At 46.6% G+C, this 72,089-nt stretch overlaps 1 protein-coding gene across 1 annotated transcript; it reads left to right on the forward strand.

Moving 5' to 3' along the window:
- Positions 1 to 9,229: 9,229 nt before the first annotated feature.
- LOC137504550 (vomeronasal type-2 receptor 26-like) lies at positions 9,230 to 39,681 on the forward strand. Its single transcript, XM_068233131.1, has 4 exons — positions 9,230 to 9,289; positions 17,607 to 18,365; positions 36,410 to 36,533; positions 38,726 to 39,681. The coding sequence occupies exons 1-4, from the start codon at positions 9,230 to 9,232 to the stop codon at positions 39,679 to 39,681; spliced, it is 1,899 nt and encodes a 632-aa protein (XP_068089232.1).
- Positions 39,682 to 72,089: the final 32,408 nt, after the last annotated feature.

Consider the following 72,089-nt stretch of genomic DNA (forward strand, 5'->3'; position numbering starts at 1 on the left):
AAAGTATGTTAGTTGGTGCTGCTCCTTTAAAAGCCACTCTGGGTGTTGAAGATATCTGTAAAGGACAAGGGGGGGAAAGGAGGGGGAGGGGGAGAGCGCACTTAATAGACAATTTGAGAAAACTGGTTAGCCAATCGTGGAATAATCTCACCTGAGATTCTTGCCGATTAGCCCATATGGGTTGGTCGGCTGAAGAGCTTTTGTCCCACTCAGAACCGGGGACCAGGTCTTTCCAGCGATCTTCCTCCACAAGATGTACTGGCACATATGCTCCTCTGCCCACTAAACTTCAGTCCTGGATCAGATGTATTTCCACTAGTGGTGCTCGGATACCCCTTTTCAAAATCCGAATTGATCCAGATCCGGATACTCAGATATCCAGATCCGGATTGGATACCTGGATCCGAACGTTCTGATATCCGCGTACATGCAGATATCCAAACGCATTATCCGGGCTATCCGGGCGGATTTGGATATCTGGATAGAAAAACTGAAAGTGGCCTATAAATAGCTTCAAAAAAGTTTTTGAGGTAAATGTTGCATGTAGCATCATGTTTTTTAAAGGGAGACACTAATTTATTATGTGGGGAGTTAAAAAAAAATGGCTGTAAATTAACATCAGGAGTAGGTTCCAGACAGTGGTAGTGCAGCCCACATTGTGTCCAAAGTCCAACCGCACATCTGGGACATGACAGTTTTCAGCTCAGACACCTCCAAAAAAATTACACAGCAATTGTTTTTAGATAGTTCACCATGGCACGTAGTGTTGGTACCACGGCACAGTAAAACATTAGGAGAGGTTCCAGGAAGCGGTCGACGTACTGCTGCAGTTGGGGCCTTCCCACAACTTGGACAGCACAGACACGTCCCAAAAAATTACACAGCAATTGTGTTTACATAGTTCACCATGGCACTTAGTGTGTTGGTACCACGGCTGTAAAAAAATGACTCAGGACGGAGCCTGGAGGTTATGGTGGTAAAGGGTGGTAAGGCAGGCATAGTGATTTCCAGCCACTTCATTTCCCCCTCTTGCCAACAACAGGGGCCAGAAATTCACCAACCAATCAAGCCTGGTTTATTTTGAGAAACGTCAGTCTGTCCACTGACTGGGAGGACAGACGAGAGCGCTTCTCGGTGACCACGCCACCGGCCACACTGAAGCACCTCTCCGACAGCACACTGGAAGGGGGTCAAGCAAGGACTTCCAGGGCATACTGCGCCAGCTTGCTCCAAATATCCAGGTGCTTGACCCAGTAATCTAAGGGGTCCACAGAGGTGTCGCTGTCAAGCCCACTGTAGGACCCCATGTAGTCTGCCACCATCTGGGTCAGGCGCTGGTTCAGGCTTTGATAGCCACATGCTGCTGCAGGCACCTCCTCAGTCGGCAGCTGTACTGGCATGTCGTACAGCGCCTTTGTGAGAGACAGCAGATTTGATGAGCGCCTGCTGCTGATGGACTCAGACACCTACTGCTGTGCTGGCTGGACTGTGACAGCAGGGGAGGGGAAGTCTGGGGGAAGGCTTCCTCCAAGCGCTGAACCAGCTTCCCCTTCAGCCATGGGTCCAGCATCAGGGTGATCCACATGTCCTCCTTAGCACGCATCTGCTTGACCCTTGGGTCACTGTGCAGGCACTGCAGCTTGTGCGCTGCCATAGGGAAGAGGGCTGCCATCTCTGCTGACACGTACACTGAATCATCACCCCCAGTGCTGTCCTCCTCCTCTGATTCCTGAGCCTCCCCTTGCTCTCTCCACCCCACACCACTGCACTCGGCCATGCCTCTGTTCAACCAGATGCTCTAACATGGCCAGGGTGGAGTTCCATCGTGTTGCAACATCAATAATGAGCCGGTGCCATGGGAGGTTCAGCTCCAGCTGCACGGCTTCCAGGGCCGCTGAGGCACTGCCCAAGCGGCGGAAATAACCCACTGTTTTCCAAGCCGCTTTCAAAAGTGGGTCCATCCCCTGGTAGGTGCTCAGAAATTTCTGCACCACCAGGTTCAGGATGTGGGCCAGACAGGGGATGTGGGTGAGGTCTCCCCGGTGGATGGCAGCCAGCAACCAGGTTGGCCCCATTGTCGGACACCACCTCTCCGACTCTGAGGCCTCTGGGGGTCAGCCAACTCCTCTCCTGCTCTTGGAGTTTGTCCAGGACGTGATCTGCCGTCAGTCTGTGCTTCCCCAGGCTGACCATCTCCAGTAGCGCTTGGCAGTGGTAGGCCTTCACACTGCTGCTGAGGTGGGGGCGTTTGGCGGTGGCGGGTTTGCCGGAGGGTGGAACCAGACCAGAGGAACCTGCTGCACTTTCCCTGACCCTGCTGCGGGGTGGCACCACCCACTGGATTGCTGCTGTGCCCGATGCTGCTGTCCCCTCCTCACCCCCTTCCACCAAACTGACCCAGTGTGCCGTGAATGAAAGATAGCGGCCTGTCCTGAACCTGCTGCTCCAGGAGTCCATGGTCACATGGACCCGCTCACCCACCGCATGATCCAGCCCATGCTCCATGTTGGCCATCGCAAAGAGGTGCTGTGCTGGGATGGCCGTGCGTGAGAAGTAGTGCCGGCTGGGTATTGGCCAATCCGGCGCTGCGCTCTGCAGGAGCACATGCATGTCGCTCCCCTCCTGCACAAAGGAGTACGGGAGGAACTGGGAGGACATGGCCAATGCAAGCAGGCTGTTCAGCTGGAGGATGCGATGGCTGCTGGGAGGCGGAGCCTTGACCACAAAGGACTCGCTCAAAAGGGTCTGTTGTCGTTTTTTGGTTGCACGGGAAGAGGAGGAGGGAGCAGAGGAGACCACTGAGGAGGACTGACTGCCTGAACAGGCCTCGGTGTCGGCAGGAGTGGCACTAGCAAAGGGGGTTCTGGTGGTACTTTTGGTTGGAACACTGCCAGCACCAGCTTCCTTCAGCCTCTCGAACTCCTCATGCTCAATATAATGCTTTTTTGCCAGATGAAGCTGGAGGTGCCGTAGTTGGAGGGGTTGCAACCTCTGCTCAGCTTCACCTGGCACATGTTACAAGTGACAAACTTGCTGTCCACCGAAGGCAGATCAAAAAACTGCCAAATTGGGGATAAAAATTTTCCCTTTTGCCCTGATTGGGCTGCTGCTTTTTTTTCTCCCTGGTTGGCCCTGCGGTGGTTGGGGCCTGGGGTTGAGTGGTGCAGCTGGTGGTAGTAGTAGCGGCAGAAGATGAAGCAGCAGGCTGTGGGTCCCGCATTCCACGCCCACTGCTGCTCCTGCCAATGTCACTGATGCCGATCCTCCATGCCAGAGCCACGGATTCCTCCTCCTCTTCAGACTCAGAGCCCTCTCCTGTGGTTGGTAGTCCCGGTCCTTCATCCCGTCATCATAATTATCACCAGCATCATACTCCCCCTCCTCAAACAGTTGCTGGGATGTTGATGACCCCTCAAACTCCTCATCTGCTGACACAGGCAAGGAATCCCCCCCAACAATCACCGTCACCATCTTTGACTCCTCCTCAAACCCCAATGTGGCCAGAATGTCCTTCTCAAAGTCAGTGGTGGTAACAGCCCTGATTGCGCTCGTGTTGTCTGGACTACAGAGCACGCTGACTGAGGGTAGGCTGCCCGCTGGGGTTGACATGATGACCGACGAGTCCCCATGCACTGCTGGGCGGCTGCTGCTGCTCCTGCGAACAGGAGTGGTGGTGGGGGTGCGTGGAGGTGTCTGTTGTAGAGCTGGTGGTGGCCTGCTCATCCACCATCAGCTGCATCACAGGCCCGGCGTCTTTCTCCTCCAATTTGCGGCACCGACCCTGCTGAAAAATGGCCGCTACATGCTGCTGCACGTCTGCCCCTATCAGCTGGGTGCTCAGTGCATCCATGGCCAGTGGCTAGCGGCGGAATGGACACTGGTGCGGCAGAACTGCTGGCGGTGACGGTGCCAGCAATGTTCTCTCTCTTCTTGCCCTTGATGCCCTTCCCCGGGTGCCAGTGGCAGCAGACAGACTGCAAGTTTGTGTGATGATGATGTTCTCCAGATGGATGTGGGGTTACTTGCACTTTATTGCAATCGGTGTTGGACTTTGATGAATCAGCATGGAGTGACAGACAGCAGCAGGGTAGTAGAAGACAGTGTGCACAACGGTTTATCTGTCATACACACTGACACTCAGCAGCGCAGCAGAAATGCAGTAATCTGTAGTAGTAACTAAGCTAACACAGACAGTACTACTCTAACAACTAGCACTGCGGTACTAAAGTAAATAACTACACAACAACAATAACACAGTATATGCCCTAAACTACACTGTAGCTGAGGCAATACAGCACAGGCCTGGCCTATGTGCACAAACAGCACAGACACACACACACAGACACAGACAGCTAACTAGCAGAGCTGCTGCAACAGAGACTGTCACAGACACACACACTAACTAAAAGTAAAATCACAACACAACAAACTAGCTAAACAACAATGAAAGAGTGTTATAGTACAGGTGTTAATGTGCAAAAACGCTGGGTTTAACACAGTAAAAAGCACTTGCTTTAGCCAAACAGCACTGGAGAGTCTCTCTCAGTGTGCAGTCAGCAAGGATGAGTTCCCTCAACATGGCCGCCTCTTTATATACAGGGTGGGCTGGCCAGAGTTCCCCTCTGTGATTGGTTGCTAGGGCTTCTGCTGGGAGCCCTCTGATTGGCTGAATGACATCATCTCCTTAGTTACAGTATTCAGATTTGGATATCCGACGGATATCCGCGGATATCCGGGTATGCGACCAAATATCCGCAGATAGCTATCCGGATTTGAAAAAAAAAACGGAATCCAAATCGGATAGCTGAAAAAAGTTTGGATATCGGGTTACCCGGATATCCGGAATCTGGATGAGCATCCCTGATTTCCACTCCTCACAAATGCTGCCTACCGCTATAGGCGGCCGCATTTATGCCTAGGAGTGTCTGCACAGAGCTGTCTTGGATGTGCCTTGGAGGAACCAAGTTTGTGCCTAGATTACTCCACGCTGCTCTGTATGCTTTACACTTGTAAGCCAAAGGCTGCAGGAGCTCTTGGAGCCAGGAGCTGGCCTGGTTTGGGTGAGGGGTAATGGCTGGGAGAAACTCCACTCTGCTCTGCGTGTCTCACACAAGCAAGCAGCAGGCAACTGGAGGGAGGTTTGTGAGCTGACAAGCAGGTGCGTGCTAGAAAGGATAAAAGGCGGCTGCCGTGTAGTGTTTCGTCTAATAAACAGCGACACGTTCCCGAGAGCTCAACTCTCTTTTATCAGGCTAAAAAACTTTACTTTACTGTTTTTAGCCTGATGAAAGAGAGTTGAGCTCTCGGAAACGCGTTGCTGTTTATTAGAATAAATACTTTTAACTGCACTACACGGCAGGGTTAGTCTGTACTAGTGTTGGGCGAACAGTGTACGCCACTGTTCGGGTTCTGCAGAACATCACCCTGTTCGGGTGATGTTCGAGTTCGGCCGAACACCATCAGGTGTTCGGCCTTTTAAGTTCGGGTTCGCCCCGAATACTGCCCCCCTATGGGGTTGCAGGCATAAGGGGGGAGCATGCCCCGATCGCGGGGGGGGGGGGGGTCGGAAATTCCCCCCACCCCCTCCGCTAGCGCTCCCCCCTCTGCCCACTTCCCCATACAAAAGTTTCAGGAAGTACCGGTCCGGTGGTAGTGGGTGGCTGGCAGTGGGCGGCACTGTGAAGTGAGTGACTAAGGAGGAGGAGTCCGGAGAGTGATGCGTTGAGGGAGGCCGGGCAGCGGGCGGTTCAGCAGTAGTACGGTACTACTGCTGAACCGCCCGCTGCCCAGCCTCCCTCAACGCGTCACTCTCCGGACTCCTCCTCCTCAGTCACTCACTTCACAGTGCCGCCCACTGCCAGCCACCCACTACCACCGGACCGGTACTTCCTGAAACTTTTGTATGGGGAAGCGGGCAGAGGGGGGAGCGCTAGCGGAGGGGGTGGGGGGAATTTCCGACCCCCTCCCGCGATCGGGGCATGCTCCCCCCTTATGCCTGCGACCCCATTGGGCCCCCAAAAGCGGGATGTTCGGGGAGTTCGGGGTTCAGCCCGAACATGCCGAACATTGCGGCCATGTTCGGCGAACTTTCCCGAACCTGAACATCCAGGTGTTCGCCCAACACTAGTCTGTACCTCTCGGTGTTACACGCCCTACTCCCAGAGGCGGGACAAGGTCCTCCAGCACCCAAGGCTGAGACACCAAAGTGCGCCCCTCCATCCCTGCCACTCCAGCCGTCACACACTGATTGCTATTAGACTAAGAGGCACCACAGGGCCCACAACCTCCCCAACACCTTAATATCTAGTTATCTGGCTTGCAGTCACTGCTATGTATCCCCTTTTCTTATTTCTTTCTGTTTCAAACACAATTAGGAATGACAGCTGAATGAATTGTGCTCCCCCTCCTACACTGCGCCCTGAGGCTGGAGCCTCTCCAGCCTATGCCTCGGCCCGGCCCTGCCTACTCCATAGAGCCAAATTAATCCATGCCATGCACTGATGAGGTTCTGGAGGTGTGTTTAGTTCTAAGGGTAACAATGGTTATTTTGCATATATTCGGCAGTGATTCACTGGGAGATATCTCAAGCTCACTCCAGCCCCCCAGGATCCCACATGGAAGCATGTAAAAATCTGCTGTAAAAGAAGCCCTTGACATGGACTTGTACAATGGCATAGAGCATTGGGTGAATGAACAGGATGCGGTCTGGGCAAGCCAAGTCATTGGGCAAACTAAGGTCAGGACTTGCGAGAGGCAGATTGTGGTTCACATGTAGGATGAGGTCTGACTCAGGGCTGGCAGTGCAGACAATCAGAGACATTACAGAGGTCAAAACACCTTTAGGCTTTGTACAGATGCCAGTTGGTAGCTGCCTCTTCCAAGAATCTAGCGTGTGCAGGGTGACCAAGAGGCATCAGTGAGAGATCAGATTTGCTCCATATTCTCATCCGAGCACAGGCCAAGCCTATTGTTCTGCTCTTACCCCTCCTGCTTCATTGTGTGCAGTAGTGTCATCCCTCTGCCCTCCTTGCTGCTCCTGCTCCATAGCAACATGATGTGTCCCTAGTCTGTACAACACTCAGATGCAAACTGTCACCCAAGAGATTGATTCCCAAATCCCTGCATGCAAAAGTCCTTGTGCACGTGTACAAGATTGTAGGGTTTGTTCACACTCAAGCTAATATTTACATCTGATCAATGAACGATCATATACTACTACAAATACACTGCATTCCAAATTACTATGCAAATTGTATTTAAGTGTCATAAAGAGTAAATATTTTGTTTTCCAATTAAACTCACGGATGGCATTGTGGCTCGTTTAATCACTGAAATCAACCTCGGACACCTCTGATCAGGGATGATCGTAAGTGGTAATCTACGCTACGCGGGAATTACACGTAATTTCCATCAATTCGACGTAGCTAAACTATGTTACGTTTCAAATTCATCATCTACGTGTGTGCATCGTAACTATGCGTTAATCTACGAAGTTACGCATAACCCGTAACGTAGTTATATGCACACGTATATGCCGGCATGCGGAAAAATTTCCGCATTAATCCGTCAAATGCGCATGCGTGGAACTCTTTAATGCATTCATTCCAATGCACAATGTGGAATTTTATACACAAACCTCGGGGCAAATAACACTGAAAGCCTTTATATTTCACGAAAACTTGATCATCGTACTGGTAAAAGATGTGTGGCTGACTCAGAGCACATACAGGTTTGTGCAGATTAAAGCAAAATGAGGAAGGGATCTGACAAACAAATACATCAGATTAAGAGAGAAGCTGCTAAAATGCCATAGCAAAGCAGTAAACAGGTATTTGAAGCTGCTGGTACCTCTGGAGTCCTGTGAACATCAAGTGCAGGATCCTCCAGAGGATTTCAGTTATGCATAAACCTTCTATTCAGCCACCCCTAACCAAAGCTCACAAGCAGAAGTGGTTCCAGATGGTCCAGAACTATAAGAAGAAAAATTTTCAAACAGTCTTCTTTAATCTCTTGAGGACCACAGTGTTAAACCCCCCCTAAAGACCAGGCCTTTTTTTGCGAAATTGGCCACTGCAGCTTTAAAGCCAAGCTGCAGGGCTGCACGACACAGCACACAAGTGATACCCCCGCCATGTTTATTTTTGTGTGTAAATATGAATGTCATTATTTTTTATTAAATTTCCCCATTTCTTTGTGTATTTTTTTTAACCTAATTCCCTCCCTCCCCCAGCCAGCCAATCGCGGCGATCGGCTGTCATAGGCTTCAGCCGGTTAGAGCAGATCGCTCTCTAGTGCCCCAGGGGGACAGTCATCACACGGCTGTCCCCAGTACAGTGCTGCTGCAGATCGCAGCACTGTACCATGTCAAAAGACTGCGGTTTTCCCGTCTAACAGTCTCCCAAGTGGCGATCGCCGCTCGGAGACTGAAGGCAGGACGGAGCTCTGCCCCCCAAGCAGGAGATGCGCTCGCAGCCTGCGTGTGATCTCCTGCAGCATCCGGCCCCAGGACTTGACGCCAATTGGCGTAAGGCGGTCCTGGGGCTGCCACCGTGGTCACGCCCATTGGCATGACGTGGTCGTTAGGTAGTTAATGTTGAGTGCTGTGCAACCCTGGATGGCCAAGGTGGATGGAGTGGTGGATGGTTGGTGGAGGGCCACCATGTCACAGCAAAGCTGGGATATCAGCAAGAAGGTGGAGGAGTCATGGTTTGGGTCAGAATCATGAGGAGAGATGAGAGCTTGTCGGCCCTTTAGAGTCCCTGAAGGTATGAAAATAACTTCTGAAAAGTATGTGGACTTTCTGTCCACATACTTTCACTGTCCACTTTCTTCTATGATACTTAAAGTGAACCTAAAGCCGGAGGAAAAAAATGAGATTAACTCACCTGGGGCTTCCCTCAGCCCCCCGCAGCCGATCGTTGCCCTCTCAGCCCCGCTCTGACACTCCAGGACCCGCCGGCGAGCACTTCCGGTTTGGCCGTCACCGGCCGACAGGCGTTCCGCGAGTGATTGTTCGCATTCCCAGCCTGTATATCGCCCCCTATGCTGCTATTGCGGCAATTGTAATCAATTTTTTTTAAACGTTGAATTTAATACAGGTTATTGTATTGAATTCAATAAAAATAGAAAAAAAAATAGTTTGCTGCCAGATGTTGATGATGCTGCATGACCCTGGTGTCACCAACACCAACATGTAACCGCCGAGGGAGAAGCAAATCCACAGAGGGACATGGAAGAAGACACTGGGGAAGCTATCAGAGGTATGGGAGGAGGGATCATCACACCAATGGTGAGTATAAGCCCCCCCACCAAGTCTCCCCCATGTGCGTGATGCAGGGTGCGCATTGGAAGCAAAGCTTCCAATTGGCAGTTTCTAGGCTAAATTGCTCCCAGGAGGGGGCGGGGAAATTGCACCCCAACCTGTGGGCTAGAGAATATTACTTGTGATGCAGTATTTAGCCCCCTCCCCCAAGTATAGGTAGTCAGGTATAGGTTAGCCAGGCATACGTGCCCCAGTATAGGTAGCCAGTTATAGATGCCCCCAGTATAGGTTAGCCACGCATTGTTACCCCAATATAGGTTAGGTAACTATGGTGCCGCAGTATAGGTTAGCCAGGTATAGGTGCCTCAGTATAGCTAGGTATAGGTACCACAGAATAGGTTAACCAAGTGTAGGTGCTTCCCCCCTTCCATACTGTGACCCCCTTCACACAAACCCCCCCCCCCCTGATCCCCGGCACTTGCATTGAGTAAGGATTACTCACTGTCCATCTTTCCTCAAGCAGAGCCCCGGTAGTGTAGACAGTAGACGGAGCTGTACGTGGTGGAGGAGGGTGTGCGACTACCACTAGAGAGATGGACAGTGAGTAATCCTCACTCAATGCAAGCCCGGGGGGGGGTTGAAGAGAGAGGAGAGGTGGGTCGCAGCATGAGGGGGGTGTCGATCGATGCAGGGAGGGTGAGGAATCTCAGGGAGGGTGGAAAGGTCACTGCGGGCAGGTAGGGGGTCGCTGCAGGGAAGCCTCCGCAACTTCTCTGCTTCACCGGGTACACTTTTGGGCTCCACTAGGATGGCTGGATGGATGTTTGCACACCGTGGGGAGCACAGATCGCTATCCACATTGTGCCAACAAGCATCCAGCCATCCTAGGGAAGCCAAGTTTACATATGTGTATCAGCGCCAAGGAAACAAAGTGGCCGCTGCTGAGAGAAGAACAATGTCCAGAGTTCACAAACAGATAAATTATATATGCTCAGTGCAGAGTCCAAAAACAAAAGACGAGTCTTCAACAAAGAATAAGAGCAGGCAAATCTCCACCACATTAAATATTGGGTTCACGGCATAGCTCTGCAATCATGGATACCCAAAAAAGGAAAGAGGCTTACCAGCTGGTGACAACCCACATTATAAGGTTGTATCAAGGCTTTGGTAGGACATCAGGAAGCAACAGTCTGTCCAGGATCCACCAATTCAGCAATGATTCCTCTCACGAATGGATATCCGTAAACATCATAAAAAACAAACAAACGGCAACTCTAAGTGTAAATCGTTTAATATAGAGTTTTCATAGTAAAACGATTTACACTTAGAGTTGCCGTTTGTTTTTTATGATGTTTACGGATATCCATTCGTGAGAGGAATCATTGGTGAATTGGTGGATCCTGGACAGACTGTTGCTTCCTGATGTCCTACCAAAGCGTTGATACAACCTTATAATGTGGGTTGTCACCAGCTGGTAAGCCTCTTTCCTTTTTTGGGTATCCATGATTGCAGAGCTGTGCCGTGAACCCAATATATATTGTGGTGGAGATTTGCCTGCTTTTATCCCTTGTTGAAGACTCGTCTTTTGTTTTTGGACTCTGCGCTGAGCATATATAATTTATCCTAGGGAAGCCCACATAAGTAAAAAAAGCAGAGCCAGCAGAGCAGAATTTCAGCATCTTTTTGCTGGATGAGTCACGCTCGTCCTTACCACCAGGGACATTAAAGAAGAACCGTGGCTTCCGTGACAAAATCATCTTCATGCATAACAATGCACCAGCTCATGCTACAAGGAATACCTCTGCACCATAGGCTGCTATCAGCATAAAAGAAGAGAAATTCAGTGTGGCCCCCGTCCACCCCTGACCTTTATCATAGTGAGAACCTTTGGAGCATCCTGAGAGTGTGAGGCAGTTTACATCCAAACACCAGCTCTGAGAGGCTATCCTGACATCCCGCAAAGAAATTCAAGCAGAAACTCTCAAAAAACTCACAAGTTCGATGAAAGCAAGAATTCCAAAGCTGCTATCAAGTAAGGGGTCCTATGTTAATACATAACTTGACCTGTTAGATGTTTTTGATTAAAGTAAACATGACCTCCTAATGCTACAAGTTCAGCAAATGACAATTTCAGATCTTTACAGCCTATAAAATGTTTTAAAACTCTGTTGTGCGTAATAATTTGGAACAGTGCATTTTAAGTTGTTTTTTTTTTTATTATTATTATTTTTGAAAAAATCCTGTTATCATGAGGAGGTTCGTTTAGTAACATCTGAATTATGCTCTAATGGTTGATGACTAAAAGATGATGCTGACTGCCACTTGCATCCACAATTTAGAAAAACCTAAGGGAATTATCAGTTGCATAATAATTTGGAATGTGGTGTACTGTATTGTTCGCTGATCGAACAAGATATCTCCTGCAAACCCAACAGAAATGATTGATACATGGTCAGTTACTCATTCATTTTGTGATTGTACTGTAACGATTGTGGAACTTTCTCCGTGATCAGCGCACAACGCGCGCTGATACGGCGGAAATCCTCCACAAGCGTATATATGCAGGCACCCAGCAAAAGGTGCTACGCACCCGTAGAGGGAAATTCCTGTCGGCAGATGGCGCTGGGGAGTGCAGAGGAACCAATCCTCTGTACCTCCACAAATGCCAGACAGGAATTGTACGAAGCGCAGAACGCAATCGCAAGAGAAGCGATTGCGAATGAGAACGAGCAAAGGGACAGGTTGTATGTGTGTGCGCCAACCTAGTCGCCACCCCGCGACCGCGCACACACAACAGCAGATACGAAACAGAAACGCAACCGCAAGAAAGGCGATTGCCAAAAGTGACACAAGGCTACAGCAAGGCAGAGCACAAGAGTAACGCTAACTGAACGCGTACCCTGCACTTATTCGCAACAGTGCACATGTTCGTGCGCGGTCCCCACGTGATAAGCACAACAGGGACAAGCACGCCTAACTAACCAACGACAGACAAACGTAAAACAGAGGACGCGAGCGCTTGCTTAATGGTTACCTCATCGAGCCTCCAGCAAGCGTTCGTAGCAGACAAGACAGACACATGAATACAGGAACAAGCGAGAGACAGGATCCACAGCACTAGCGAAAAGAGACTAGTTCGATCCAGAGAGGCAGAACAGAAGGATCCACAGCACTAGTGAAAGGCGAGTGTGATCCAGGTAGACAGAAGAGAAGGATCCACAGCACTAGCGCAAAGAGACTAGTGCGATCCAGAGAGGCAGAACAGAAGGATCCACAACACTAGCAAAAAGAGACTAGTGTGATCCAGAGAGACAGAAGGATCCACAGCACTAGCACAAGGCGAGTGCGATCCAGGCAGACAGAACAGATGAGATAGCTGGTAGCAACCGCTGCTCCAGCTATACTCTAAGAACAGAGATCAGAACGATTTCCTGTCGGCCACCGCTGGGACAGGAGAATCGCAACAGACAAACAAAACAGATAAACAATCCTAACTGCACTAGGGAAACCTGCCTAGCACAGTTTCCAGGAATTACTCTAAGTGTTACACAGGACTAAATCCTTATGAACAGCCCAGTACTGTGGGATCACATGGTATATATAGTGCAAGCCCACAAAGGATATGGCCAGGCAACGTATGCAAATTCCTCTGCAGCAAGCTGCAGAACTGACAAAAGGTCTCTCTTAAAGAGACCTGCAGAATGCAGACCTGAACAATGGTCAAAAAGCTGCCTGCCTGCACAGGCAGCTGAGCAGATCATTACAGTACCCCCCCCCCCCCCCTCCAGGGTCGAATTCCAGACGACCCTCAAAACTGCTTTTAGCAAAAGACTCTAACGGAATACTGATGAAGGTCGGGGCAGCCCAACAAGGTCCAATTCCTGAGTCAGTCCACCCGAAACCGACCTCATCGGAAGCAGAAGCCACCATAACATGCCCATCAGTACTACAAGTCTCAGTGTAACACCCATCAGGACTGTGAATGCCAGAGAAGAAGCCATCGACACCCTCCAGACAATACCCACCACCTTCCAAGGAGCGCCCGAAGACACCATACCTGCCACAATACCTGTTCGAAGTGTCTCTTTCAAGACAAAAGCCACTGTTGATCCTATCCAGGGTATCGAGCAAAAACTCTCCCGGAATCTCTCCCAAAACCCTTTTGAGCTCTGCAGAGATCCCAAGAGGCCAGAACGCTCACCAGGCTCACATGGAGAACCGCCAAGAACCCCTATGGAACCAATGATTATTCTGGATTCAGAATTACCCAGACACCCATCAAGATCAGGACTTTCCGGGACCACTTCTGGGCATGCGACCAGGCAGGCCATATCAGAGCATGTCTCCACTGAGGAAGCATCTGAGTATGCTGGTAACCGAGGCACACTTGGGCTTTCTGGGTCACAGAGAACATTGGGGTACACCAGCACAGGAGAAACCTCAGGACATGTTGGGGAACTGCCAACCTCAGAGTCCGACACGAGGAAACCAAAACCAGGACCGGGCAGAGAATCATTACGAGCAATGGTCTCAAGCACTGGACTTTCAAAAGAAGACTCGGACTCAAATTCAGAAATTTCTGTGACTGCAATATCATCATTGACTACATATGAGTGAAGCTCCACCAGAGCTGCAAAGGTAGTCAGCACAACAGCAATGCCTACTGAAGTGGGCAACACCTCAGAAGGGCTTGGGGGGCAGGAGACATCTCCTACAAGTTCTGCTCCCTTTGGGAGAAACTCGGAGACCTCCAGAACATCAAACAAGACTTCAGGAACATCATTTTTCAAGTTTCCTAAGAAGGATTCTGTACTATCCATGTTACAGGGCAAAACTGGAACTTTATTTTGTGAACAGGGCAGATGTCCCAGGGAAGGTTCCACCATAAACTGAGACTGAATTTCATCATCATGAGCGGAACGTACAGGAATATTTGCTGGAACACACACTGACTCCCTAAGTTTAATCTTGCTGCACCCAGAATTCTGCGTAGCAGTCAAACTAGCTTGCAACTCCAAAACTGCAGAAAAACAGGTGAGTATAGTGGCAATACCTAGACAAGCCTCTAGGGACACTGCAGGAGACTCTAAACAAGGCCATCTTAACTCATCCAGAGTACAGGGTGCAGAATCAGCATTTCCCTCAGAGCAAGAAAGGGGCTCACAAACGTCAGTGTGAAAGGAAAACATGTTTTCATTCATGGTACAGGGCAGGTTCAGAGAAAGCGTCTCTGAACAAGGCAAAGAAGGCCCAGCATCAGATTCGCAAAACCGAAGCGCTGTCTCACTCTTAGATTCGGCTAACAATGTCAAATCCGAGGAATCAGAACGCAAAACCTGCGAATCAAAATTCACTTTAGGTTGTGAAACTGACGCTTCCATAGCGCAAACCTCCGCGATCTGCGGAGCAGACTGCAAGGCATCTAGGACCGAAACACTGGAACAACTGTCCCCAGGCAACGGGCACTTACAGGTGTGAACAGGGTGAGACAGAGACTTATTTGCAGAAGAAATAGCGACATCAACAGGATAAACTTTATTAGGCATATTAATTTTACTTTTGACGCTGCATAGTCGAGAAATTTTCCCCATAGCAGGGTCACAGACGGAAGATCTCAAAGATCTGTTTCTAAATGAAAAAGGATCCCACGCATCCTTGAGGAAACCGGCAGACTCATGCCGATTACAATCTGCAGGAACATCCGAGAAACAGGCATCAGATCGCACAGATTCAAACTGCACACTGTCAGGAGCGAATCCTTCAGGATTCGCACAGGAATCAACCACAGCGGCACACTCATTCATTTCAGATTGCACAAAGTCAAGACTCTCATGCTTTACCCCAGAAAGGCAGGAACAATCATCCGACAACGATGTCTCTTTATTGGAATCAATTGGTTGGTGTGTGTGCAGCTCATCCAAAATAGTCTGCCACACATAAATCACCAGATCCACATCACCCTCATCACATTCATCGGAATCAATCAAAAGGTACATAGAATCGAGACAATCATTCAAGACATCCTCGCTTTTTGCGATGTAAAAATCGCAAAAGGCTTTCCAATCAAAATCGAATTCCTCCAGCAAGGCCCCAACATCCCAGGAAGCAAATGGGGGTTCAAACAGGCCAGTATCCAGATAATCTCCATATGGGTGGAGTTCAGGAACAAGAACAGATTTTTAACTGCTTTAATATAATGTGCGATCCTACCTATAGTAGGATCCACATAAGCTCTGGATTGAGGCAAAAAGCCAGGAGACAGATCAACATCATTGTTATACTGAATGGTTTTGCACATTTCAGACTTGACAGAAATAACCTCTTTATTTGTGGTTGCTATGGGCAACGGATCTTTCCGCTAGGAAGCCTTCCTAGATCTTTTACGTTTAGACTTAGAGGCTTTGGATGGCTGCTTTTTAAAACCTGAAGTGGCAACTGACACATTGAACTGATTGTCATACTGAAAAGTTTTGCATGGAAGGGAAAGATCAGCTGACTTATCAGCAGCTACACAATCAATCAGAGCAGGTGGTAAGCCAGGCAGTTTAAACCATTGAGATAATATCACTGCAAGAAACTGGTACAGATTATCATTCCAGGAATTGATTTTTAACACATCATACGCCCAGGTGAACAAATCGCCTTTTAAGAGCACATACAGTAGGCAAACAGAAGAGCCGACGTGGACGGATCAGTAATCTGAAAGGTGGGATTCAGGCCAAACCTCACACATTCAGAAAGAAATTTCACCTTGGTCTCTGAGTTTAGCCTTTTAAAGCTCTTAAAGACACAGGACCCAAACTCGACAAAATCGTGCAAATCAGAAATTCCCTCTACACTGGGGTTTTGGGTTGGGCTGGTCATACTGTAACGATTGTGGAACTTTCTCCGTGATCAGCGCACAACGCGTGCGCTGATACGGCGGAAATCCTCCACAAGCGTATAATTGCAGGAACCCAGCAAAAGGTGCTACGCACCCGTAGAGGGAAATTCCTGTCGGCAGATGGCGCTGGGGAGTGCAGAGGAACCAATCCTCTGTACCTCCACAAATGCCAGACAGGAATTGTACGAAGCGCAGAACGCAATCGCAAGAGAAGCGATTGCGAATGAGAACGAGCAAAGGGACAGGTTGTATGTGTGTGCGCCAACCTAGTCGCCACCCCGCGACCGCGCACACACAACAGCAGATACGAAACAGAAACGCAACCGCAAGAAAGGCGATTGCCAAAAGTGACACAAGGCTACAGCAAGGCAGAGCACAAGAGTAGCAAAGGCACAGCAAATCATACAATGAGAAAGACAAGGAAAATAACAAACGCTAACTGAACGCGTACCCCGCACTCATTCGCAACAGTGCATGCGTTCGTGTGCGGTCCCCACATGATAAGCACAACAGGGACAAGCACGCCTAACTAACCAACGACAGACAAACGTAAAACAGAGGACGCAAGCGCTTGCTAAACGGTTACCTCACCGAGCCTCCAGCAAGCGTTCGTAGCAGACAAGACAGGCACACGAAAACAGGAACAAGCGAGAGACAGGATCCACAGCACTAGCGAAAAGAGACTAGTGCGATCCAGAGAGACAGAAGGATCCACAGCACTAGCGCAAGGCGAGTGCGATCCAGGCAGACAGAACAGATGAGATAGCTGGTAGCAACCGCTGCTCCAGCTATACTCCAAGAACAGAGATCAGAACTATTTCCTGTTGGCCACCGCTGGGACAGGACAATCGCAACAGACAAACAAAACAGATAAACAATCCTAACTGCACTAGGGAAACCTGCCTAGCACAGTTTCCAGGAATTACTCTAAGCTGATCTTCAAAACAAAGAGTAAGGCTGACACTCCTCCACGAGTGTTTCACAGGAAGGAATCCTTATGAACAGCCCAGTACTGTGGGATCACATGGTATATATAGTGCAAGCCCACAAAGGATGTGGCCAGGCAACTTGCATGACAAACGTATGCAAATTCCTCTGCAGCAAGCTGCAGAACTGACAAAAGGTCTCTCTTAAAGAGACCTGCAGAATGCAGACCTGAACAATGGTCAAAAAGCTGCCTGCCTGCACAGGCAGCTGAGCAGATCATTACATGTACATGGCAGTAAATATACAGTCGCCCAACCCGTTTATTTATAAGAATTTACAGGACCTTTTGATAACAAAGGACTGTTAAGAAAAGCTATGGTACAGTGGTGTGCAGGGTTTTTGCCTTTCTGACTGGTTATTTATCTATTGGGTAACTAATTATAATGATCAATGGCCCAGAAGTTTGGCCAGAAATCTGACCATGTTCACCAGCAGGACTAGCCATTATCATTTGCACTATGTGTGATTCCATAGATCAGTTATGGCATTAAAGTTCCCCTCCTTGATCTCAAGTCAAAGTTTCCATCACTATATCACACCTTTCCTGATGGGAGGAGCCAGTACCGAGCTGTGGTACAGTTGCTGAAGCACTTTGGATGGACTTGGGTGGGAATAGTCTCTGAAGAGGATGAGAGCAGCCAACAGTTCGCCACAACTCTCCAGGAAGCCTTGGTGCAGAACGAGATATGTGTTGAGTTCTTATTAACTGTCTACCAAGAAATATTTATGCGACTTCAAAATCTTGAAAATGTTCTAACTCAGTCCAGAAGTCAAGTCATGGTCTTCAGTGGCTGTCTAGATGCTCCTGGTATGTTTCAGGATATAATCAGCTTTAAAAATTTGAAGAAAGTTTTCATATTTCCTTTCAACTTTCCACATGAAAGTGATCGAGAGAACCTCCTTAGGCTTAACGGTTCTTTGCTGATGCACTTGTCCAGGGTGGGAATTCCAGGCATGAAATATTTCCTGCTGAACGCCAGTCCCCAAAAATACCCGGATCTCCGCATATTGGCAAATGTTTGGGAGTGGACATTTGATTGCTTGTTGGGATACTGTAATGGGTCAGAGAGCTTTGGATCCCTAGAACGTTATCATTATGATGTAGAAGACTTCAGAGTGACGTTCCAGGTGTATTCGGCGGTCTATGCTCTGGCACATGCTCTACATGAGATGTATTCTCACACAACAGAGGAGTCCAAGTCCGAACCACAATTGAGCTTGAAAGTGTGGAAGGTAATATACCCCATCTTCTGTGGTGCTGAACAAAGTAAAAAGAAATGTGTACATAAAGATAAGGGCACTGGTTTACACAAAATTGCAGACATTAGTATAAAATATAGGAATGATAAATAATATATAGTTACTAGCCGACCCACGGCGTAGCATACGCCGCATAAGGGGGTGGAGGGCAGGAAGGGGGTATTGGGCACAGCGGCGGTCCCCCATGTGCGCTCATATCAAACCCACATGTAGACAGCCTATTTCAGACTTTTGGTCCTCATCAGTACATGGCAGGGATTGATACAGCTGTATGAGATAGGGCTTGGACCAGTACAACAGAGTAACCAAGCAGCTCAAGGTGACCCAAACCACTCGGAATGTATAGGGGGATAAAAGGGACCAAAAAGCCCTCCTACTAAAAAAAGAGCAAAGCTTGGTGTAATTTGCCTTCTTAAAACAGAAGCAAATCTGCAGTAATTCAGCTATAAGTGAACATTTGTGGTTACCCACAATGCACTGCTACTGAATATGCAAATTATCCCTCTTCGCCCTTGGTTTGATATGGCACTACATCTTCTTCTTGCTTGGACCGGCCCTGGGGGCAGGGCGCTACTTCTTCTTCTTGCTTGAAGGTTGAGGCACTTAGCCTATTATATATATATAGAGAGATACTGACAGCTGAATAACAACAACAATGTACAAAGTCCTATAAGATACAACAGAAAGAGAGAACTGCACACGTGAAAGTTTACAGGCTAAAAGAATATAGAGGAAACAAGAGGAAGGACAATACATAAGGTTTTCTGAGATTATTATAAGGAGCAGCGCTTGGCCAAAGACTGAAAGTGGATTGGCCTAGATTAGGTTGTATGTGTGTCTGTAAGTCCATGTTAAAAGTCTCCTTGGAGGCAACAAGGTTTGGAGCATAAAGGATGTATCTAGGAAGGGAATTCCAGACGAGGGGAGAGGCTCATGAGAAATTTTGTATATATAAATGGAAGGAGGTGATTCTGGGGGAGGAAAGCAGAAGGTTGTGTGCAAGGTGGAGGTTGTGGTTTGGATTGTATTTGGAGACTATTGAGGAGAGGTACAGGGGTAAGAGATTGTGCAGAGCTTTGCAGGTTAGAGTTACATGTTCAACTAAATCCCCTGATTCATTGTCAGCCAATGAAGAGCTTAACAGAGAACAGCAGCAGATGAGGAGTGTGAAGCAGGGTTGCTCGGGTAGTGCTTTTCATTACCCGCCCGGATCCGGGTACCCAGATATCCGGATCCGATTCGGATATCCGGATCCGACCTTGCAGCTATCCGGATCGGATCCGGATATCCAGCCGCATTACCGCGGATACCCGACCTATTCGGGTATCCGGATAGAAAAACCGGAAGTGCCCTTTAAATAGCTTTTAAAGGGATTTTTAGGGTAAATGATGCATGTGGCATCATGTTTTTTTAAAGGGAAATACTAATTAAAAATTTTGTTAACATAAAATTAAAAAAAAAAAAAAAAAAAAGCTGTCAATTAACATCAGGACTAGGTTCCAGACAGCAGGCGTGCAGCCCACATTGTGTCCAAAGTCCAATCGCACAACTGGGACATGACAGTTTTCAGCCCAGACACCTCCAAAAAATGACACTGCAATTGTGTTTTGGGTTGAATATAGGTGGCGGTATCAGCAGCAGTGGCCTGTGGCACCGTGGCGGCCAGATTGGAGAGGTGAAGATTCCCCTGTGGCCTGAATGGGATGCTGCTGCTTTTCTCCCTGTGGCGGTTGGGGGTTGAGTGGTGCGGCTGGTGGTAGCGGCAGAAGGATGTGGTGGGTCCCGCATTCCACGGACACTGTCTGCAATGCTGATCCTCCATGCCAAACCCACCGACGCATCCTCCTCCTCAGAGTCAGAGCTGACATCCCCATCCTGTGGATGGTAGTCACGGTCATTCATCCCATCATCAACATCATACCCCCCTCCTCAAAACCCAGAACATCCTCCTCAAACTCCTTGCGGCTAACAGCCCCTGGCGGGTACACACGGTGCGTTCCTGCACTCGATTTCCCGCTCGATTCCCGTCGACTCAATTATTTCTGACATGTCCGATTTGCGTTTCGATGGATCGTTAGGTCGATTTGGCATACTTTACATGCGAATCGACCTAACGATCCATCGAAACGCAAATTGGACATGTCGGAAATAATTGAGTCGACGGGAATCGAGCGGGAAATCGAGTGCGGGCACGCACCGTGTGTACCCGCCAGGCTGCCACCATAACAACTAACTGCAGTACTAACTGCAATACAATAACACAGTAATCCTCCTATTCCCTATACTGTCCTGCTGGCCTGCACAGACACAGACAGGACCTAACTGAGTGAATGAAAGCAAACAATTACAAGCTAGCTAGCTAAAAACAAAAAAAAAGGACAATAGTGTAGTAAAGGTGTTTAGCACTTAAAGCTTTAGGTTTATCACTGTATACAGGCAGCACTTGCTAAGCCAACAGCACTGGAGCAAGTCTGTCAGTGACCAGCCAGCCACACAAGCAAGGACGATCTGTCTCATCATGCCAGCCCTCTTATTACACAGGGGGGCTGGCCAGGGTTCCCTTCTGTGATTGGGTGCTAGGGATTCTGCTGGGAGCCCTCTGATTGGCTGAATGACATCATCTCCTTAGTTAGTTACACTATCCGGATCCGGATATCTGGACGGATACCCGCAGGTATCCGGATTATGCGGCCAGATATCCGGATAGAATCCAGATAGTGCTATCCGGATAGTGGCCCAGGTATCCGGATCCGACCCGGATAGCGTAAAAATGGTCGGATACTCAGGTTTATCCGGGTACCCGGGATCCGGATGAGCATCCCTGGTGAGAAGAGAGGTGGATTAGTCGACTGGATGAGTTCAGTACAGACTGGAGGGAAGCAGGTCTGTTAGTAGGTAGGCCACAGAGCAGAGTGTTACGGTGGTCAGGGCGAGATATTATGAGGGTGTTCTCTACCATTTTACTTGAGTCCTAAGAGAGAAATTATCAGATTTAACATGTGCTTTTGAGTTGAAGATGACAGAAAATGAGAAGAAAGTGATTGTGAGGGATAAATGAGAGAGGAATCAAATATTTCCCCTAAGCAATGCGCTTGTGAGCTGGGACAAGGTCCTCCAGTAGAGTTGGGCCGAACGGTTCGCCTGCGAACGGTTCCATGCGAACTTCCGTGGTTCGCATTCGCGTCCCGCAGGCGAACCTTTGCGGAAGTTCGGTTCGCCCCATAATGCACATGGAGGGTCAACTTTGACCCTCTACATCACAGTCAGCAGGCCCAGTGTAGCCAATTAAGCTACACTAGCCCCTGGAGCCCCACCCCCCTTATATAAGGCAGGCAGCGGCGGCCATTACGGTCACTCGTGTGCCTGCGTTAGTGAGAGTAGGGCGAGCTGCTGCAGACTGTCTCTCATAGGGAAAGATTAGTTAGGCTTAGCTTGTTCCTGGCTGCCACCTGAGCAAAAGCAGCAGCAGCACACAAAAGAAAAGTCACCCTCCTTCTCCTCTTCCTCCTTCAGGTGCATCATCTGCTTCTGCCGCTTTCTCCCTTCCACCTTCACAGGCAGTCAGGCACCCTCCTCCACTCCGCCTCTGCCCTTGAGCGGTTCCTGCTCCTCTGCCCACAGCAGCAGTCAGGTGTCCGTGAAGGAAATGTTTGAGCGGAAGAAGCCAATTTCGGCCAGTCACCCCCTTGCCCGGCGTCTGACAGCTGGCGTGGCGGAACTGTTAGCTCGCCAGCTGTTACCATACCGGCTGGTGGACTCTGAGGCCTTCCGTAAATTTGTGGCCATCGGAACACCGCAGTGGAAGATGCCAGGCCGCACTTATTTTTCGAGAAAGGCCATACCCCAACTGCACCGTGAATTTGAGAGGCAAGTGGTGTCATCTCTTGCGAAGAGCGTTGGGTCAAGGGTACACCTGACCATGGATGCCTGGTCTGCCAAGCACGGGCAGGGCCGCTACATTACGTACACAGCCCATTGGGTCAACCTGGTGGTGAACGATGGCAAGCAGGGCGCAGCGGACCAAATTGTGACACCTCCACGGCTTGCAGGCAGGCCTCCTGCCACCTCCTCTCCTCCTGCTACATGCTCTTCGCTGTCCTCCTCCTCCTTGGCTGAGTGGCAGTTCTCCTCTCCAGCTACACAGCCCCAGCTCTGCAGGGCCTATGCTGCATGCCAGGTACGACGCTGTCACGCCATCTTAGACATGTCTTGTCTCAAAGCGGAGAGTCACACTGGAGCAGCTCTCCTGGCTGCTCTTAAGAAACAGGTGGATGAGTGGCTGACCCCGCACCACCTGGAGATAGGCAACGTGGTGTGCGACAATGGCAGCAATCTGCTTGCCGCTTTGCATATGGGGAAGCTGACACACATACCCTGCATGGCACATGTCATGAATCTAGTTGTTCAAAGATTTGTGGCAAAGTACCCTGGCTTAGCGGATGTCCTGAAGCAGGCCAGGAAGGTCTGTGGGCATTTGAGGCGGTCTTACACAGCCATGGCACGCTTTGCGGAAATTCAGCGGAAAAACAACATGCCGGTGAGACGCCTCATTTGCGATAGCCCGACTCGCTGGAATTCGACCCTGCTCATGTTCTCCCGCCTGCTAGAACAGAAGAAAGCCGTCACCCACTACCTCTACAACTACAGTAGAATGAAACAGTCTGGGAAGATGGGGATGTTCTGGCCTGACAACTGGACACTGATGGAAAATGCATGCAGGCTCATGCGGCCGTTTGAGGAGGTGACCAACCTGGTGAGCCGCAGTGAGGGCACCATCAGCGACTTAATTCCCTACGCTTACTTCTTGGAGCGTGCTGTGCGTAGAGTGGTGGATGAAGCTGCGAATGAGCGTGACCAGGAACCGTTACGGCAGGAACAGGCATGGGACCAATTTTCATCAGACCCAGCTGTTTCCTCAACACCTGCGGCAGCACAGAGGGGGGAGGAGGAGGAAGAAGAGAAGTCGTGTGCAGAAGATGAGTCAGACTCAGAGGATGATGAGCAAGGTGTTTCTTTGGGGGAGGAGGAGGAGGGGACGGCGGCAGGAGAACACCCGCAGCAGGCGTCGCCGGGGGCTTGTGCTGCTCAACCTTCCCGTGGTATTGTTCGTGGCTGGGGGGAGGAGGTTGACTTACGTGACGTCACTGAGGAAGAGCAAGAGGAGATGGAGGGTACTGGATCCGACTTTGTGCAGATGTCGTCTTTTATGCTGTCCTGCCTGTTGAGGGACCCCCGTATAAAAAACCTCAAGGGGAATGAGCTGTACTGGGTGGCAACACTACTAGACCCTCGGTACAGGCACAAAGTGGCGGACCTGTTACCAACTCACCTGAAGGTGGAAAGGATGCAGCACATGCAGAACCAGCTGTCAACTATGCTTTACAATGCCTTTAAGGGTGATGTGACAGCACAATGCCAGCAAGGTACCACTGCCACTAATCCTCCTCCCGTGTCCACGCAGTCAAAGACAGGACGCTCCAGTGATCTCATGGTGATGTCGGACATGCGGACGTTCTTTAGTCCAACGCCTCGCCGTAGCCCTTCCGGATCCACCCTCCACCAACGCCTGGAACGGCAGGTAGCCGACTACCTGGCCTTAAGTGTGGATGTAGACACTGCTGTGAACAGCGATGAGGAACCCTTGAACTACTGGGTGCGCAGGCTTGACCTGTGGCCAGAGCTGTCCCAATTTGCCATCCAACTTTTCTCCTGCCCTGCCGCAAGCGTCCTGTCAGAAAGGACCTTCAGCGCAGCTGGAGGCATTGTCACTGAGAAGAGAAGTCGCCTAAGTCACAAAAGTGTTAAGTACCTCACCTTTATCAAAATGAATGAGGCATGGATCCCGGAGGGCTGCTGCTCGCCCTAAGACTAAGTCAGTCCCCGCACACACAGCATCTCTGCCTGCACACCGTGTGACTGGCTGCCTGGCCTGCCCCAAGAAGACTAAGTCGCTTCCAGTCCCTCCACACAGCATGTCTGCCTGCAGGCCGCTTGACTACCTTCTCCGCCACCACCAACAGGGTCTGGGACTCCAGGCGGATTGCTGAATTTTTTAGGCCGCTGCTAGCAGCGGCCACTGTAATAATTTTTCTGGTGCGTGTACATGACTGCCTAATTTTTCTGGCTGCACTGCGGGCAGCTGCAACAACAAAAGAAAAGGCATGTACATGCGCCCATTCCCCTTCGTGATCATTACCTTGCCGTGGTGAAGGGGCTTGCTTATCACAATGAAGCAATGACCGGCGCCTAGATGAGTGTCTCGGGGGGCACACAAAAGATAATAAGGTCGTGGCTTCATTGTGGTCAGACCAAATTTGATCAGCTGGACAGTCACTGTTCTGTCATTCAGCTACATCAGCCAGGCGACCATATGGGCTGTAAAGCCACCAAAACCTGCACTCTCGCCATGGTGCGCACCAGTCCAGCACGGCCGTCACTACACAAACAGCTGTTTGCGGTGCGTTACACGGTGAGTTTGGTGTATCAGTGTGAAGCAGTACCTTAATTACACTACCTGATTGATGTATACACATGCAAGATGTTTTAAAGCACTTTAAGCCTGTCATTTAGCATTCAATGTGATTTCTGCCCTTAAAACGCTGCTTTGCGTCAAATCCAGATTTTTCCCGGGGACTTTTGGTGTGTATCCCACTCCGCCATGCCCCCCTTCAGGTGTTAGACCCCTTGAAACATCTTTTCCATCACTTTTGTGGCCAGCATAATTTTTTTTTTCAAAGTTCGCATCCCCATTGAAGTCTATTGCGGTTCGCGAACTTTAACGCGAACCGAACGTTACGCGAAAGTTCGCGAACCCGGTTCGCGAACCTAAAATCGGAGGTTCGGCCCAACTCTATCCTCCAGCACCCAAAGCTGAGACACCAAAGTGTGCCCCCCCATTCCTCCCACCCCAGCCGTCACACGGTGCCCCCCATTCCTCCCACCCCAGCCCAGTGTGCCCCCATTCCTCCCACCCCAGCCGTCATCCCGGATTCAGATATCTGGATAGAAAAAACAGAAGTGCCCTTTAAATTGTTTTAAAAATGTTTTTAGGGTCATCATTATTTTTTAAAGGGGAACACTAATTGATAATGTGGGGACTTTAAATCCCCCCCCCCTAAAAAAAAATTGCTGTCAATTAACATCAGGCCTAGGTTCCAGACAGAGGTCGTGCAACCCACATTGTGTCCAAAGTCCAACTGCACAACTGGGACATGGCAGTTTTCAGCCCAGACACCTCCAAAAAATTACGCAGCAATTGTGTTTTGGGTTAAACATAGGTGGTATCAGCACAGCAGCAGTGGCCTGTGACACCCTGGCAGTGGGAGCAGCAAAGGCAGCAGGAGCAGGGCAATGCAGCAGCAGCAGGTGTAACGTCTGCCAGGAGCATGCCGGACATGGCACTTGGAAGTGGCACATGGCACGTGGCACTTGGCATGTGGCCCTTGGCACGTGGCCCTTGGCACTTGGCACTTTGCACTTGGCACTTAGCATTTGGCACTTGGCACTTTGCACGTGCCACCTGACACCTGACATGTGCAAAGTGCAAAGTGCAAAATGCAAAGTGCCACGTGCAAAGTCACGTGCAAAGTGCAAAGTGCCACATGCAAAGTGCCACGTGCAAAGTGCAAAGTCACGTGCAAAGTGCAAAGTGCGCGTGCAAAGTGCAAAATGCAAAGTGCCTTGTGCAAAGTGCAAAGTCACGTGCAAAGTGCAAAGTGCCACGTGCAAAGTCACGTGCAAAGTGCCACGTGCAAAGTGCCAAGCACAAAGTGCAAAATCACGTGCAAAGTCACGTGCAAAGTGCCACGTGCAAAGTGCCACGTGCAAAGTGCCGCGTGGCACTTTGCACGTGGCACTTTGCACGTGACTTTGCACTTTGCACGTGGCACTTTGCACTTTGCATGTGTCTTTTCACTTTGCACGTGACTTTGCACTTTGCACGTGACTTTGCACTTTGCACGTGGCACTTTGCACTTTGCACGTGACTTTGCACGCTGCATGTGGTACTTTGCACGTGGCACACACGCTGACTGTCTGTCACACAATCAAGCTAATTAATGATTTCAGAATAGTGTAGTGATAGTAATGGGGTTAAAGGGAACCAAAGGTGTTTAAAAAAAGGTTTTATACATACCTGGGGCTTCCTCCAGCCCCATACGCACGGATCGCTCCCACGCCGCCATCCTCTGCTGCTTGGATCCGCCGCCACCGGGTCCCGTCATTGCCGCGAGTCAGCCAGTCGGCCGGCGGACGCGGCTGATTCGCCGCATGACACGGAGCTCCCTCTATGCTAGTACGCATGAGGCTGCCTACTGCGCAGCCGCATGCGTACGGGTATGGAGGGAGCCCCTGTGATGCGGATAATTGTCTGCGTCCGCCAGAAGTGACGGGCCCGGTAACGGCGGTTCCAGGAAGCAGAAGATGGCGGCGTGGGAGCGATACAGGCTTATGGGGCTGGAAGAAGCCCCAGGTGTGTATAAAAGCCTTTTTCATTTTGCAGGCTCCATTCCTCTCTGGTTCCCTTTAATCACTGAACAGCTTATCACTGTGTGTACAGCCCTTGGTAGGCCAGCCCAGCAGCAATGGAGCACAGCACACACTCTGACTGTCAGACAATGACATCAATCAAGCTAATTAACGATTAACAAATTTGTAGTGATAGTGAAGGGGTTAATCACTGAACAGCTTTCTGTTTATCACTGTGTACACACTTGGTATGTCAGCAGTAGCACTGGAGCATGTCTCTCAGTGAGCATTCAGCAAGCTAAGGACGATATTTCTAATCATGGCAGCCCTCCTTATTACACAGGGGGGCTGGCCAGTGTTCCTTTCTGTGATTGGGTGCCAGAGCTTAGGCTGGGAGGCCTCTGATTGGCTCAATGAGGTCAGGTAGGGCTGGCCAGGGTTCCCTTCTGTGATTGGTTGCTAGGGCTTCTGCTGGGAGCCCTCTGATTGGCTCCAGGACGTCATCACCTTAGTTACAGTATTTTGTATCAGGATATCTGTGGATATCCGCGAATATCCGGGTTATGCGGCCAAATATCCGCAGATATCTATCCGGATTTGGGCCCAGCTATCTGGAATCCGTATCCGGTCAGATAGCGTAAAAATGGTCGGATATCCAGGTTACCCGGATATCCGGAATCTGGATGAGCAGCACTGTGAATAATAGCTATGTCTATTTAATGGGCACATGCCGTATTGTAGACTAAGCTTCCTGTTATGTCCGCCCCTCTCAGTACGGTGCCGGTATAATTTTTTGTCAAGTCGAATCCTGTTGGTTGAGGAAGAGGCAGGTTAGTGACAGCCCTTCCGCCCTGTTACCGCCCTGTTTCCACCCTTTCCCTCTCCCTGCTGTCACACCATCCTGACCCTTCGTTATTTTTTTAACTACTGCCCAGCAGCGGGGAGTGGCGAAAATGATCAGGCTGAACTAGGGGGAGAACAAGGAAGAAGGTGAGATGTTTATTTTATTACGTTTTGACTGCATCACAAATCTACTTTAAAGGACTTACGAGGCCAAATTCTGCCCCCAAACCTAAAAAAATGTAACTACCTGCATGAGTTTGTATGGCACAGAGGACGCCGTCCACGCCCTCCGTGCCGTTCCGCCTGGTCCTTTCTGCACAATAGCCCCCCGAAAGGCTGCAACCCCACGATCCGGGTCAGTATCTGCGCAGTCCGCATAGCCACTACTGCGGCTGCGCAGCTCCAGGGCCAACCCCCTGATCCACGTAAAAGGCAGCGTGGATCGGAGGGTTGGCCCTAGAGCTGCGCAGCCGCAGTAGCGGCTATGCGGACTGCGCAGCCGTGGCCAGCTCCGGCGGCCATCTTTCTGCAGGCTGCAGATCCCGACCCGGACCGTGGGGTCGCAGCCTTTCGGGGCGCTATTGCACAGAGGGGACCAGGCGGAATGGCACAGAGGGCGCGGACGGCGTCCTCCGTGCCATACAAACTCATGCAGGTAGTTAACTTTTTTTAGGTTTTGGGGGCAGAATTTGGCCTCGTAAGTCCTTTAAAGAGAATCTGTACTGTCTGGTTTGTACAATAAAAAACATACCAATTGAGTCACTGTGATCTCCTGGATCCCTCTTTGCCGTTTCTGCCACTCCCCGCCGTGATCCTGGCAAATATTACGCAAAATGAAGATCAAATGCAAAACTGTAATTCATAACTAAATGATGTGAAATTTCATGAAAACTCAATTATCTGTTGATCTATCAATCTATCAATAATGATAAACACTATTGTACAGTGCTGTGAAAAACTATTTGCCCCCTTCCTGATTTCTTATTCTTTTACATGTTTGTCACACCTAAATATTTCTGCTCATCAAAAACCGTTAACTATTAGTCAAAGATAACATAATTGAACACAAAATGCAGTTTTAAATGATGGTTTTTATTATTTAGTGAGAAAAAAAACTCCAAATCTACATGGCCCTGTGTGAAAAAGTGATTGCCCCCCTTGTTAAAAAATAACTTAACTCCGGTTTATCACACCTGAGTTCAATTTCTGTAGTTGCCCCCAGGCCTGATTACTGCTAGTGTTGGGCGAACAGTGTTCGCCACTGTTCGGGTTCTGCAGAACATCACCCTGTTCGGGTGATGTTCGAGTTCGGCCGAACACCTGGTGGTGTTCGGCCAAACTGTTCGGGGTTCGCCGAACTGCTGAATGCATGGCCGAACAGGGCCCCTGTTCGGCCGAACAGGGCCCTGTTCGGCCGAATACTGCCCCCCATGGGGTCGCAGGCATAAGGGGGGAGCATGCCCCGATCGCGGGGGGGGGGGTCGGAAATTCCCCCCACCCCCTCCGCTAGCGCTCCCCCCTCTGCCCGCTTCCCCATACAAAAAGTTTAAAGCAAGTTCAATAGTACCTGGTGGCACTGGCTGGCAGTGGAGTGAGGAGGAGGAGGAGTCCGAGTAGCAGAGTGACGTTGAGGCCGGGCAGCGGGCGGTTCAGCGCTAGTACCCTTGTGGTACTTCCGCCCTTTCTCTGACCTCACGTCCTCGTATGCGTCATCACGCAGAGGACGTGAGGTCAGAGAAAGGGGTGGAAGTACCACAAGGGTACTAGCGCTGAACCGCCCGCTGCCCGGCCTCAACGTCACTCTGCTACTCGGACTCCTCCTCCTCCTCACTCCACTGCCAGCCAGTGCCACCAGCCCAGGTACTATTGAACTTGCTTTAAACTTTTTTTATGGGGAAGCGGGCGGAGGGGGGAGCGCTAGCGGAGGGGGTGGGGGGAATTTCCGACCCCCCCCGCGACCGGGGCATGCTCCCCCCTTATGCCTGCGACCCCATAGGGTCCCCAAAATGGGCATGTTCGGGGGTCCCATTGACTCCCATTGAGTTCGGCGTTCGGGCCGAACATGCCGAACATCTGGCCCATGTTCGGCCTGTTCGGCCCGAACCCGAACATCCAGGTGTTCGCCCAACACTAATTACTGCCACACCTGTTTCAATCAAGAAATCACTTAAATAGGAGCTATCTGACACAGAGAAGTAGACCAAAAGCACCTCAAAAGCTAGACATCATGCCAAGATCTAAAGAAATTCAGGAACAAATGAGAACAAAAGTAATTGAGATCGATTAGTCTGGTAAAGGTTATAAAGCCATTTCTAAAGCTTTGGGACTTCAGCGAACCACAATGAGAGCAATTATCCACAAATGGCAAAAACATGGAACAGTGATGAACCTTCCCAGGAGTGGCCGGCCGACCAAAATTACCCCAAGAGCGCAGAGAAAACTCATCCGAGAGGTCACAAAAGACCCCAGGACAACATCTAAAGAACTGCAGGCCTCACTTGCCTCAATTAAGGTCAGTGTTCACGACTCCACCATAAGAAAGAGACTGGGCAAAAATGGTCTGCACGGCAGATATCCAAGGCGCAAACCACTTTTAAGCAAAAAGAACATTAAGGCTCATCTCAATTTTGCTAAAAAAACATCTCAATGATTGCCAAGACTTTTGGGAAAATACCTTGTGGACCGACGAGACAAAAGTTGAACTTTTTGGAAGGTCCCGTTACATCTGGCGTAGAAGTAACACAGCATTTCAGCAAAAGAACATCATACCAACAGTAAAATATGGTGGTGGTAGTGTGATGGTCTGGGGTTGTTTTGCTGCTTCAAGACCTGGAAGGCTTGCTGTGATAGATGGAACCATGAATTCTACTATCTACCAAAAAATCCTGAAGGAGAATGTCCGGCCATCTGTTCGTCAACTCAAGCTGAAGCGATCTTGGGTGCTGCAGCAGGACAATGACCCAAAACACACCAGCAAATCCACCTCTGAATGGCTGAAGAAAAACAAAATGAAGACTTTGGAGTGGCCTAGTCAAAGTCCTGACCTGAATCCTATTGAGATGTTGTGGCATGACCTTAAAAAGGCGGTTCATGCTAGAAAACCCTCAAATAAAGCTGAATTACAACAATTCTGCAAAGATGAGAGGGCCAAAATTCCTCCAGAGCTCTGTAAAAGACTCTCTGCAAGTTATTGCAAACGCTTGATTGCAGTTATTGCTGCTAAGGGTGGCCCAACCAGTTATTAGGTTCAGGGGGCAATTTCTTTTTCACACAGGGCCATGTAGGTTTTGAGTTTTTTTTCTCACTAAATAATAAAAACCATCATTTAAAACTGCATTTTGTGTTCAATTATGTTATCTTGGACTAATAGTTAACGGTTTTTGATGAGCAGAAACATTTAAGTGTGACAAACATGCAAAAAAATAAGAAATCAGGAAGGGGGCAAATAGTTTTTCACAGCACTGTATTTACCGTATTTTTCGGACTATAAGACGCTCCGGACTATAAGACGCACCCAGGTTTATGGGGTAAAAACCAGGGAAAAAAAAAAAAACTAATCCTAGGTGAGTCCATGGTCCAGGAGTGTCTTATGGACCTTTCCTCCCCCCCAAAGATGTCTCTGTCTAAATTACACTTACAAGCTACACCCCTGCTGCCCCCATAGCTACACTGCACTACACAACAGCCCCCATCCTCCCCATCTACATTAATCAATCACTACAATTACATTTCAGGTTCTCACCAGCCCCATGGTGGCAGTAGCTGGGTCCGGTCTGGGTGTCCAGGATGCAAATCATTCAATTGTGGTGAGCAGAGGGGAGGCAGCAGTGTGATCCATAGTAGCAGCTGTAATTACCTGCAGTACATCACCTTTGATCTTAAACTTTAATTATGCCCCGCGGCAGCCCGATCCCTGAAGTAGCCGCTGTTATTACCCGCAGTGCTTTACCATAATCTTAATCTTTAATTGTGCCCCGCTGCGCTTTACCTTTGATCATTAATTGTGCCTCGCTGCGCTACCTTTGATCTTTAATTGTGCCCCGCAGCGCTTTACCTTTGATCTTTCATTGTGCCCCGCAGCAGCGCGATCCGTCGTCCCCGCAGCAGTGAGATCCACAGCGCTTCCAAGCGGCATTGGAGCAGCCGCTGTAATGATTTGCAGGGACTGTCACGTTGTACGGCTGCCTCTATCTTCATGCCCAGCATCAGCGCAATCCCAGCTGACAGGCACATCTTCGGCCGCTTTAGTGGCAGAGTCCTCAGAGGCTTCCGTACTGCCCTGTGTACTGGCGCCCTCTCATGACCACGTGCGCCGCAGGTCATGAGAGGGCGCCCCAGTACGGAAGCCTCTGAGGACTCTGCCACTAAAGCGGCTGAAGATGTGCCTGTCAGCTGGGATTGCGCTGATGCTGGGCATGAAGATAGAGGCAGCCGTACAACGTGACAGTCCCTGCAAATCATTACAGCGGCTGCTCCAATGCCGCTTGGAAGCGCTGTGGATCTCACTGCTGCGGGGACGACGGATCGCGCTGCTGCGGGGCACAATGAAAGATCAAAGGTAAAGCGCTGCGGGGCACAATTAAAGATCAAAGGTAGCTCAGCGAGGCACAATTAATGATCAAAGGTAAAGCGCAGCGGGGCACAATTAAAGATCAATGGTAAAGCGCAGCGGGGCACAATTAAAGATTAAGATTATGGTAAACACTGCGGGTAATAACAGCGGCTACTTCAAGGATCGGGCTGCCGCGGGGCATAATTAAAGTTTAAGATCAAAGGTGAAGTACTGCAGGTAATAACAACGGAGTGGAAACACTATGGATAGCGCTGCTGCCTCCCCTCTACTCACTTCAATAGAATGGAAACAAGTGCCAGGATAGGTAGGTTTGTGCTACATTCGGACTATAAGACGCAGTAACTTTTTCTCCCCACTTTTGGGGGAGAAAAAGTGCGTCTTATAGTCCGAAAAATACGGTATTTATGATTGTTGTTGTTATTATTATTATTATTATTATTATTACTCCCAGCTGAATTTGTATCTGAAGAACTTGCGTTTCCGGACTCTGGGCGGAGAGGAGGTGTATATTAACAGAGACGAAAATTCTCCCGCAAAGTTTGAGATTTTAAATTTTGTGATTTGGCCAAACTCAAGTAAGGAAACTAAGACTGTTGGATATTATTACCAGAATGCTGATATTTCCCAAATACATATCGATAGAAGCGCCATCCACTGGAATCGACTATTCACTCAGGTAGGTCCAAAAATGAAGTTCTCTGCAACAGACACACTTCTGTCTAAAGTTTGCTAAACCCCTAATCTCAATGTCAGATTCCATCCTCTGACAATTTGCCAAAATACACATCTCTAAGTTAGTCAATAAATGGTTTCATCCTGATTCAAAACGTCTTGATTTTACTGATGGCTAACCAGGTGCTACGCTCTACTGCTTCCAAATTACAACTACAGGTAGTGTTGGGCGAACACCTGGATGTTCGGGTTCGGGCCGAACAGGCCGAACATGGGCCAGATGTTCGGCATGTTCGGCCCGAACCCCGAACTCAATGGAAGTCAATGGGGACCCGAACATGGCGCAATACGGCCCCCCTATGGGGTCGCAGGCATAAGGGGGGAGCATGCCCCGATCGCGGGGGGGGGGGTCGGAAACTCCCCCCACCCCCTCTGCTAGCGCTCCCCCCTCTGCCCGCTTCCCCATAACAAAAGTTTGTTGAAAGTTAATACTAGTACCGGTGGCTGGCTGCTGGCAGTGGAGTGAGTGAGGAGGAGGAGTCCGCCTAGGAGAGTGACGTGTTGAGGCCGGGCAGCGGGCGGTTCAGTGGTAGTACCCTTGTGGTACTTCTGCCCTTTCTCTGACCTCACGTCCTCTACGTGATGACGCATACGAGGGTACGCGTCACGCGTACCCTCATATGCATCATCACGTAGAGGACGTGAGGTCAGAGAAAGGGCAGAAGTACCACAAGGGTACTACCACTGAACCGCCCGCTGCCCGGCCTCAACGCGTCACTCTCCTAGGCGGACTCCTCCTCCTCACTCACTCCACTGCCAGGCCAGCAGCCAGCCACCGGTACTAGTATTAACTTTCAACAAACTTTTGTTATGGGGAAGCGGGCAGAGAGGGGGAGACCTAGCGGAGGGGGTGGGGGAAATTCCACCCCCCCCTCCCGCGATCGGGGCATGCTCCCCCCTTATGCCTGCGACCCCATAGGGGGGCCGTATTGCGGCATGTTCGGGCGAACAGGGCCCTGTTCGGCCCTGTTCGGCGGGCATTGAATAGTTCGGGCGAACCCGAACTAAAAAGGCCGAACACCATCAGGTGTTCGGCCGAACTCGAACATCACCCGAACAGGGTGATGTTCTGCAGAACCCGAACAGTTGCCCAACACTAACTACAGGGAGAACTATGACATTCTGCAAACCCCATGTTTTCAAGATTTGAAATATGAACACAATCAATAGATGAGTTGAAGCAACTTGGTACAAATTTCCAATGCTTCTCCTTGTTTTTGTAGAGTAAAAAAAAAAGCCACCAAGCCCCTGGTATAGGTAGCCAGAGAAGCCAGGCAGCCAGAGGGGTCTCCCAGTACAGGTAGCCAGAGGTACTAGGCAGGGATGATCTCCAACATTAAGGTGGATCTGAGGTAAGTGTTTACTCATTGCATAATTGTGTTCCTTTCCTATTGTTTATAGGGCATTCCTCAAGCCAAATACTTTTTTGTTTTGTTTTAATACTCTAATTCCCTATAAACTAAACAAGCCACGCCCACAGCTCCTTTTGTGCCTTGGCTCTGTAGCAAGGGCTTATGGGAGATCAGTCTGGGCAGGAGGAGGAGGAGGTTACTAGCCATTGATTTCAGAGGCAGAGGGGAGGAGGGAGGAGCAGAGGGGACTGAATTTACACACAGGCAAACTGATAGCATCTCCAGCCCTCAGCCTGTGACAATGTGACAAACAGAACATGGCTGCCCTCATTGTATCACAGGAATAAATAACCATAAACTGTTGAAGCTGTTTGCAGCTAGGTATGCTTTGTAAATCTAAACTTTAGATAAGATATATAGACAAGCTACTTATTATACAGTAGTGAGTTTTTCATCTCGGATCCGCTTTAATCACGAGTAATCACGAGTGATTACTTGTGATTCAAATGAGGATTACTGACAGAAGAATAGTGGGTACAAGTCAAAAAAAAATATTTTCTGAAAAATTGCTTGCAGTTTTTGAGAACATCGATTTTAAAAATGCAAAGAAAAAAATGTTTTTTAAACTCAGAAAAATGACAGTTTAAAAAACATTTTTCTTTGCATTTTTAAGCATATTTTTTTCTCAAAAACTACAAGGTGATTTTGAAAAATTCTTTCTAACTTGTACCCACTGTTCTCCTCAAAGGATACCCGAAGTGACATGTGACATGATGAGATAGACATGTGTATGTACAGTGCCTAGCACACAAATAACTATGCTGTGTTCCTTTTTTTCTTTCTCTGCCTTAAAGAGTTAAATATTAGGTATGTAAGTGGCTGAATCAGTCCTGACTCAGACAGGAAGTGACTACAGTGTGACCCTCACTGATAAGAAATTCCAACTATAAAACACTTTCCTAGCAGAAAATGGCTTCTGAGAGCAAGAAAAAGGTAAAAGTGGGAATTTCTTATCAGTGAGGGTCACACTGTAGTCACTTCCTGCCTGAGTCAGGACTGAGTCAGCCACTTGCATACCTTCTATTTAACTCTTTCAGGCAGAGAAAGAAAAAAAGGAACACAGCATAGTTATTTGTGTGCTAGGCACTGTACATACACATGTCTATCTCATTATGTCACATGTCACTTCGGGTAGCCTTTAACATATGTAGCAATTTTGGTGACAATAGCATCTATGGGGACTTTGCTATTAACCACTAAAGTCAATACATAATTATGCGAAATTTCGCGAAAATTACACAAAAATTTACGTGGAATTAAGAAATATTACTATTACATACAAAATTAATTGTGATTTTTACCTGAAAGTGTGCATTACGATTACGATGCGTAATTGCAAATTTCAATGCGAAATTTTGCAAATGCGAAATTTCGGCCCACTTCTACTAATAGCAGTATTAGTCTGTGAGTTCTCAGGGAGAAAAGTGCTCTACAAATGTTTTGTTGCTGTTGTAGCCTAGTACAAGCCTCACTGACGCACAAATCAATGATGATGATTTATATATAACACAGGTCTACGCTGCCACTATAGTATCCCCAGCTGACAGTGATCTCCGCCTACACTAGCACCCAATATCCTGGGGAAATGCTGTAATTTACTGAACTAGAATTCTGCTGCTTCCTCACCAGCAAAATGATCTAGCCTGGGGCATTGCTTGGATCCTATAAGTTGTCCTCAGCATTTGTAGAACATTTTAACAGGCTCTATGGACCCATCAACCTTGAGGACCACTGGTTCCGAGAATGGGCATAAAGATTAGCATAAATACGAACATTTGGCCTAAAAAAAATGTGAACAGACACAATTGTGCTGTTGCTTGGCCTAGGGGAGTTCTGAGAAGGACTTGGGAGGTTGGAGATGGACATCTCAGGCAAAGCTTAGGAGGAACTGACAGGAGTTAGAAGGGCTGTTTGCATAAAACACACAAATAATTCAGAGGTGACTGCAAAATGATTGCCTAAAAATAAGTCTTGGTTTTCTTCTCTCTCAGACACCGACCTCTGCGTGTAGCTCCAGCTGCCTCCCGGGGTATCACAAGATTCCCATGGAAGGTTTTCACAGATGCTGCTATGCCTGCCGTCCCTGCCCAGAAGGGGAAATCACTAACAGGACTGGTGAGTGACTCCAAGAACAAATTTCCATCTCATTATCATGAAGACTTTGCATCACCAGAAGAACAGAAGAATAAGGCCACATTCACAGAGGGGGATGTTGCGGTGCACTGCATCAGACAAGATTATTCCTAATGTGATGCAGTTATATTGCATTCACACTGGCGCATAAGCAGTGCAGTGGAGTCCATTGGCATAACACGATGCATGCAGTGCGGGCAGTGCGGTACTACATAGCATGTGTGCTAACAGGTGGAGTGAAACATACTTTGTATGCACCATATGTTTCACTGTATGCGTTGTACCCCACATATAATGTTCAATATGACTGTTCCCCTCAATTGCACTGCAATCCTGCTTCTGCAAAATGTGTAATGCAATGCCCCACTGTGTACATAGACTAACTGTTAAAAGAACCAACAATGCTTAAAAACCACTTCAGCCTAACTGGACGAGTATACATGTCCAGTGTAGTTATCGAGGGTGCACCACCAGTTTGTTACTAAACGAGTCACATGTGGTATCATTTTAACCGGGCCGAGTTGTAGAATACATTTTGGCGTGTTTTAAAGCTTGGACCCACATAAGAAATAGGTACGGACAAACTCAATCTAATATAAAAATGAATTTTCAAAATTAATTTTCAAAATATTATCAAATTGTGAAATTATTAGTAAAACTACACAAGACATATGGGGTAACATTTTAACCATGATAAATAGTAGAATACATTTTAGGGTGTTTTAGATTGAAGGGCTATGTCCTGTGTATTCTTTCTAGTAACAAACTGAATCAAAAGCAATAAAACATTTGTATATACTGTACCAAAACAAACACTTGTAAAATGAAAACAAAAGTGAAAGAATATAAAAGAAAATAACTATATTGTTACCTTAGGAACTTGGCTTTTTAAATATGTATGCCGTGAGGGTATATTACTGTTATTTTTGCAAATAAGATTTTGTAATCATCGATAGTGTACAATGAGAAAGCAAAAAACACAAAACATAAAAAAGACACCTTTGTTTCCAAAAACAACATTGTCACCATACATTGTACTAGGAACAGAATCTAAATGTTGTAATAACCAGGGTGGATAAGCAAATAAAATGTTTATGTTTTACTAATAGATAGCACTGTTTATTGTAAAGCTATAATGGATTTAAATGGAGAAACAGTGTGTTTTTTTCAATTTTTTCGCTTATTTTCCCTTTAATAGAAAATAAGGTAATTACTAAACAAAAATATCACTCACTAAAAGCCTAATTTTCCTGAAAAAACAATACACAGATTATTTAGCTGTAATAAGTAGTAATAAAGTTATTGGCGAATGAATGGGAGCAGCACTGACTGGTGAAAATTTCTCTGGTCCTGAAGTGGTTAAACAATCTTCAGGTATATCTCACAGATGAGGAACCACTAGCTTGCTATGATATGGACTGCTTGGTCCTCTCTGAAGCACCCGGTGACTAAATCCCAACTTCTGCAAAAGCCAAAATCCCTGTTTTGGGGAGAGTTGAGCCGATACAGGTATTCACTAAGACAATGTTGAAAATTTCTGTATTTAATCCTGGCTTACATAGTTACATAGTTACATAGTTATTTTGGTTGAAAAAAGACATACGTCCATCGAGTTCAACCAGTACAAAGTACAACACCAGCCTGCTCCCTCACATATCCCTGTTGATCCAGAGGAAGACGAAAAAACCCTTACAAGGCATGGTCCAATTAACCCCTAAAGGGAAAAATTCCTTCCCGACTCCAGATGGCAATCAGATAAAATCCCTGGATCAACATCATTAGCCATTACCTAGTAATTGTAGCCATGGATGTCTTTCAACGCAAGGAAAGCATCTAAGCCCCCTTTAAATGCAGGTATAGAGTTTGCCATAATGACTTCCTGTGGCAATGCATTCCACATCTTAATTACTCTTACTGTAAAGAACCCTTTCCTAAATAAATGGCTAAAACGTTTTTCCTCCATGCGCAGATCATGTCCTCTAGTCCTTTGAGAAGGCCTAGGGACAAAAAGCTCATCCGCCAAGCTATTATATTGCCCTCTGATGTATTTATACATGTTAATTAGATTACTGTTCATCAAGTCTTTTAGCACCATCATTGAAAGCCTTGACCTTGCAGTTTAATAACTTTTTATCAGTACTGTACTATTTTTGTTTCATTTATTTGCTTTGTAGATATGGAGAAATGCTTGAAATGTTCTGATGATGAATGGTCCAATGAGAGAAGAGATAGCTGTATTCCGAGAATCATTGAGTTCCTCTCTTATGAAGATACGCCGGGCTTGTGCCTTGTTGTGGTTGCTGCATTGTTTTTTCTTTCAACCTCTGTTGTGTTTGGTATATTTATGAAATACAAAGGCACGGCAATTGTAAAAGCCAATAACCAGAACCTCAGCTTCATTCTTCTCCTCTCGCTGAGCTTATCCTTTCTGTTTCCTCTGCTGTTCATCGGACGTCCTACAAAGATGTCTTGTCTCCTCCGACAAGTTGCTTTTGGCATTGTTTTTTCCATCTCTGTTTCTTCAGTTTTGGCTAAAACAGTCACTGTTATTTTGGCCTTCAGAGCTACAAAACAAAACTGGACACTGAGGAGATGGCTGGGGAGACATCTCTCTATTTCTCTTCTAATTATCTGCTCATCTGTACAAGTTGTGATCTGTGTCTTCTGGTTGACCTTCTCACCACCTTTCCCAGAACATAATACCCAGGTGGAAGTGGGGAAGATAATACTGCAGTGTAACGAGGGCTCCACCACTGCTTTCTACATTGTTATTGGCTACATGGGATGTTTGGCTTTGTTGAGCTTTATTGTAGCATTTTTAGCCAGGAAACTTCCAGACACCTTCAATGAAACTCAGTACATCACCTTCAGCATGCTGGTCTTCTGCAGTGTTTGGATTGCCTTCATCCCAGCCTACCTCAGCACCAAAGGGAAGTACATGGTGGCTGTGGAGGTCTTCTCCATCTTGGCCTCCAGTGCTGGACTCCTGGGCTGTATCTTCATTCCCAAATGTTACATCATCCTCCTGAGACCAGAACTGAACATCAGGTCTAAATTAGTCACAGAGCGAAAACTGAAGCAACCAACTAAGCAAAACAATTATCTTTGTAGATCACTTTATAATTACTGAGTGAACATCAGTGTTCAGTCATGTTGTAGACATGGAGAAACTATGTGAACAGTTTGAAATCCTTTTTTTATTTTTTGTATATTAAACTTTTATTAAAGCAAAAATAGCTAAATATATTCAATACTCCAGAAATTAAAGAAAACATCCAAGCTGTACAAAAAAAAAAAAAAAACTCCATTTACCTGGGGCTTCCTCCTGCCCCTGGCAGTCGTTCTGTGCCCTCACCGCAGCTCCTCTCACTCCCGGTGTCCTGCGCTGAAGAAGCCAACCTCACCAGGTCGGCTTCCGGGTCAGCTTCATGTGCGCTCCACGGCGTGGGTCACGTGGTGTACATGACGTCATCGGGTCTCTACTGCGCAGGCGCAGAACTACTGCAACCGCAGTACATGACCCGCGCCGTGGAGTGCACATGAAGCCGACCCGAACGCCGACCTGGCAAGGTCAACTTCTTCAGCGCAGGGCACCGCGAGGGGGAGGAGCTGTGGTTGAGGGCACAGAATGACTTTCAGGGGCTGGAGGAAGCCCCAAGTAAGTGGAGTTTTTTTTTTTGTCAGCTTGGACCTTCCCTTTAAGTATACCATGGACTTGATTCACAAAAGGGTGCTAACTTAGTTAGCATGCCTAACAGCCCCTTAGCACATTTAAAGCCCTTTAGGACGTGCAAAGTTTCATGTGCTAAGTTAGTGCACGCAAAGTTTAGTGCTGCACAGTGCGCACGAAACGTCACACCGAGTGAGACTATAATGTTGCACCGGATGCGCATAAACCGTCACACCGGGTGCACCCGAAACATCGCACGGCACGATGTTTTGGGCGCACCCAGTGCAATGTTTTAGGGGCAGCCATTGCAACACTATAATCGCACCCGGTGCGACGTTTCGTGCGCACAGAGCAGCGCTTAAACTTTGCGCACGATCAATAAAAGCTTTGGGCGTGCTAACTGCTTAGTACCCTAGTCAGCACTCTCAAAGCTTTTAGGCGTGCTAACTGAGTTAGCACCCTTTTGTGAATTGAGCCCCATGTCAGGGACAGCATAATAAACTAGGCATTTCGGAAGCGTTGAGGAAAATCTGAAAATATTCAGGAGGCCTAATTCAGGTCAGTAGGTAAATATGGACGATATCTGTTATACGATAAATACACAGATTAAGCAAAAGTGTCTGTAAAATATCATATAGTAGCACAGCTATAGTAGCACAGCAGAAAGGCATTTTGTTTTCAGGCATTGAGGTGCGGTGCAAATTGTCCACCTGTAGAAGAGCTAGAAAAACAACTACGTAAAACCGAACATTCCCATGAAGAGAGCCTATAGGTTCACAAACATCAAAATTGCCAAATAATACTATGAATTTCCCACATTTCCAGAAAATGTCAACAATTCCAGCAATTCCAAGCAGGAGCACTTAGAGTAACAGGCATTGTCTGTAGTCTATGGACTTTTTGAACTCTGCTCAAGCTGCCCACGTTTTAACATAGACATCCGGGCAGTGGTACTTATCCGGATTCCGGATAACCCGGATATCCAACCTTTTTTCAGCTATCCGATTCGAATTCCGAATTTCTGTGCAAATCCTGAAAGCTATCTGCGGATATTTGGTCGCATACCCGGATATCCGCAGATATCCGGTGGATATCCGAATCCGAATACTGTAACTAAGGAGATGACATCATTGAGCCAATCAGAGGGCTCCCAGCAGAAGCCATAGCAACCAATCACAGAAGTGAACCCTGGCCAGCCCCATCTGACCTCATTGAGCCAATCAGAGGGCTCCCAGCCTAAACCCTGGCACCCAACCACAGAAAGGAACCCTGGCCAGGCCCCCCTATATAATAAGGAGGGCTGCCATGATGAGAAATCTCATCCTTGCTTGTAAATGCTCACTGAGAGACATGCTCCAGTGCTGCTGGCCTAGCAAGTGCTGTATACAGTGATAAACCTAAAGCTGTTCAGTGATTAACCCCTTCACTATCACTACACTATTGTTATATTGTTAATTAGGTAGCAGCTAGCTAGCTTGATTTCATTCAGTGAGTGACAGTCAGAGTGTGTGCTGCAGGGCTGCTGCAGCTGCTATGTGTCTTTGTGTGTGCTGTGCATAGATCAGGCCAGCTGCTGCCTGCTGGCCAGCTAGCCTTATCTACAGTATAGGTTAGGTTAGGGAATAGGATTACTGTGTTATTCTGTAGTTAGTACTACTATAGTACTGCAGTCAGTGCTAGTAGTTGTTAGAGTAGTAGTACTACTGTGTTAGCTTACTACAGAACTGCTGTGCTGTGAGCAGTGCTAGTGTGACAGTTAGTGTGCATTAGTGTCTTCTCCTCTGCTGTCTGACTGTCACTCAGCACTTGGCACTTTGCATTTGGCACTTTGCATTTGGCACTTTGCACGTGGCACGTGGCACTTTGCAGGTGGCACTGTGCACATGGCACTTTGCACGTGACACTTTTCCCTTTGCACGTGGCACTTTGCACTTGGCACTTTGCACTTGGCACGTGGCACTTTGCACGTAGCACTTTGCACGTGGCACTTTGCACTTGGCATTTTGCATGTGGCACTTTGCACTTGCATATGGCACTTTACACGTGACACTTTGCACATGACACGTGCCAAGTGCAAAGTGCCACGTGCCAAGTGCAAAGTGCCAAGTGCAAAGTGCCAAGTGCAAAGTGCCAAGTGCAAAGTGCCACGTGCAAAGTGCCATGTGTCAAGTGTAAGTGCAAACTGCCATGTGCAAAGTGCCACATGCAAAGTGCCAAGTGCAAAGTGCCACATGCAAAGTGCCAAGTGCAAAGTGCCATATGCCAAGTGCAAAGTGCCAAGTGCAAAGTGCCACGTGCCAAGTACAAAGTGCCACGTGCCAAGTGCAAAGTGCAAAGTACAAAGTGCCACGTGCCAAGTACAAAGTGCCACGTGCCAAATGCAACGTGCCAAGTGCAAAGTGCCACGTGCCAAGTACAAAGTGCCACATGCCAAGTACAAAGTGCCACGTGCCAAGTACAAAGTGCCAAGTGCAAAGTGCCATGTGCCAAGTACAAAGTGCCACGTGGCAAGTGCAAAGTGCCACTGCCAAGTGCCATGCACGGCATGCTCTTGGCAGACGTTACACCTGCTGCTGCTGCATTGCCCTGCTCCTGCTGCCTTTGCTGCTCCCACCGCCAGGCCAGGGTGCCACAGGCCACTGCTGCTGTGCTGATACCACCTATATTTAACCCAAAACACAATTGCTGCATCATTTTTTGAAGGTTTCTGGGCTGAAAACTGTCATGTCCCAGTTGTGGGGTTGGACTTTGGACACAATGTGCGCTGCACGACCGCTGTCTGGAACCTAGTCCTGATGTTAATTGACCGCCATTTTTTTTGGGGGGGGGGGATTTTAAGCCCCCACATCATCAATGTGTGTTTCCCTTTAAAAACATGATGCTACATGCCTCATTTACCCTAAAAAACGTTTTAAAAGCAATTTAAAGGCCACGTCCGGTTTCCCTATTCAGATATCCGAATCCGACCGAATATCCCGGATACTGGAGTCAGGTATCCGATTCTAATTGGGTACCCAAAAGTTCGGATCCAGATATCCCATCCGGATCCGGATATCTGGGTATCCGGATCTGGATCAATTCGGATTTTGAAAAGGGGTATCCGAGCACCCCTGCATCTGGGCCCTTATGCAAGTCAGTTTTTCTCCTGAGATGTCTCCTAGGTGATATTTTCACAACTTGTCATAAAATGCCACTTAAGCCACTAGCAAGCAAAGAGAAAAAAATACTGGAAATACATGTAACTGCTTGTTCACAAACTTTTTGGTACTTTTTCAATTGTAAAATGCTGAAAAGTTATCTCCTAGGAGAAAACTCAGGTGAAAAAATGAATTGCATATGGGCCCTGCTCTGTCGTCTGATGGGAGAATGATCTCCTCAATGTCAGCAATATAATGTATTCTTTTAAAGAGAAACGTTAACCCGTCATTGAACTGCATCCCAATCAGTAGCTGATACCCCCCTTCCCACAATATTTACCTTTTCCCGAATAGACCATCAGGGGGCGCTGTATGGCTGATATTGTGGTGAAATCCCTCCCACAGTGTGATGTCATGGCCATGGTGCTGACAGTTTGCTGTCTGTGAACCTCGTTGCATTGTGGGAAATAACAGCTTTTACTAACTGCCAAGCAAGCAGTATCTCCTTCCCTGCACAGGACTCTCAGTAATGAACATTCCGCACAGATCACCTGGCAGGACTAAAGGTGTCACCACCAGTGATAAATGTCAGTATGTCAATCAGGGGGAAGAAAGATTTTACAATGGGCAAACACTGAATAAATAACCTATAAATGAATATTATAAAAGATAAGCAATTTTATTCATTTTTGTTAGTTTCACTACAGTTCCTCTTCAAGACAGAGCCCCATTTGCAATTCACTTTTTCTCCGGAGTTATCTACTACCGTGTTTCCCCTAAAGTACGACATCCCCTGAGAATAAGCCCTAGCAGGAATTCCTAGCATGCTTGAAATATAAGACATCCCCTGAATGTAAGCCCTAGCAGCAGCCCACATGACACCAGCCAGTCACGCTCAATGCAAAGCCTGGATACAGGAGAGCAGCAGTATAATGGGAGTTCTATAGTCCTGTATATGTGTCAGGCAATTTGTGTTTTTGTTGGAGCCAGTGTCACGGAACAGCCGTGAGAAACGAAAACGCAACCGCAATTGGGGTCCTGCCTCGATTGCTGTTGCGCTGCCAAATCAGAATCTCATGTCTGTGGATACCAGGAAGTCCAGCCTGGGGGGTCTCTGCTGTCTTCATAGGAGTTAGTTAGCAGAGTCTTTTCATGGAACTGGCCCTGTGACTTGCTAATTTAGCCAGAGGTGTAAAACTCAGTTTGACCAAGCTGATCTCACTCAGATGCTAATTAACCAGTTCGCATTCAGTCGTTTTTCGCTTCATGCATCCGAACAATGTTCACCTCCCATTCATTAGCCTATAACTTTATTACTACTTATCACAATGAACTGATCTATATCTTGTTTTTTCCGCCACCAGTTAGGCTTTCTTTGGGGGGTACATTTTACTAAGAGCCACTTTACTGTAAATGCATTTTAAAAGGAAGAATAAGAAGAAAACGGAAACAAATCATTATTTCTCACTTTTCGGCAATTATAGTTTTAAAATAATACATGCCTCCATAATTAAAACCCACGTATGGTATATTCCCATTTGTCCCGTTTATTACACCATTTAAATTATGTCCCTATCACAATGTATGGCGACAATATTTTATTTGGAAATAAAAGTGCATTTTTTCCGTTTTGCATTCATCACTATTTACAAGCTTATAATAATAAAAAAAAAAAGAAATATTTCATCTTTACATAGATATTTAAAAAGTTTAGACCCTTAGGTAAATATTTGTGTTTTTTTTTTTTTTTTTTTAATTGTAATGTTTTTTTTTTTTTTAATTAAACATTTTATGTGGGTATTTTTGGGAGGGTGGGATTGAAATTGTATTTTTTTTTTTGTAAATATGTGTATTTTTATTTTTATTTAACATTTAGATGTAGTTTACTTTTTGGCCACAAGATGGCAGCCATGAGTTGTTTACAGTGACGTCACTCTAAGCGTACCACGTACGCTTAGAGCGACATAGGAAGCAGAAAAAGCGTAGCTTCCGAGAGAAGCTGTCGCTTTTTCTGCGGGGGAGAGGAATCAGTGATTGGGCACCGTTGCCTGATTCACTGATTCACTGGCTAACAAACCGCCGGCCGGGAGCGCGCGTGCACGCGCGCGATCGGCCGCGTGGACGCGCAGGAGCGCACATGGCTTCCTGGACGTGAGTTTCACGTCCAGGAATGTCAAATAGTTAAGAACCACAAGGCCAGTGTCCTGCCTTTGGGGAAGACAGGATGAGCCCACAGCTCACACCTCAATGTAAATTGACTAGCAAATGGGGCTTCCTCCTGCTCACCAGACAAACTGTCTCCAGGGGTTAAAATGATGAAGCATGGGAATTATGATTTCTGCTGATTAAAGGAAAACCGAGTATCACCCAGAGGCGGGAGGAGTGTATCCGGATCCGTTGAAATTGGACCAACGTCTCGGTATACAAATCATAATCATACCTCCTTCGGTTAGGGAGTTATGGGCCCCTCGGTAACCATACGCCCTAACACCCGCATCCAAGGTATCATAATAATCGGTGGGTTCTGGGGATCAATAATATGTAATTATTATTTGTGTGCCGGCCGCGTAGGTCGACCTAGAGAACATGTCAGGGTTATGAGGCTGGTGAAAGCCTCTGCCCAGATGTGATTACCATAGTCCGGCCCGGGGGCCGTCTCTGGAAGCCCGCCTCTGAACTCAGCTCCATTAAAAGTGAATGAGCTGCCCGGGCAATTTAGTTCTCCACATTCCATCTATATGAGAATGGTCTGCTGCCAGTCAGAGGACACATGGTTGGTGGCCATCTTGCTGAACTTTGAATTTTGCTCTGAAACAAAGAACTTTGCAGGAACTTGAAACCATTTTGCTTGGATTTTTAATTGAGCTGAAACAAAGGATTTTACCAAGGACTTTAGGATTCTTCCCACAAAAAGAACATCTTCCCATGAACTAAGTATTTTTCTCGCTTGCTTTTATTTTTCATACTGGCTATTACTGTTTTAGTAATTGTTGATTGTAATAATTGTCTGTATATATTAATTATTTATATTGCCCGTAAATAAAAGACTTTATCAAAGTCATTCACTGTTCCGCTACCCTATTATTCAGCATACACAGAAACTGAACTCCGGTCTCTGAAGAGACGCTACTATTGTTGATATCTAGACAGAATACAGTGTGTTTAACCGTTTTTATTCGCAGGACCAGTCAGTCAGTCGGGTCCACTGGCCCATACCAGTGGTGGTGGCAGATACCCTAAAATAGTGTGTAGAGTTGTAATTACCGTACCTCACAGGCTCCCTTCTAGTCGAGTGGCTGCCCAAGTTCCGTCGATTTCCATGCACCGAGTGCGACCACAGCTTGCATGATCCGTGTGCTGAAACCGATTGGAAGGAAATTTGCGTTCCGACCACTAGGGCTCCTGTGACAGCCAGCCCTCCTGATCTGTTGTGATAAGCATAAGCAGCACTTCACCCCTTCACCTTTTCCCAGGACACACACACAGCTTATCCTATCATAGCTCTGGGGAGCCTGACAGAGTTCTCTGTCTGCAAGAAATAGACTCTTACCCACATGATCAGCAGAATCAATTTCTTGTAAGTGAGAGCCAATATCTGCAACCCACAGGCTCTGTGCATGCTGCTTGTGTTTCAGCACGGCATGCAGTATATACATTTTGTATAGGAAAACTACCAGTGTTTCCCCCCAAAATAAGACATCCTCTGAAAATAAGCCCTAGCACATCTTTTGGAGGTCTCTTTCAAATAAGTTTTAAGTATTTTACAACTGAAAAGGTACCCAAAAGTTGGTGAAAAAAGTACTAACAAAACTATTTTGAGTATTTTCTTGCTTGCTGGTATTTTTAACCATTTCAGCGGAAACAGGATAATCGGGCGCATATGAGAATTAGAGAAATCGGGCACTGCCATTGACTCAATATTAACTAATGTTAAATATTGGCTATTAGGTGCAAAACTGGGCAAATCAGGCACTCGTTAAACTGTTTCACACCTATTGTTATTTATCGTTTTTACAATAGTAAAACGGAAAATATTGTTATGAAATTTGTTTTCACAATTATCTTTTTTTTTTTTTTTTAAATTATCGCTTTACCTCTTCAATATTTGGATATTGTACTTTTTTTTATCAATTTTACATGTGTTTTTATTATTATAATTATGCTAATTATTGTTTTGACATGTAATTTTACTTTTGTATCATTGTTACATTCTTTTTGATGTTTCTAATTTTGGGGGGAGAGTTTTTTTTTTTTTAGAATTATAATTAAATGAATTATCATTTTGACATGAAATTTACTTTTTTAAAAATAATTTTTACATCCTTTTTGAGATTTTTAATTGGGAGGGAAGGTCTTAGGGTTAGGCACCACCAGGGGGCTCTTAGGCCCCGTTCACACTTGCGGTTTTGTCAAAACCGCACCGGATGTCCGGACCGCACCGGAGCCGGACCGGACCTGATCCGTACGGTTCCTATCCGGATCCGGTCCGGATCCGGTCCGTTTGCATCCGGTTTCCGTGCGGTGTGAACACGGTTGCGGTCCGGATCCGGTTTCTTAAGGAGATACCATCCTGTAAATACCTTCGGTCTGGGAGGTCAGCAGAAGGGTCTGGGGTCATTGTTGGAGACAGGTGGACGTGTGGAGACCATCCGTGGATACAGAGACTGCAGTTGGGACCATGGATCCAGGCATTTTTTACTCGTAAACCTGGGAATTCTCTCCTTCCTGTTGTTCGCCTCCTCGTTATCAGACATCAGACATGTTGCTGCCAAAACGAGCTCCAGCATGAAATCGCTGCTGCCCCACTCTTTGAACGCTGGGCCCATGTGGTCCCCATCCAAAATGCATAGGAAGTGGGGTAGAACGTCCGGTTTTTGTAGCCAGTGTGTTGTGCGCTCTCCGGCTCTCATTGCTTTGTATTGGCCGGATGGTGCAGTCCGGCTCCGCTCCGGATACGGCTGCCGGAGGAGCCGGACCAAAAAATAGCGCATGTTGGAACGGACGCTTATGGTTACCTCTGTTTTTTTTCAATGACCTAAATCAGTAACACTAAAATACAGTTTGATTGATGGAAAGGTGTTATACTGGACTTAAAAAAAAATGGCCACTAAAATTTTTCTGAAACGAAAAGCTATGATTAAGATTACATCTAATATTTTCTACTGTTTAATTTATACTTTATATGTATTTTTACGGTAATGTGTTATTGATAGTTTCTGCTAAATGTCAGATGGAAACACAATTAAATATAAAAATGTTTCTCTGGAATAACAACAATTGTTAAAAATTAATTTTTAAACAAAGTGATAATTTAAAATGTAATGTATTTGTAAACTGATATTTTGGCTGTATACTGCACCCTTTTTTCATAGCGCCTCTATTTCACGCACATGACGCCAATTCAACCCGCGTTTTGTTTTCACTTTATGGACAAGAGGTATTTTCACATTTCAGCTTTTCTCCATTTCATTCCCCAATAACTTTATTACTACTTATCACAACAAATGATCTATACCTTCTTTTTTCCACCATCAGTTAGGCTTTCTCTGGGTGGTATATTTTGCTAAGATTGTTTTTTTCCTAAATGCATTTTAATAGGAATGTTAAGAATTTTTTTTTTTAAAAAAATTATTATTTCTCAGTTTTCGGCCATTATAGTTTTAAAATAATACATGCTACCGTAATTAAAACTCAAAAATGTGATATATACACAGTTGTCCTGGTTATTCAAATGTTTAAAATATTTCCTTAGTACAATGTATGGTGACAATATTTTATATGGAAATAAAGGTGCATTTTTTCAGTTTTACATCCATCGCTCATTGTGAGCAAATAATTTAATGATAATATACCCTCTTGATATACATAATAAAAAAAATGTTAGTCCCTAATGTATGTAGGTGTAATTTTACTATTTGGCACACAAGATGTCCTCACGCATTATTTCCTATTTGTGTATAGAGTTGGGCCGAACCTCCGATTTTAGGTTCGCGAACCCTGTTCGCGAACTTCCGCGAAAGGTTCGGTTCGCGAAAAAGTTCGCGAACCGCAATAGACTTCAATGGGGAGGCGAACTTTCAAAGTTTTAAAAAATTCGATCAACTGGAAAAATGATAGAAAACATGTTTCAAAAGCTCTAATACCTGGAGCCACACCTAATTGAGTGAAATACACATCACTGCTGGAGGACCCGCCCACCCTCCCTCCTCCAAGCAAGGTCCTTTATACCATTTGCCTACCTACACTAATTAGTTATGGGACAGCTGCTACACACTCTGCTGGGGAGATTTTAATCTCCCTCCACCCTCCTACCCTTCTACCGGAGGGAGGAGGGTCTCTTTTGCCAGGGAATTATACTATTTTAAAAACCAGTATACATCATACCATAGCTGGTACATCATACCATAGCTGGGAATACATACATGAGTATACATCATACCATAGCTGGGGATACATACATGAGTATACATCATACCATAGCTGGGAATTGAACCCAAATCTCACTGTGTGGTGGGCACGTCACCCTAAGCACTGTACCACTACAGTAGTAAGTGAAGCTAGCCTAAAATTTAACATTTATGCTCAATGCAATAGAACCATTAGGTTGCTTAAAGGAGAACTGTAGTGAGAGGTATATGGAGGCTGCCATATTGATTTCCTTTTAAGCTGTACCAGTTGCCTGGCAGCCCTGCTGATCTATTTGGCTGCAGTAGTGTGAATCACACCAGAAACAAGCATGCAGCTAATCTTGTCAGATCTTACAAAAATGTCAAACACCAGATCTGCTGCATGCTTGTTCAGGGTCTAGGGCTAAAAGTATTGGAGGCAGAGGATCTGCAGGATAGCCAGGTAACTGGTATTGCTTGAAAGGAAATCAATATGGTAGCCTCCATATACCTTTCACTACAGTTCTCCTTTAAAGGGAACCTTAACTGAGAGTGATATGGCTGTTTCCTGTAAACAATACCAGTTGCCTGGCAGTCCAGCTGATCTTTGTGACTGCAATAGTGGCTGAATCACACCCTGAAACAAGCATGCAGCTAATCCAGTCTGACTTCAGTCAGAGCACCTGATCTGCATGCTTGTTCAGGGGCTGTGGCTAAAAGTATTAGAGACACAGGATCAGCAGGCGATTCAGGCAACTGGTATTATTTTAAAAGGAAAAATCCATATCCTTCTCCGTTTAGGTTCCCTTTAAGGATTTGTAGCATAAAAGCCAACTCACATTGGCTGGGATTTGAACCTGGATCTCACTGTATGGAGGACAAGCACACTAACCACTATACCAACTGAAGCTGGCCTGAAATTGCTGGCCTGAAATTGCTGGCCTAAAATTTACTATTTATGCTCAATACAAGAGAAAAAGTAGACAAGACAAATAACACAAAAGAGAAGGCCATGTCTGGCTAAATATCTGTAAGCAGTGGCTGCATGGTGTAATGGATAAGGACGCTGCCTCTGACAAAGGAGACCAGAGTTCAAATCTCAGCTCTGTCTGTTCAGTAAGCCAGCACCTATTCAGTAGGAGACCTTAGGCAAGTCTTCCTAACACTGCTACTGCCTATAGAGCATGCCCTTGTGGCTGCAGCTCTGGTCCTTTGAGTCCGCCAGGAGAAAAGTGTGATATAAATGTTATTTGTCTTGTCTACTTTTTCTCTTGTATTGAGCATAAATAGTAAATTTTAGGCCAGCAATATCCATATACCTCTCACTACAGTTCTCCTTTAAGCAACCTAATGGTTCTATTGCATTGAGCATAAATGTTAAATTTTAGGCTAGCTTCACTTACTTCTGTAGTGGTACAGTGCTTAGGGTGATGTGCCCGCCACACAGTGAGATCTGGGTTCGATTCCCAGCTATGGTATGATGTATACTCATGTATGTTTTCCCAGCTATGGTATGATGTACCAGCTATGGTATGATGTATACTGGTTTTTAAAATAGTATAATTCCCTGGCAGAAGAGACCCTCCTCCCTCTGGTAGGAGGAAGGAGGGAATAGGTAGAAGGGTAGAAGGGAGGTGGGAGGAGGGAGGTTGCAATTAAAATCTCCCTAGCAGAGTGTGTACCAGCTGTCCCATAATTAATTAGTGTAGGCAGACAACTGAGTAAAATGGTATAAAGGACCTAGCTTGAAGGGCGGGTTCTCTAGCACTGAGAGCAGTGTTTGACAATAACATGTCTGCTGACAGTGATATGGAGGGTCAAAATTTTGCTCTAATAGAGCATTATGGGGCGAATCGAACTTCCGCAAAAGTTCGCCTGATGCAGGCGAATGCGAACCCCCAAAGTTCGCCTGGAACCGTTCGCAGGCGAACCGTTCAGCCTAACTCTATTTGTGTACAATAAGTACGCTAAATAGGAAGTAATGTGGGACTGTTACACTTCGGAAGTGAGGCAGGTATATCATTGATGCCGGTGGTCACGGGGGCCTAAAGGGGAGATAAATTAATGGGAACAAAGGGAACAGCGGAAACGAGCGAGCGGGAAGGAGCATGGCAGCATCATGTGAAAATGATCACTGGATGAACAAAAACAGTTATCATTCTCGGCAGACATGAAAGGATTGGCTCGGGAGACTTCTGTCCCCTGCACCCCCCCCCCCCCCCCCCAGGGAAATTCAGACCCCAGCGCCCCGAGCAGGCAACCGGGACACAGGTTCACATTAGAGAAATGCTTTCTGATGAACTGCTAATCAATCCACCATATGCATTCCTGAGAACCCTCTCAACAGGTTATGGGTTTGAGGCCTCGTTCACATTATAAATCACCAGTGCTATCCCAAATGCTGCACGATTTATTGAGTGATTTTGAAAGCGCTTTTCGAAGCACTTTCAGAGCGATTAATAGAGGATTTAAAAAAAATTAGGGCAGTTATCAATCTTTTTGTGTAGTGGTTTTTTTTCACTTCCTGAAGTCAGTCAGGAAGTGATTTCTTTGCCCCGGAAATGAATAAATATAATGTATTTATTCATTAAAAGCACTCGAGAAATCTATTTTCAAAGCGATTTTCCTATCTTTTCTATTGATTTGCAAATGCTCATAAAATGGTGCAGTACCCCCGTTTTCCATTGGATAGAAAGCTAATCGCTCATGGGAGAACACTCCCATAGAGCATCATTGCAAAAACTGAGTAGATGATTAGAGGCACCCAAAAATTAAACCACGCAGTAGCCTCTTCCTTTCACTTTAACAACAAGCTTTGCCGCCGTGCCAGGGATATATCCTTCTTTCATCCACAGAAAATGTCATACAAGACCACAGCGCCAGGTATTATGTTGTTGTAGGCATACATATACTCCAATCCACCGCCAGAGATCCCTCCTGTATCGTGGGTGCCTGTAGTGCACCCCAAGAAAAGAAAAAGAGGGATTCTCTCAGTGGATATAGTCCAAGGAAAATGTATTGGTAAAAAGGCACCAAACAGGCATATACAAGTGTCACTCACATAAGGAGGGTCCTATGCCATTTAGGACCCTCTCCAGAAAGTTCGCTTCCCACCCTTGTGGTACTAAGATAACATTTGCGGTCTCTGGTGCAAAAGCCTGATCTCGTCCCGACTAGTTTGGGCGTTTCGCCGTCATCAAGGGATACGAGAGCGGACGGGCTGATAGCACATATATATATATATAAGAGAAAAAGGCATAAGCATAAGGCATGTCTATTTTCTCTGCTAAGCAATAGTATTTGACATGATTTAAGCGTCTGCAAATGTATGTTTAAGTAAATTTGTATTATAGGTGTATGTTATAATTTGAATTTGGGTTTATTGTGACAATGGGACCTTTTTAAACTGTTGTTAATAGCTTTGTAAAGTCTTCTACCTATTTACTATTTTAATGTTTTATATTTTCTATATTTGTTTAACTATTTATGATGCCACCCGTGTGAGTATAAATCACCTCCCATATGCCCACTTCAGTTATGCGACAATAGTGGCGCATATATGGAAGTTAGTATTTTTTATTATGAAAATCTGCCCAATGTGCTGATATAAAATTCATAACAACAACTTGTCCGGTTATTGGTGTACGACCCTCCTTGGGGCTCACCCAGCCTAACGCACTCATGCAAGATGTCATATTAATCGATATTTTCTGACAATTATAAATCTGCTATCCACCCAAATATGACATGTATAGTTTATGAGTTACAGGCCCATATGCAATAACCTTTTTCACCTGAGTTTTCTCCAAGGTGATATTTTCACAACTTGTCATAAAATGTCTTTTAAGCCACCAGCAAGAAAGAAAATACTCAAAAAAAAAAACTTGATAGTATTTTTTAAACAACTTTTGTGTACTTTTTTAATTGTAAAATGCTGAAAATTTAGTTTAAAGAGAAGATGTAAAGTATCTCCTAGGACATAACTCAGGTGAAAAAGTTAATTGCATATGGGCCACAGTCTTTTACAATTTAAGCTCAAAATCCTCCTAGGAGGAGGTGGACTGTCATTGGTGGGTAATTCAGAAGGGGCAGGCGTGCCCCACCCCCAAACCAGCTTCATCAAAAGCACATTGCCAGCAGGTGGACTTCAGTCCTCCATTTTAACATCATCTGAATTACAGCTCGACCTGCTGCTGGGCAGAGGACCCCCAGCAGCCATCTTGGAACTGTAACATCTGCTTGGATTACAAACTATACCTAAAGGCCTATAATTCTTCTGAAACCAAGGACTTTGCATTTCTTGTCCCAGAAGGAAACATCCCCACACAGACTGCATTTCGGCTAAATAAACCTTTCACCATTATTCCCTTTTATTTTAAGCTTTGTGTGTATATGTTAATTAGTGTATGTAAATGTGTGTGATGCATTTTTGTTATTAAACGTTTAAAAATCGTTTTATGGTTATGACCTGTTGCTGAACATACACAGTAGTACTTACTCCTCCAAAAACGTTACCTTGTGTTCTAGAGTATCTTGTATTACAACCCATATGCTTGAATCGGGCAAAGACAGACAGATCTGACGCCGATCCCTGCATACAGCTAAGGGTTAACTTACAGTGTTCGCAGTGTGCTAATATATTTACAGTCATGTGCTGACTCACAGGTGGTGGCAAGATTTTGAATTGTACGTGTGTGGTGAATCCTTTGGAGTCAGGACACTCCTCTCAGCTAGTCGGCTCATAGACTGCGAATACACATATGGGCATCTATGCGAAAAGCGACACTGAGACCGAGTTTCTGACTCTGAGTGATTGACCCAATCAAGGACCGGCCCGTGCGGTCTATGGCAACCTCTGCAACCTCTATTGCTACGCCACTGCATCTACTATTGCTGCTGCAATAAGCAGGCAAGCCTTTCCAGCATGATCTATAGCCAGTGAAGAGTTAACATGAAGCATTATTTCCAGAGTCTCTGTATGATTTGTGCTGCACTTTTACTACAGATAATAATAAATCCTAATAGCAGGTTGGGGAATTTACAAGAACTGACCATTTTTATATTTCTACAAGGCTGTGAATAAAAAAACATCATCTGGTCTGGTAACAAGAGGGGTTACTAGAACTAGACAACTAGTAAACATGTGTCTTTATAAGCAGGTGAGAGGAGAGCAGTGGTGTCTATTGCAAGTCGATATCCCAGAAGCCCCCAGGAGTGTGTGTGTCATTGCCTGGCCTGTAAGTAACAGCGGGGGGATCAGCGTGTGCCGGGACTCTGATATCTACAGAAAGAGACAGAGACTGTTTATTATTTAGTGTTCCTGTTCCCTGCCAGCTGCAGAGAGGTGTCTGGGGAATTGTCTATACTGTGACAGCTGGTTGTGTAGCTTATGCTGGATGTGACGGTGTGTATGCAGTATGGATGGGATGACGTGCCTGTGGCATTGTCATACGTTTACCCCCCTCACATCTAATGATTGTATAGATCTTACAGCCCAGAGAAATTCTCACATTTCAGCTGTTGTGTCTCCACTGACGAAAGCAAACCTGAAATGAAACTAAACTGATGAGATAAAAAATTGCCTCTATAGCCTTTAGTAGGACTTCCCTGGAAATTCATTTTCCTGGCGTGAGTTTAAAGGGAAGGTTCAGGGACACTAAAAAAAAAAAACGAAATCCACATACCTGGGGCTTCCTCCACCCCGTGGCAGGCAGGAGGTGCCCTCGGCGCCGCTCCGCAGGCTCCCGGTGGTCTCCGGTGGCCGACCCGACTGAGCCTGCGCAGTACAGCCCGGAGGACGTCCGATGATGTCAGCGCTCCGGCGTGACACGCATAATGGAGCGCAGAAGAAGCCCGACCTGGCCGTCAGCCGGGCCAGGTCGTGTCGGCCACCGGGAGCCTGCGGAGCGGCGCCGAGGGCACCTCCTGCCTGCCACGGGCTGGAGGAAGCCCCAGATATGTGGATTTCGATTTTTATTTTTGTGTCCCTAAACCTTCCCTTTGATGGTAAAACAAAAAAAGTGTTTTAAAGGGACTCTGAGCAGTGCAGAAACTATGGAAAGATGCATATCATTTTAGAGCTCTCTTTCTCCTCTCTCCTCTTTCCATTCTGCTGAATGCAGCTGCTGACTTTGAGAAAAAGTCGCCCTGTGTAATACAATGTAACTATGGAAAGATGGATATCACTTTAAAGCTCTCTTTCTCCTCTTTCTGGTGACACCTAAATCGTCACCCTTTTAGTTTTCTATATTTAATATATAATTGACACAATAGCGAAAATAGCGAAAACTAAAAGGCGTAGGGTGGCGGTTTATATATAATTGGAAAGAGGAGAAAGAGAGCTTTAAAATGATATGCATTTTTCCATACTTTCTGCACTGCTCGGAGTCCCTTTAAGAAAATCTTAAAGTAAACCAGAGATCAAAAGAACTAAAGAATCGATACTTACCCGGGGCTTCCTCCAGCCCCATAATATCGGCTGAGTCCCACTCCGTCCTCCCACCGTCTGCCGTTCAGGCGCAATCAGCCCTGGTGATTGGCTCAGTACCATCAGTCCGGGTCTACTGCGCATGGATGGGAGGTCCATGCATGCACAGAAGACCCAGACTAGATGCAACTGAGCTATTACCGGGGCTGATCGTGGCTGAATGGCAGACCGTGGGAGGACGGAGTGGGACTCAGCCGATATTATGGGGCTGGAGGAAGCCCCGGGTAAGTATCGATTCTTTAGTTATTTTGATCTCTGGTACACTTTAAGAGAGCTACACAAGTCCAGCTTAAGTTCCCTGGTGCTTCTTCCAGCCCCTGCAGCCCTTCAGGCCCCTCTCTGTCCTCCTGGGGTGATCCGTTCTGCTGCTGAGCCCCTCCAAAATCTGAACAACAGAGCCTTGTCACTGAACACTGCACATGTGCGTTTCTGGCCGTGCCTCTCCTTCATCGGATTCTATGCTTGTGCAGTACGCAAAACTTGCAAATTAGCATGCTCAGAATGCAATCAAGGAGGCGCGGGACCGGAACAGCACATGCCCAGGAGTTTGTGACAGGGTTAAGTTGGCCGGGTACATTTCATCCTGGTGCCGGGCAGTTTGGCGCAGGGCAAGACGAATTACGTCTCTCTCTGCTGCCGCTAAACGCCCTGGTGGCATTAAATACTATTCCCCCGCTGTCATCGCAACTGGAGGGAGATGTCATTTGTGGTCTGGCAACCGCCGGATCCCCTAATCATGGCGGCACCAGGGCCGGATTTGAACTTTTTGCCGCCTAAGGCCCACTATGACCAGCTGCCCCCGGACCACCCACATCCTAAACTCCCCCCCCCCCACATGGCAGGGATTAGATTGTAGGGTCCTCTGAGGACAGTTAGTGACATGATGGAAGGGATTCAATTGTAAACTCCTTGGCGGGCGGCACATTTGGTGAGTGACAGGCGGCTCAGAGAACACTAGTGCCTGTTTGCTGCCCTTTCATCCCCTGAGTGCCAGATCCGGCTGTCGGTAGACGCCCACTGCCATGTTTAAACTCTGTGTTGCAGGACAAATGTTCAGCACACTAACTGCTAATGCCATCCTGCTGCCCTCAGCCCGCCCCTTGCTTTTCTGGTGCCCTAGGCCATGGCCTATGTGGCCTTGCCAGAAATCCGGTCATGGGCGGCACCCAGCACTCGCCGCTGAGCACCGGGCACCACAATGGCCAGCTCTCTGCCTGGGTTCACATATGACATGGTGTGAAAATCCTGCATTTTCCACAGGTGCGTTTGCATTAGAGTAATGCGTTTTTAAATGCTTTTTGCGTTTCACAGTTGCGATTCATGATTTTGGTGCGTTTGTCTACAATTGCGTGTCACAGATGCAAATTGCAATTGCATTTCTGTGCGTTTTTAACGTGGGTTTTAATACTTTTGCAGTTGGCTAATGAAAAACGCATATGCGTTTTGTATGCATTTTTTTTTATGTATGCAATTCACTAGGAAAACCACAGGAAGCAGAAACACATCAGAGATCTTTACTTTTTTATTAAAAACGCAGCATACAACGCATGGAAAACACAACGCATATGCGTCACCATAGACTTTCATTATGTGCGTTTTGTTACTATTATGCAACACTACCAGCATCTGCAGAACGCTTACTGTACAACGCAAGTGCAACGCTGGTCCTTCTGCGTCCCGTAGACTAACATTGCTGCATAAAGTACAGCGTTTCTGCCATGTGTGCGCCCGGCCTCAGAGAGGCACAGAACGGAGCAGGAAGTACTGCAGGGGGGTGGATGAAGCCCCAGGTAAGGTAAATTTAATTTCTTTAAAGGGGAACTGAAGAGAGAGGTATATGGAGGCTGTCATGTTTATTTCCTTTTAATCAATACCAGTTGCCTGGCAGCCCTGCTGGTCTATATCTCTGCAGTAGTATCTGATTAAAACCAGAAACAAGCATGCAGCTAGTCTTGTCAGATCAGACTTATAAGTCTGAACCACTGAAACACCTGATCTGCTGCATGCTTGTTCAGGGGCTATGGCTAATAGTATTAGAGGCAGAGGATCAGCAGGGCTGCCAGGCAACTGGTATTGTCTAAAAGGAAATAAACATGACAGCCTCCATATACCTCTCTCTTCAGTTCCCCTTTAAGCCACTAAAGATTCCCTTTAACCTGCCTGGCGTTCTATTAAGATCGCCAGGCAGGCTGCGGGAGGGTTTTTTTTTAATAAAAAAAAAACTATTTCATGCAGCCAACTGAAAGTTGGCTGCATGAAAGCCCACTAGAGGGCGCTCCGGAGGCGTTCTTCCGATCGCCTCCGGCGCCCAGAATAAACAAGGAAGGCCGCAATGAGCGGCCTTCCTTGTTTTGCTTACATCGTCGCCATAGCGACGAGCGGAGTGACGTCATCGACGTCAGCCGACGTCCTGACGTCAGCCGCCTCCGATCCAGCCCTTAGCGCTGGCCGGAACTTTTTGTTCCGGCTATGCTGGGCTCAGGCGGCTGGGGGGACCCTCTTTCGCCGCTGCTCGCGGTGGATCGCCGCAGAGCGGCGGCGATCAGGCAGCACACGCGGCTGGCAAAGTGCCGGCTGCGTGTGCTGCTTTTTATTTCAGCCAAATCGGCCCAGCAGGGCCTGAGCGGCAGGCTCCGGCGGTACTGGACGAGCTGAGCTCGTCCAGACCGCCCAGCAGGTTAAAGAGGAGCTGTCAGTCATACTACCTCAGAAAAAAACATACACATATATAAGTAGATAAATACTTGCTCTAACTCTGTATTGCACTGTCCACATTTTGATTTTAGTGATTTTTCTACAATAAAAAAAGAGAAAATCATTCTTAGCATTTCCCTATTCTGATGCCAATCCTGATTTCCTCCCTTACTCTCCTCTGCCTGATTTGCCCGCCCTTCACTGTAGAAAGTGCATTGTCTCAGCATGAGAAATATTGGCCAATCAGAGAGGAACAGAGGTGTGGGAGGGGAAAAACAGGAGGGAAAGAGGCTTCAGCCAATCAGGCTGCATTAGTTAAGCCTGGGGGAAGTAGACAAGAAAAAAAAGGACAGCCCAGCATGTCCTGCAACTTCCTCTTTGTGTACCAAATTTTGTGTGTGCCAAATAAGAGTCAGGTAAACTGGGGAATGATCATTTATCAACAAGAAAAGTAATAGTGATTGTAACTTTTGGATTGCATGGTTAGCATCCTTATTACTTGTTTACACTTTAAGGAAAACCAAGGCAAGGTAAAAAAAAAAAAAGTTAAGATTTACTTACCTGCAGCTTGTTCCAGCCCCTCCCATGGACAGGTAATGTATACCTTGCGTAACGAAGAGAGGAAAAGAAATATCCAGGAGCTACTCGCCATGGTTTACTTCAATAAAAATTCAACTTTTAATGCAATTCTTCCAATAAAAACTTTTTCCAAAGATAAAAGGCAACAAAGACAGCAATACTTATCAGACAGGAGGTAGTACACAAGGTGCGGAGGCAGGTCGACGATCGTTTCGCCCCTCTATGAGGGCTTTCTCGAGACCATCTACCCCCTCTATGTGTGTCCACTCATATATACCCGAGACCACTCCCCCCCAATCAGTCACAGGCCAATGACAGCAGCTCACCTTACCAACACACCTGTATGGTGTGATTAGTGTCCGTCCCTCCTCCACTCAGCCAATGTACGCCTGCATGTCCCCTGTACGTAGCCGGCGTTGCATCCACGCAGGCGCATAACTCGGCGAAGCGCTTTCCATGCGCGTCATCTATCCCGCGCCGCCAGCCGTCTATTGTGGCCGTCAGTTGACGTCACCACGTACGCGTCACTCAGACGCGTAGACGCATAGGGACCTGGGGACGGGTGGCTGCCATCTTGTGGACATTTTACAAAATACATCCACATTACACAGATCCTAGTTTCCGCATTGATACGAATCCGCGAACCAGGGGCAAAATATCGCCACCTACTGGTCACAGGACTAATCACTAGCTCACTATGAAATGATAAAGTCCATAAAGTACTGGACCCACAATTGACTTCACACTAATAGCCTGTGACTTAATCGGGCTTCCTAGTCCCTAGTCCTACATGAGCGGCACACACCAACAGGCACATTTACATCAAAGAAAACATTAAAAACACCGTAACAGTCATCAAAGTGTTTATACAATATGGGCTATGCTAAACATCAATTAATGAGACCTCAATGAAGCTAGGAAACGAGGAGACCCCCCACCATGTGCCTTCTTTATCATTGGTCTCGTAAATAAACCAACCAAATCTGTAATTACATACAAGCAGACCTCCGACCTTGGAATCAAGTGATTGGGAAAGAAATGTAACCACCACACAGGTCCAAGATACCCATCATCGGTACAAATTACACATGGCAAAATGATAAAAGGAGAAAAAAACACAAAAGGGTTATACATAACACTCCCAGCGGCACTTTGGGTGATGAGACAACATCCCCACATGTCTTTCGGTCATCGTGTTAGAATCAATTACAAAAACATCCCCATATCAATCCGATCGTTAAATCCTACAGGGCCCTCTGTCCCCAATTTAATTATCCATCGACTTTCCAGCTGTAGCAATTTCTCATCCCCATTAATCCCCCCTCTCCTATTCTCTACCACCTTATCTATCCCAAAAAACTTGAGACACTCAGGGTTACCCCCATGTTGGCTTCTAATGTGCTCAATGAGTCTCTTGGCTCCCTTGCCACTCTCTATAGACCTAAAGTGCTCAGAGAATCTCTCCCCCATGGGTCTGGTAGTTTTACCTATATACATTAAATTGCAATGACAAACTACTGCATAAACTACCATTTCTGTACGGCAATTGAAAAAGTGTTGGGTTTTATAAGTGCTATTCAAGAAGGAAAACCACTTTCCCTGCTTTAGGTATCTGCAATACATACATCTATTGCACATAAAATTTCCCACAACTCTTGATCGATTAAGCCACGTCCTAGTCTGTTCTGTTCTATACTCACTTTTCACTAAATAATCTTTTAAACTTTTACATTTTTTGAAAGAAATACAAGGGGGTTGGGAGCACTTATCCTTCAATAAGGGGTCGGTCTTTAAAAGGCCCCAATTTCTCTTAATCGCTCCTGCTATGTGATCTCCCAAAGGAGAGTGGGAAAAGTGCATAAAGAAGCAGTTCCTTCTGGTTTTCTCCTTTTTCTTTAAGAGAGTCTTTCTATCCAATCCCTCAGCTCTCTTCAAGGCTGAATTCAGAATGTCCTCCTTGTATCCACGGGCCGAAAATCTCTTTTTTACTTCCAACATTTGTTGTCTTCCCATCTCTGGGATCGTATTGTTGCGTTTCATACGCACCATCTGGCTATATGGCAAGCTTTCCTTTAAACGGTTTGGATGAAAGCTCTCACCGTGCAATACCATGTTAGAAGCTGTGGCCTTCCTGTATGTAGTTGTAATGACTTCATTTCCTATTATGCTCAACTTTAAATCAAGGAAATCTAACTCCAAACCTCCCCAATTGGAAGTAAGATGTAGATTAATATCATTATCATTCAGTACTCCTATCCAATCCTGGAACTCACTTTTACTCCCCGCCCAGACCACGAGGATATCGTCAATGTATCTGGCCCAGAGGCGGACCCGAGAGGCACCCCCCCCCCTCCCGGAAAAAACCTGCTCGAGTTCCCAGTGCCCCATGAAGAGGTTGGCAAACGTAGGGGCCACTGGGGTCCCCATCGCAGTGCCAACCTCCTGATGGTACCACCGCCCGTCGAAGAGGAAGGAGTTGCCCGTCAGGACCGCCTCCAGGCCAGCCAACACAAACGAATTCTCCTCAGGACTCTCCTGTAATAGTGGTAAAAAAGACCTAACTGCTGCCAGTCCATCATTGTGTCTTATCCTACTGTAGAGGGAGGTAACATCTATACTAGCTAGTGCATACCCCTCCCTCCATTCAAACCCCCTAAGCCTGTTCAGGACATCCGTGGAATCCAGGAGAAAAGAGGGGAGTGCCTCAACCAAAGGTCTAAGCTTAAAGTCCAAAAATTGGGACAGGCATTCAAAAACTGACCCTATTGCTGAGCAAATAGGGCGCCCAGGGGGGCATTCCATATTTTTATGCACTTTGGGGATGCAGTACCATACGGGTTTTCTTGGGTTTGCCGGAATCAATCTGTTCGCGGATGTTCTACTCATAATGCCCGTGTCCACTGCTCCTCTAAGTAAACCTTTTAATTTCCTCATATGTCCCTCTGTTGGATCCATTCGCAATTTCCTGTAGGTAATTCCATCTTCCAATTGTTTAAGACATTCCTTTTCATACATCAATCTCGGCCACAACACGATATTTCCACCCTTGTCGGATGGTTTCACTAAGACATCTTTTTGATTTTGCAACCATTTAAGGGATTTCTTTTCTTCCACTGTGAGGTTCTGTATTGATCTCGGATAGATAAGGGCTCTAACCTCTTGCCTAACTTTATTATAAAAAACCTCTAGAGCGGACCCTGGGGTGATTTGGGGATTAAATTTGGAAGAAGGCCCAATATGGGAGGGGACCTCTAAGCCCTTACTAGAGAAGACTAGATTGTTCTCATCATGATCCTCACAGATATCTCTGATCCAGGCTTGCTCAGTGTCCGAAAATTCAGTACTCAAGATCAGCGGAATTGGTACCCTAACAGGGGGGGGCGGTTCCTTATAAAAACCCAGTTTCTTCTGCGATTCAAAATAGCGATGACAGGCTATCTTTCTAACATTTTTGAACAGTTCTATTTCAAATTCCACCTCCTCAAATTCACTATTAGGGCAAAAATTGAGTCCCTTGCTTAGCAATGAGACACAAGATTCATCCAATTCCAAATTCGAAAGATTGATAATATCTAATTTTTGTCGTTCCTGTTCCTCAGGGAACGTCTCAGTTCCTTCTGTTCCCACGATATCTGTGGTTTCTTGAGGATACCTTTTCCTTTCCCCACACTTTTTGGGTCTCTTGCGCCGCCTACTGCGCCTAACTCGTCTTCTTCCCCTAAAGGGATATCGTCCTCAGAACATGTCTCCTCCTCCATACTTGTATTGGGACTACTTAGCCAAGTGGATTGTGGGGAGCTATCTCCTGATTCATTTACCGGTTTTTTAGGGTGTTTGGGGTTCTTCTTTGGACCTTGTGGTCTTGGTTTTCCTTTAGGTGGATTATTCTTTGGTGGATGTCCTTTAGGAGGGTTCCTTGGTCTACCTCTTGGGTAAGAACCACCACTTCCTCTCGGAAAGAATCCACTCTCATTCCCACCACGCCAATCAAAGGCCTGTTTATATTCATAATCCAACTTATCTCTCAAAAACTTATCATTTTTCTCCTTCTTAACTTGTTCCTGGACGTTGATAAGCTGTTTTTCAAATTTCTTGAGGCATTCTTCAAGGTGTGACTCACTAGATTTCACCATGATAGCTTCCTTGAGCTTTTTTATTTCTTGGTCAATTTCTTCATAATCGAGCTCATTTTCCTCTAAAACCACCTCCTGAAATCTCATTGTAAATTCCTGCATCAACTCATCACATTTTACTTTAGATGACTGTCTGACCCTTGCCTGGGCCAATTTTTTGATGATTCGTATGCCCCTCGGGGCCCTCCGCACCTCTTTGTACTGTTTCAGGAAGACTATAGTCCAGTACTTCCTAACCTCCTTCTCCAGGGCACGTAGCAGTTTTCTCTCTAACACTGGGAGTTCAAAGGTCAAAAAAGACAATTCCAATTTCTTTTCAAATAAAGGTGCTACGTCCTGACGCCCTGCGGCCAACGCTGCGTGAGCCATTGCAAACATACAGTATGCTGGGTGCATTCAGCTTAACAGTTCAATAGAATGTATGATAAACAGGCAGATAAAAAGAGCGAGTGCACACCATTGCCTCAAAGCTTTGTCACAATTCTACCAGCGGTGCAACATCCAGATGAAAAACAGCTTGTATCTATAGTAACGAAGAGAGGAAAAGAAATATCCAGGAGCTACTCGCCATGGTTTACTTCAATAAAAATTCAACTTTTAATGCAATTCTTCCAATAAAAACTTTTTCCCTGCTTTAGGTATCTGCAATACATACATCTATTGCACATAAAATTTCCCACAACTCTTGATCGATTAAGCCACGTCCTAGTCTGTTCTGTTCTATACTCACTTTTCACTAAATAATCTTTTAAACTTTTACATTTTTTGAAAGAAATACAAGGGGGTTGGGAGCACTTATCCTTCAATAAGGGGTCGGTCTTTAAAAGGCCCCAATTTCTCTTAATCGCTCCTGCTATGTGATCTCCCAAAGGAGAGTGGGAAAAGTGCATAAAGAAGCAGTTCCTTCTGGTTTTCTCCTTTCAACTGACGGCCACAATAGACGGCTGGCGGCGCGGGATAGATGACGCGCATGGAAAGCGCTTCGCCGAGTTATGCGCCTGCGTGGATGCAACGCCGGCTACGTACAGGGGACATGCAGGCGTACATTGGCTGAGTGGAGGAGGGACGGACACTAATCACACCATACAGGTGTGTTGGTAAGGTGAGCTGCTGTCATTGGCCTGTGACTGATTGGGGGGGAGTGGTCTCGGGTATATATGAGTGGACACACATAGAGGGGGTAGATGGTCTCGAGAAAGCCCTCATAGAGGGGCGAAACGATCGTCGACCTGCCTCCGCACCTTGTGTACTACCTCCTGTCTGATAAGTATTGCTGTCTTTGTTGCCTTTTATCTTTGGAAAAAGTTTTTATTGGAAGAATTGCATTAAAAGTTGAATTTTTATTGAAGTAAACCATGGCAATTAGCTCCTGGATATTTCTTTTCCTCTCTTCGTTACTATAGATACAAGCTGTTTTTCATCTGGATGTTGCACCGCTGGTAGAATTGTGACAAAGCTTTGAGGCAATGGTGTGCACTCGCTCTTTTTATCTGCCTGTTTATCATACAATGTATACCTTGCACTGGGCACCAGGGATGGGGGGGCAGCATTGTGGGCAGTGGATGCCGGATTGATTTCAGCATGAAATTGATTGGGAATCGGCCTGCCGTGTATGGGCACCCAACAGATCTCTCTCTTATCAGTTTGGATCAGAGAGTTTTGTCTCATCACTAGATGTCTTTACTGTAAGGGTTAAGAATTCAGTGATAAGAGGTTGTAAAACTCCTGGCTGAAGAAATTATTTGTTGGTTTTCAAAACCTTTTATTAGGTGGGAATGTGAAGAGCAGGAGACACATTAAAAATATAATAGATCAAGATTTTTCTGTATGTGATCTGACCTAACAAACACTAAAAACACTGCCGCCATGAACCACAAATAATCAGAACGTTAAAGGATACCCAAGGCGAGGGGAAAAAATGAGATGGACTTACCTGGGACTTCTTTCAGCCCCTCCAAGTCTATTAGGTCCCTCACTGAGCTGCCTGTTCCCTCCAGTGTACCCCTGTCCCTTTCCCAAAGATTGCCGACTTCACATGCGTTGCCCTGGTGGTCCGCCTCCTCCATTGTGCTCCTGTAGTCTGTTCTGTGCATGTGCAGTTTAAGTCTTTATGCACTGCGCATGCACAGAACACTTCTGGCCATACTGTGTGTATCAAAAAAGTGCGCCTCGAAAAAAGGGCGCGGGGTAAAGCTGAGATTGTAAGTTTTAATTCAAAGCCATATTTTTCGTTTAAGAGGTTGTAAATGAAAATTTAGTGCTAAATAGGTTAAATAAACGGAAATGAAATGGCAAAATACCATCTATAACAACAAACGAATTCTGGAAAAAAACGTCAAATTGCGTCTATAACAAAAACGATATTTACACTTGTATTAAGCATAGCAATGCAATGGTAGGTTTTACAGATATTTTACTGTAATTATACCTAACTGTAGGCTCACACAGATCTCTCCCTATCCCTATCCCCTAGACCCCCTCTTTGTTTAAATATACATAATTTAATAAATTGTATATATTACATATATTGTGCTGTAACTATACTTAACCTTACTCTCACACAGAGCCCTCCCTGTACCTATCCCTAACCCCTAGACCCCCTCTTGTGATGCCTAACCCTAAGACCCACTGGTAGTGCCTAACCCTAAGACCCCCCTGGTGGTGCCTAACCCTAAGACCCCCCTGGTGGTGCCTAACCCTAAGACCCCCCTGGTGGTGCCTAACCCTAAGACCCCCCTGGTGGTGCCTAACCCTAAGACCCCCCTGGTTGTGCCTAACCCTAAGACCGCCCTGGTGGTGCCTAACCCCAAGACCCCCCTGGTAGTGCCTAACCTTTAGACCCCCCTGGTGGTGCCTAACCCTAAGACCCCCCTGGTGGTGCCTAACCCTAAGACCCCCCCTGGTGGTGCCTAACCCTAAGACCCCCCCTGGTGGTGTCTAACCCTAAGACCCCCCCTGGTGGTGCCTAACCCTAAGACCCCCCTGGTGGTGCCTAACCCTAAGACCCCCCCTGGTGGTGCCTTACCCTAAGACCCCCCCTGGTGGTGCCTTACCCTAAGACCCCCTGGTGGTGCCTAATAGAGATGTCACGAACGGTTCGCCTGCGAACGGTTCCAAGCGAACTTTGGGGGTTCACGTTCGCCTGCATCAGGCGAACTTTTGCGGAAGTTCGATTCGCCCCATAATGCTCTATTGAGCAAAACTTTGACTCTCCATATCACTGTCAGCAGACATGTTATTGTCAAACACACTTCTCTCACTGCTGGAGGCCCACCCTCCCTCCTCCAAGCAAGGTCCTTTATACCATTTGACTCAGTTGTCTGCCTACACTAATTAGTTATGGGACAGCTGCTACACACTTTGCTAGGGAGATTTTAATTAGCCTCTTGTGGGTCTCCTCCCTCCTACCCTTTTGTCTATTCGGGTCTCTTCTGCCAGGGAATTATACTATTTTAAAAACCAGTATACATCATAACATGGCTGGGAATCGAACCTAGCTTTCACTGTGTGGTGGCCAAGCAACCCTAACCACTGTACCACTACAATAGTCAGTGAAGCTGGCCTAAAAATTACCAGTTATGCTCAATGCAATAGAAACATGTTGCTTACAGGGAACCTTAACTGAGAGTGATATGGATGTTTCCATAAAGGTTCCCTTTAAGGATTTGTAGCATAAAAGCCAACTCACATTGGCTGGGATTTGAACCTGGGTCTCACTGTGTGGTGGGCATGCACCCTAACCACTGTACCAACTGAAGCTGGCCTAAAAATTAACATTTATGCTCAATGCAATAGAAACAGGTTGCTTACAGGGAACCTTAACTGAGAGTGATATGGATGTTTCCTGTAAACAATACCAGTTGCCTGGCAATCCAGCTGATCTTTGTGACTGCAATAGTGGCTGAATCACACCCTGAAACAAGCATGCAGCTAATCCAGTCTGACTTCAGTCAGAGCACCTGATCTGCATGCTTGTTCAGGGGCTGTGGCTAAAAGTATTAGAGACACAGGATCAGCAGGCGATTCAGGCAACTGGTATTATTTTAAAAGGAAAAATCCATATCCTTCTCCGTTTAGGTTCCCTTTAAGAATTTGTAGCATAAAAGCCAACTCACATAGGCTGGGATTTGAACCTGGGTCTCACTGTGTGGTAGGCATACACCCTAACCACTGTACCAACTGAAGCTGGCCTAAAAATTACCATTTATGTTCAATGCAATAGAAACAGGTTGCTTACAGGGAACCTTAACTGAGAGTGATATGGATGTTTCCTGTAAACAATACCAGTTGCCTGGCAGTCCAGCTGATCTTTGTGACTGAAATAGTGGCTGAATCAAACCCGGAAACAAGCATGCAGCTAATCCAGTCTGACTTCAGTCAGAGCACCTGATCTGCATGCTTGTTCAGGGGCTGTGGCTAAAAGTATTAGAGACACAGGATCAGCAGGCGATCCAGGCAACTGGTATTATTTTAAAAGGAAAAATCCATATCCTTCTCCGTTTAGGTTCCCTTTAAGGATTTGTAGCATAAAAGCCAACTCATATTGGCTGGGATTTGAACCTGGGTCTCACTGTGTGGTGGGCATGCACCCTAACCACTGTAACAACTGAAGCTGGCCTAAAACTTACCATTTATGCTCAATGCAATAGAAACAGGTTGCTTACAGGGAACCTTAACCCATTCAGGTTCCGTCGTTTTCACGTCAGAAATGTTCACCTCCCATTCATTAGCCTATAACTTTATCACTACTTATCACAATGCACTGATCTATATCTTGTTTTTTCCGCCACCAATTAGGCTTTCTTTGGGGGGTACATTTTGCTAAGAGCCACTTTACAGTAAATGCATTTTAACAGGAAGAATAAGAAAAAACGGAAAAAATTCATTATTTCTCAGATTTCAGCTATTATAGTTTTAAAATAATACATGCCTCCATAATTAAAACTCACGTATTGTATTTGCCCATATGTCTCGGTTATAAAACTGTTAAAATTATGCCCCTATCACAATGTATGGCGACAATATTTTATTTGGAAATAAAGGTGCATTTTTTCCGTTTTGCATCTATCACTATTTACAAAAAAAAAAATATAGAAATATTTTATCTTTACATTGATATTTAGAAAGTTTAGACCCTTAGGTAAATATTTACATGTTTTTTTTTTTATTTTATTTCAATGGTTTTTTTTTTTTATTGTAAACATTTTATTTGGGTAGTTTTGGGAGGGTGGGAGGTAAACAATAGATTTATAATGTAAATGTGTGTTAATTTAAAAAAAAAATTTCTACAGGTGTAGTATTACTTTTTGGCCACAAGATGGCGGTCATGAGTTTGTTTACATGACGTCACTCTAAGCGTAACATACGCTTACAGTGACGCATCGGGAAGGGAACGGCCAGAAAAGGCGCAGCTTCTGAGAGAAGCTGTCGCTTTTTCAGCGGGGGAGAGGAATCAATGATCGGGCACCGTAGCCCGATACATTGATTCCCTGGCTACCGAATCCGCGGCCGGGAGTGCGCGTGCACGCGCGCGATCGGCCGCGGGAGCGCGCGGTAGCGCGCATGGTTCCTGGACGTAGAAACTACGTCCAGGAACCAAAATAGGTTAACTGAGAGTGATATGGATGTTTCCTGTAAACAATACCAGTTGCCTGGCAGTCCAGCTGATCTTTGTGACTGCAGTAGTGGCTGAATCACACCCTGAAACAAGCATGCAGCTAATCCAGTCTGACTTCAGTCAGAGCACCTGATCTGCATGCTTGTTCAGGGGCTGTGTCTAAAAGTATAAGAGACACAGGATCAGCAGGCGATCCAGGCAACTGGTATTATTTTAAAAGGAAAAATCCATATCCTTCTCCGTTTAGGTTCCCTTTAAGGATTTGTAGCATAAAAGCCAACTCACATTGGCTGGGATTTGAACCTGGGTCTCACTGTGTGGTGGGCATGCACCCTAACCACTGTACCAACTGAAGCTGGCCTAAAAATTACCATTTATGCTCAATGCAAGAGAAAAAGTAGACAAGACAAATAACATTTCTATCACACTTTTCTCCTGGCGGACTCAAAGCACCAGAGCTGCAGCCACTAGGGCATGCTCTATAGGCAGTAGCAGTGTTAGGAAGACTTGCCTAAGGTCTCCTACTGAATAGGTGCTGGCTTACTGAACAGACAGAGCTGAGATTTGAACTCTGGTCTCCTGTGTCAGAGGCAGAGCCCTTAACCATTACACCATGCAGCCACTGCTTACAGATATGTAGCCAGACATGGCCTTCTCTTTTGTGTTCAACAGTTGTCCAAAGAGAACCCCAGATAGCCAGGTAGATTCATATCTCTCTCTCTTCCTAACACTGCTACTATTGTTTCTATTGCATTGAGCATAAATGGTAATTTTTAGGCCAGCTTCAGTTGGTACAGGGGTTAGGGTGCATGCCCACCACACAGTGCGACCCAGGTTCAAATCCCAGCCAATGTGAGTTGGCTTTTATGCTACAAATCCTTAAAGGGAACCTAAATGGAGAAGGATATGGATTTTTCCTTTTAAAATAATACCAGTTGCCTGAATCGCCTGCTGATCCTGTGTCTCTAATACTTTTAGCCACAGCCCCTGAACAAGCATGCAGATCAGGTGCTCTGACTGAAGTCAGACTGGATTAGCTGCATGCTTGTTTTAGGGTGTGATTCAGCCACTATTTCAGTCACAAAGATCAGCTGGACTGCCAGGCAACTGGTATTGTTTACAGGAAACATCCATATCACTCTCAGTTAAGGTTCCCTTTAAGCAACCTAATGTTTCTATTGCATTGAGCATAAAGGGTAATGCTTCAGTTAGTACTGCTGTGGTACAGTGGTTAGGGTGACTTGCCCATCACACAATGAAACCCGGGTTCGATTCCCAGCCATGGTATGTAAACTGGTTTTTGAAATAGTATAATTCCCTGGCAGATGAGACCCTCCTCCCTCCGGTAGGAGAGAGAAGGGAAGAGGGAATAGGTAGGAGGGTGGAGGGACCCACAAGAGGCTAATTAAAATCTCCCTAGCAGAGTGTGTAGCAGCTGTCCCATAACTAATTAGTGTAGGCAGACAACTGAGTCAAATGGTATAAGGACCTTGCTTGGAGGGGAGGCGGGCCTCCAGCAGTGAGAGCAGTGTGTTTGGCAATTATGTGCCTGCTGACAGTGATATGGAGAGTCAAAGTTTTGCTCAATAGAGCATTATGGGCCGAATCAAACTTCTGCAAAATGTTATAATTTAAAGGGATACTGTAGGGGTCAGGGGAAAATGAGCTGAACTTACCCGGGGCTTCTAATGGTCCCCCGCAGACATCCTGTGCCCACGCAGCCACTCACCGATGCTCCGGCCCCGCCTCCGGTTCACTTCTGGAATTTCTGACTTTAAAGTCAGAAAACCACTGCGCCTGCGTTGCCGTGTCCTCGATCCCGCTGATGTCATCAAGAGCACACAGCGCAGGCCCAGTATGGTCTGTGTCTGCGCAGTACACTCCTGGTGACATCAGCGGGAGCGAGGACACGGCAACGCAGGCGCAGTGGTTTTCTGACTTTAAAGTCAGAAATTCCAGAAGTCAACCGGAGGCGGGGTCGGAGCATTGGGGAATGGCTGCGCCAACACAGAATGTCTGTGGGGGCCCATTACAAGCCCCGGGTAAGTTCAGCTCATTTTCCCCCGACCCCCCTACAGTATCCCTTTAAGTAGGCCTCAGTTACTTTGCCTGAGTTTTATGTAAAAGGCTTGTCCGCAGTGTATGCCTTTAAAATAAATAGAGGTTTTGTGATGCAGGCAGAGGCATCTCAGGGTCTGCGTGTAGCAGAGGATACACGCAGATACTGAGAACATGTTCCTAAAAGAAGGCCATTGGACTACTCTGACCTTAACACTACAACACAGGAACATAAAACATTGGCCATATTTACTAAACATCCACGTTCCTGCATATGGGTCAAATGCCTCATTGATTATTAATCAAGTAGGTGTGTATGATGACACCACGAGTGGGTCCACCAATAATCTGGTCTAGGGGGTGGCGAAGATGATGTCATATTTAACTCTTTCCTAGTCGGTATAAAAGGCTGAGGGAGCTACGAGAGCTCACTTCTGCTTCTTCCTTCCGCACTAGCTAGCAAGGCTGACTGGGACGACTTCTAAGCATGTTCTTCCTTTCTGTAATCTGATATAATGTATGCTGTACATAGGTAGTTTAGTGTAACGTAGTTAGGAAGAAGGTACCTGATAGACTTCAGCAGGGAGTCTCATCATGAGCTTGTAACGCAACATGAAGATTGGCATAGCTAGGATATGATGACTGTATCTATCTGTCTTTCTGTGACTTGAATAAATAACGTAAACATTGAAGAAGCCTGAGAAAGTCTATATCCTGTTTGCGGTGTGGAGAGTCAAGTGATCTCACAGTCTGTGAGACGATGGTGTCGAAGCAAGG

This window comes from Hyperolius riggenbachi, chromosome 4 (genome assembly GCF_040937935.1).
Source record: "Hyperolius riggenbachi isolate aHypRig1 chromosome 4, aHypRig1.pri, whole genome shotgun sequence".
Lineage (NCBI taxonomy): Eukaryota > Metazoa > Chordata > Amphibia > Anura > Hyperoliidae > Hyperolius > Hyperolius riggenbachi.

Coding starts and splice junctions, on each gene's coding strand:
- LOC137504550 (XM_068233131.1), top strand. CDS start 9,230: ATGGAAGAAGACACTGGGGAAGCTATCAGAGGTATGGGAGGAGGGATC. Junction 9,290..17,606: donor GAGGGATCATCACACCAATG/GTGAGTATAAGC, acceptor GTGATTCCATAG/ATCAGTTATGGCATTAAAGT. Junction 36,534..38,725: donor GGAAATCACTAACAGGACTG/GTGAGTGACTCC, acceptor TTTGCTTTGTAG/ATATGGAGAAATGCTTGAAA.